The sequence below is a fragment of the Nicotiana tabacum genome, chromosome 5 (genome assembly GCF_000715075.1).
Source record: "Nicotiana tabacum cultivar K326 chromosome 5, ASM71507v2, whole genome shotgun sequence".
Taxonomy (NCBI): domain Eukaryota; kingdom Viridiplantae; phylum Streptophyta; class Magnoliopsida; order Solanales; family Solanaceae; genus Nicotiana; species Nicotiana tabacum.
This window is the reverse complement of record NC_134084.1, coordinates 84,908,881-84,980,969: the sequence shown is the minus strand read 5'-3', so window position 1 is coordinate 84,980,969 and position 72,089 is coordinate 84,908,881. Positions and strand designations below refer to the sequence as shown.

At 39.1% G+C, this 72,089-nt stretch overlaps 2 protein-coding genes across 3 annotated transcripts; both read right to left on the bottom strand.

The window, feature by feature from the left end:
- Positions 1-37,502: 37,502 nt before the first annotated feature.
- Positions 37,503-46,639, bottom strand: LOC107790583 (transcription factor bHLH48). Of its 2 annotated transcripts, XM_016612534.2 has the most exons (7): positions 46,003-46,639; positions 45,500-45,634; positions 45,345-45,410; positions 42,855-42,923; positions 39,262-39,333; positions 38,073-38,283; positions 37,503-37,904 (listed from the first exon to the last, which is right to left on the bottom strand). In XM_016612534.2, exons 1-7 carry the CDS (start codon positions 46,387-46,389, stop codon positions 37,867-37,869), a joined length of 978 nt encoding a protein of 325 aa, XP_016468020.1. In that variant the 5' UTR covers positions 46,390-46,639; the 3' UTR covers positions 37,503-37,866. The 2 variants fall into 2 exon arrangements, with proteins under 2 accessions (XP_016468020.1, XP_016468021.1); XM_016612535.2 differs by lacking the exon at positions 42,855-42,923 and having other exon boundaries at positions 46,003-46,637.
- A 10,190-nt stretch (positions 46,640-56,829) lies between these two features.
- On the bottom strand, positions 56,830-59,459 carry LOC142180841 (uncharacterized). The gene is made up of 9 exons (XM_075252935.1): positions 59,321-59,459; positions 59,097-59,177; positions 58,587-58,996; positions 58,430-58,496; positions 58,269-58,378; positions 58,067-58,164; positions 57,792-57,991; positions 57,300-57,424; positions 56,830-57,204 (listed from the first exon to the last, which is right to left on the bottom strand). Exons 1-9 carry the CDS (start codon positions 59,457-59,459, stop codon positions 56,830-56,832), a joined length of 1,605 nt encoding a protein of 534 aa, XP_075109036.1.
- Positions 59,460-72,089: the final 12,630 nt, after the last annotated feature.

Below are 72,089 nucleotides of genomic sequence, written 5' to 3'. Positions count from 1 at the left end.
TTGATCATACTTGGCTTAAACAAATTGTTTGATTACTGATTTTAGAACATATGTGCGTTTGCATCTTTTAATTAAGAACTTATCTTGAAACAGGTCACGCGTACGTGTACCCATTTGTTTGGTGCATCAAAATCATGTCACGCGAACGTGTCCACAATTAATAACGCTTTATTATTATTAAGAATGTTTGGTCGAAGTGGCGCGAATGCATACCCCAATTTTGTTTTTAAGATCGTAATTATGTCACGCGAACATGTACACAACCACGATGGTATATTGAACGGGCCTAAAGCAAACTACGAATATCATTTTTATGTCTAAGTTATAAAATTAACACGAGGGCCATGGGGATTCAATTATGGATGGCACACCTCGGCCCAAAGAACTATATTTAATTAACACAGACTATATTAATAACAAATTTATCATTACGAGGAAGTTTGCTTGAAGTTGCGCGAACACATACTCCGAATTGGTTTTTAGAATCGTAATTATGTCACACGAACGTGTACACAATCACAATTGTATTTAAAACATACCTAAAGGCTTTTCTACGAATATTCATTCTTAATAGCTAAGTTATAATATTTGTAAGGGTCATGGGTGATTTAGTTACTATGGCACATCTCACTCTAAAACAAATTACGTTCAATTAGAAGATTGTAAGGCCCTTGATTAATCTAACTCAAAATTTAGTCTAAAGCTCTAATTGCAGATATGCACTGAGGTAAATTAAATGACTTTTGATTACTTCAAGGAGATTGAACCAGCTGTAGAGCAGCTGATGAATTAACGAAACACCTTGGGCTGAGTTCGAAGTTGAGCCCAATACTCATAACAAAGGGCCAAAGACCCTCAGCGATGAGATTGGGCCAATAACATGCCCTGAAAGTACATTGAACACGTTACAAGCCACTTCTTTAAACATAAAACGCAAAGGGAAAAAGGGTGGGGCTAAAGACTCTTGGGCCTGAAATTGTATCCAAGTCAAAAGGAAAACCATATCTGGACGATTTGGGGCTCAAAATTGAGCCCAATATTCGGACAACAGTCCAGCATTACGCTTAAAGTGATCTTGACCAAGCTATCCATTTAGGCCCATTCCTGGCCCAATTCATTAATAAAACACACTGATATTCTGAATGTACTTAACAGCAAATACATACATTTGAAAACTACAATTAACTATCAATAACTGAACATCCCTAAACTTAATCATACAGAATAGATAACTGAAGGAAAATAAGTTTATACAATCTTTAATTGTAACAACTAAGTAATCTAACTACTCATTGACAGAAAGCTTAAGAAAACGATCCACCCTGTTGTTAAGACAGCATACTTCCTCCCTAGAGACTTGTGATTCAAAGTATTGCTGAGATTTGCAAGAGTAGCTATAAAGCTAACTTGCAAGTTTGCATTTGATCCATTATGGTAGCAGGCCAACAAAAGCAAAGTTAGTACCATTACCACCCTTTATTGGTGTCAACACACAAGGAAAGCTTAATCAAAATGTCCAGATCCCCTTTTATACTTCCTCGCAGACTCCACTAGTTAATTTACCAAAAAAGCAATAAAATGAGAACACGTTTCAGCTTTCACATAGATCCTTATAGACTACTTTAAACATGTTGAACTTCCACATTCTAATATAAAGCTTGAAGGCAAATTTTAAACTTAAACATGTAGGAAGAAGAGAAATCACATATGATTATCAACCCACATAACAAGATTCATGCTGATTTTCAAACAAACAAACTTGAACCAGATCTATACAAGCCTACCAACATTCACATAAAACCAATTTACATGAACAAATCATTCCATTTCAGAAAAGCAATCGTAATACATGAGGAAGAAGCTGAAAATGGTACCTTGAATAAGTAATAAGCAAAAAATAGCAGATGCAATATGAAGGAAGCTCAACAGCAATAAATTAACACAACAAACCGAAACAGTGATGAGAAATCAAGAAGAACAGCTTCAGATACCAGCCAGTTCTCATCTTAAAAGACCAGAAAATTCATGGAAAACTTTTCAAAAGCTCCAAAGAAAACCAGAAAGACTGACCCAGTGATGCAGAAAATTAATGTGTTTTTATGATTTTCAGTGCAGAGAATGATACTCAAAGTCTAATTTTAGAATGAAGGAAAGGGTCTCCTTTACAGGCCTCTCAGCCATGTGCTTAAAACAGAAAAATGGGAATTATTCCCAGCCTGCAAAAGGCATCTTTCTAACAGAATTGGGACATGTGTCAACCTCTGATTGGTTTTAGCATTTGTGCTGGCCAAATAGGTCCAACAACCACAAATTCTAGAAGCTTCTAACCTTAACTTTATCTGAAAAATCCTATTTCTAACTCCCAAATTACCCCCTAAGTTTCCACTTGTACAATTAACCACCTAAGAGTTTCTAACAATTACAAACCAAGACAAGCAACTCTAAAACAGAACCAATAGGCAACAAAATCAAATGGCACCAATTTCCTAAAACCTAAATAGGTTTATCATTGAGATGGAATCAGAAATAACACAACATTTGAACAATTGAAACCAACATCAATATTAACTAACGAATGAACCATTTCTGAGGTTCAAACCTTGTGAATCACATTATACACTACCATTAACAGGGAACCAAACTACAATGAGAGATTAAACATGCTGATTTCCAAATGAACTCGACTAAGCACAGAATAAACCAATTCAGATAAACCCTAGCCGAAAAACTGAAAATCTAATGACATTGATGGAAAATTCATGAACTAATCCTAAACTACTGACTAACGACAATGATTAAGTACATAAATTAACAAACCATTCTAAAACACTAAAAACCCTACATCATGCAACTACGAATCAGATTCAAACACAACAAGAAAATCAACCAACGAAAAGAAAATGGTTAAGAGAAGAAATTAAACAAGCTGTTACCTATACCAATTGGAACCTGGAGAGACTGGCCGGAAACTGAACATGGTTAGGGCAGGTTTGAAATAATGAATTAGGCCCAAATGTATCAATTGCTCCCATTGAGAGAAAATGACTCATGCAGGCATAAACCATCCGAAATCCAGTAGAAACTTAGGTTTTCTTCTCCTTCTTTTTTTTTCCCAGATTTTTTGATTTGAAATTGTTCCAGTTTGAAAGGCCTTTTGAGCAAATCGACAGGATATTAGGGGTGAAGGGAATGGGGAGATGACCTGGTGAGGTTTTGGGTAGGTTTGGGCGAATTAGGGTTTTGGGTATTGATTTTAGATCTAAGATTGGAAGGATTTGAGAGGGATTCGATGGAATTGATTCTGGGATTTGGAAAGAGGAGGAGATAAAGAGTGTTTTGTGTGATTTTGAAGTGATTTAGAGCATTTATGGAGTTGCCGCCGTCGGAGACGATGGAGATTTTAGGGGCGGCAGGTCTCTAAGATTTGGAGGTTAGAGATGAACTGGGGTTCGGCTGGGGGGGGGTGAAGGGTTTCAGACAATTAAATACAAAGGGGCCTTAGTTCCGGTTCGTCAGATCATCAAGGATGAACGACTGAGATTGAATGCCTCCAAAACAACGTTATTTTGGCTAGTTGGGGTGCTGGACCGGGTAGCCCGATTTGGGCTTGGGTAGGAATGGGTAAAAAGGGTTTGGGCTTCAGCAATTTGCCCAATTATAACAACCTCTTTTTTTTCTTTCTAATTCTCTTTTTCCTCTTTTCAATTGTTTTTCTTTTCCTTTTCTTTAATTAATAAAATTCTAAATTAAATTCCTAAATTATCTAAATTGTAAAGATGCACTAATTATCTAACTATCAATTTAAACGATTACTTAATACTAAACTAAAAGAGAAAGATCACTAATTTAAGAATTAAAAACAATAAATGTAAAAATTAGCACATTTTTTGTGATTTTCATTTTAGTAAAATAATTATTTGACCAATTAATCCTAAAAATATGGAAACTAAATTTAAATGCAATACATGGTATTTTTTGTATTTTTATGATTTAAATAAAAGTAAACATGCACATAAATGCAAACAATTAACAAAAAATCGTACAAAATTCTATAAAATGGCGAATAACTGGAAAAAATCTATTTTCTTGGATTTTATAAGAGTAATTCATATAGGGCAAAAATCACGTGCTCATAACTTCCAACTTCAGCAATTTGCCCAACTCTAAATTCAATCCGCTAACTACCCGGAATCAACCCGAGGCCCCGGGGACCTCAACCAATTATACCAACAAGTCTTAAAATATAATGCAAACTTATTCGAGCCCTTAAATCACGTCAAACAACATCAAAAACACTAATCGCACTCCAATTCAAGATTAATGAACTAAGGAAATTCCAACTTCAAAAACGATGCCGAAACCTATCAAATCACATCCGATTAACCTCAAATTTTGCACACAAGCTAAATTTGATATTACGGACATACTCCAACTTTCAGGATCGAAATTTGACCCCGATATCAAAAAGTCCACCCCCGATCAAACTTTTCGAAAACCTTCCAATTTCCAACTTTCGCCAAATAACGACGAAATGACCTACAGACATCCAAATCAATATCCAGATGCGTTCCCAAGACATAAATCACCATAAAGAGCTATTGGAACCAACGAAACTCCATCCCAGAGTCGTCTTCACACAAGTCAAACTACAGTCAACTCTTACAACTCAAACTTCACACTTAGGGACTATGTGTGCCATTCCACTCCGAAACTCTCCCGAACCCGACACTAAGCACCCCGGCAAGTCAAGTAAGCATAAAATGAAATAGAGGAGACAATAAATAGGGGATTGGGGATCATACTCTCAAAACGATCGATCGGGTCGTTATAATCACCAGCTCGTACCATCAACGTGATCATCGGCAGTGGCGACGGTGCCTCTATCAACGGCGTGAAGTTCACCACCACTCACAAGCGCAATCGGTTCATCATCCGCAAATAGTACGATGAACTCGAAGAAAGTATCATTTTCGATGATTCAGATGTTGACGGTTTGATTTTCCCTCATAATGATGACCTCGTCATTAATTTACGCATTTTAGATACTGATGTCAAATGTATCATGGTGGACGATGGAAGTGGGTCGTACATTATCCATCCTCGAGTGCTCGCCCAAATGAGACTCGAGGACAAGATAGTGCCATGCTGCATCACGCTAACCAGTTTTAACAATGCAGTTGAGAGGACATCAGGAGAAATTACATTCCCCTTCTTGGCATGCGACATGATGCTGGAGACGATATTCTACATCCTGGACCAAGCCACCGCGTACAATGCCATAGTGGGGCGATTGAGGATACATCCCATGGGAGTCATCCCCTCCATCCTATACCAAGTAATTAAATTCCAAACACCATGGGGAATATTTAATATACATGGAGAACAACGCACGTCCAGGGAGTGCTACCGCATTGCCTTAGGCAGAACGACAACCCAACAGAAAAAAACAAAGAAAAAAAGGCATAACAATCAATAGGGACGAGGTCGACACAAGATGCGACCAAGGATGTCATCATGGATCCCGAAATGGTTGAGACTGTGGACTCAACCATAGAAAAACCTCGACCCCGTCCAATTAGACTCCAATGGTTGTAGCAGAAAGGCCTACATCGGCTGCAAACTCCAAGAGCCAGGTAAATTCTATCAATTCTTAATAACTAATGTAGATTTGTTTGCCTTCAGCTATGCAGATATGTCATGCATACCCAGGGAGATCGCCACACATAAATTAAACATTGACCCGTTCTACCCTCAGTAAGACAGGTCTGGCGTAAATTCAATCCCACCATCAACGATGTCGTGCGCCAGGAGGTGGAGAAACAGCTGGAAAATGGTTCCATCAGGGAATCAAAGTACCCCAAATAGATCGCCAACATAGTAATGTTCAAAAAGAAAAATGGGAAATGGAGGATGTGCTTGGATTTCACAGACCTAAACAAAGCATGCCCGAAGGACTCGTTTCCGTTACCACACATCAACCAAATTATTGACGCAACGATCAGACACGAGCTACTAAGTTTATTGGATGCATACTCAGGTTATAACCAGATACTTATGGAAGAAGAGGACCAGGAGAAAATCACGTTTATCACCAACCAAGGAACATACTACTATAGGCTCATGCCATTTGGGATAAAGAATGCAGGGGCTACATATCAAAGATTGGTCACGAAAACGTTCAAGGACTAACTCGGCAAGACCATGGAAGTATATATAAATGACATACTGGTCAAGTCCATAAAGGAAGAGGTATCGACCATTTGAAAGAGGCTTTTGACATACTAAGGCGGTATGTCATGAAGCTAAATCCAGAGAAATACCCATTTGGTGTAGCCTCTGGAAAGTTCCTAGGTTTTTTGGTGTCACAGCGGGGGATCGAGGTCAACCCATACCAGATCAAAGCTATCGAGGGATACTGGAACTCTTGACTACCAAGAAGCAAGCCTAAAGGTTGACCGATCGAATCGCCACCCTATCGAGATTCATCTCGCGGTCGTCTGATAGATGTCATAAATTTTTGGTGTACTCAAAAAGGACAGCGGTCTTTAATGGACTCCTGAGTGTGTCCAAGCTCTATGAGAATTGAAGGCATACCTATCATCACTGCCCTTGCCCTCAAAACCCGAACCTAGGGAACACCTCCTCGTCTATCTAGCCGTCTCCAAAGTAGCTGTAAGTGCAATCTAGATCCACAAAACAAAGGTACACAATCTCCCATCTATTACATTAGCAAAACACTCATTGGTGCCGAGACAAGGTACCTGCACCTTAAAAATTGGCTCTAGCATTGGTCGTAGCTTCACGAAAGCTTAGACCCTATTTCCAATGCTACCCTATCTTGGTCGTTACAACCTTCCCCTTGAGGAGAATTTTGCATAAACCTGAGCTATTGGGGAGGCTGGCCAAGTGGGCCTTCAAGCTAGGCTAGCCAAGTGGGCCATCAAGCTAAACGAGCACGATATCACATACCAGTCGTGAACGACGATAAAGTCGTAGGTGCTTGCCGACTTCGTCACAGACTTCAGTGCAAAGATTATGCTTGAAGTAAAAAAAGAAGCCGTCAGATCTTCCCTCCAAACATAGGATCTCTGGGTCCTGTACAGCGATGGCGCATCCAATGCATCAGGATCCAGATTAGGACTCGTACTCGAGGTCCCTACAGGCGAAGTAATTTACCGGTCCATAAGGTGCCAGATATGACTAAAACTGCGACCGAGTATGAGGCCGTAATTGCAAGGTTGAGGCTAGCACTCAAGTATGGGGAGAAATGGTTGAAACTCCATTGTGATTACCAGCTCATAGTCAACAAAGTCACAGAGACTTTCCAAATCAAGAAACAAAGGTTTCAAAAGTATCAGATCGAGATCAGCAAGCTACTGCCTAAGTTCGACGAATGCCAGCTCGACTAGATCTCACATCCCACATGTGTAGAATACCGAAGCAGACGACCTCGCCAAACTGGACACAGCTACCAAAAACATCACGATCGGGGATAAAAGTGTAGTCCACCTCCTCAACTTATCACTAAAATAGATTGAGGTAACCGTAAGCTTAACTTGGGATTGGCGCAATCGTGTTATCGCCTACTTACAGGACGACACACTCCTAAACAACAAAAAAGAAGCCAAGAAACTAATAATGCAGCAGCCAGATACAGTCTCCTCCATAGTGACCTATACAAGAGGACTTACGGCGGCCCTCTAGAAAAATGCTTGGGCCCGAACCAGACCCAGCGCATCCATGAAGAAGTCCACGAAGGCCATTGCAGTGCTCACTCCGGTAATTGAGTACCCGTCAGAAGCCTCATACGGGTAGGATACTATTGTCCCTCCATGAAAAAGGATGCCTCAGACTTTATGAGAAAATGCGAACAATGCCAAAAGTAAGCCCCAATGATTCACCAAGCAAGCGAGCACCTCCACTCAGTCACCTCCCCATAGCCATTCATCAAATGGGGAATGGACATTGTGGGCCCCTCCCAGTAGGGTAAAGTAATGTATGATTTCTTTTGGTTTTAACTGACTATTTCTCTAAGTGGGTGGAAGCAGGAGCATTCACCTAAATACAAGAGCAAGAGGTAATCACCTTTATATGGAGGAACATCATCTGCCGATTCGCCCTGCCCAAGGAGATCAGCTGTGACAACAGACCCAGCTCACGGGGAATAAAACTGCTAAATTCTTTGAGAAATGGCATATCAAGAGAATACTTTCAACCCCATATCATCCACCGGGTAACAGACAAGCGGAGTCTTCCAACAAGTCCATACTAAATATCATGAAGAAAAAGTTCGAAGACGCCAAGGGACTACGGCTGAAAATACTGCCAGAAGTATTATAGGCGTACCGAACAACTCCAAAGATGAGCACAGGAGAGATGCCCTACTCTTTAGTATATGGGACCGAGGCAGTAATACCAGTCAAAGTCGGAGAACCCAACCTAAGATACTCCCACAAAAGTGGTACGAGTAATGATGAGAGTAGTAGGCAGGAACTCGACGAAATTGATGAACAAAGAGATATGACATACATAAGAATGGTCGCCTAAAAACAACAAGTAGAATGCTATTACAGCAAGAATGCAAAGGTCTAGCCGCTTAAAGTCGGGGACTAAGTGCCCAAAGCCAAAACTCAAGCAAGCAAAGACCCACGGGAAGGCAAGCTGGGAACAAACTAGGATGGCCCATACATAAAAACGGCCCAAGCAAATGAGGGGTCATTCCTATTAGAGACAATGGAAGGGAAACAATTACCAAACAGCTGGAACATCAGCCACCTCAAATACTCCAACTTCTAAGAGAAAACGTGCCCCCAAGCCGTACTCTTTTTCCCCTAACTTGAGTTTTGTCCCAATTAGGTTTTCTCAAGGAGGTTTTTAACGAGGCGATGAAGGGAACACTTCAAGCCGAAGTACGGGAAGGAGGGACTGTTCTTACTCTTTCATTGCCCGACTCCTCGATACTCTCCAAGTCAAATATTGAAGAGACTAGGTAGACTGGGACTGGAACGCCAGTCAACACCCAAATTTTTTAATTCTCCAAGTATGTAACCGAAATGATAACGTTAAAGTAATAAGAAACTTACATTTATCATAACACCTTTTTGTGTTAAGGTTGTGTTTGACCACGCTCGAACAACGCCTATCGGTCCCCAGCCATGATTTAATAAAAGGTCATGTTCGACCCAGTTCGAACAATGTTTATCAGCCCTCACTTGCGAGTTATAAAAGGTTAAGTTCGACCCAACTCGAACAATACCTATCAGCCCTCGGCCGCAATTTAATAAAAGTTCATGTTTGACCCAATTCGAGCAACGCTTATTAGCCCTCTGTGACGACCAATCCAGTCGTCTCATGAGTTACCGCTCTATTTTCCCCCATTTCAGCTTCTTTACTCTTTGTTATCCGTGTTTTACGTGATCGGGTTGATTAGTTTGAGTTCGGAGAGGATTTGGTAAGAAATGAGACACTTAGTCTCTTTTAAGAAGGCTTAAGTTGGAAAAGTCAACCGGATGTTGAGTTATGTGTTATAGGGCTCGGATGTAAGTTTCGATGGTTCGGTTAGCTTCAGGAGGTGATTTGTGACTTAGGAGCGCGATCGGAATGTGCAAAAAACATATTTCAGAAGATTTCAGAAATTTAGGCTTGAATCCGATGTGTTTTGAGTAATTTGATGTTGTTTGAGGCGTTTTGATGTTTGGAAAAAGTTTGAATAAGGTTTTAGGATGTGTTGGTGCTTTTGGTTGAGTTCCCGAGGGACTCGGGTGAGTTTCGGGTGGTTAAACGGACTATTTCATCTTTGGAAAAGTTGCAGATTTTTTTTGAGCTTCAACTGTGCACCTGAAAATTTCTGGTGCGAGGAGTCCAGTTTGGAAGCTCATATCTTGAAATCTATAAGGAATAAGAAAAATTACAAAACATGAAAGTTGTATCCCTTACATTCTAGTTTTCAGAAAGTTAAACTATTCAGAATTTGGATATTCTATCAGAAAATTATAATGGATCGAATATGGCTGGTGGATCAGTTTTGACAGAATTTTTTGATGCATTTTAGAAGCTCATATCTCGGAATATATAAAGAGTTATATGGTGTACAACCTATCAAATAAAATATCTTCGAGTCTAGTTTTTAAATATTCAAACCGTTTATCATTTGGATATTTACACAAGGAGTTATAGGCATTTTAACAGAAGGTGTACAATAGGGAAAATGGTAAGAGGATGTACAACCTGCACAACACAAGGTACACCTCGATGAAGCCTGGTCAGAATGTTTTTAAGTCCTCTTGTCCGCGATTTGGGTCCATTTTTCAGCCATAGTTGATCATCTTGAGAGCTTTTTGAAGGAGATTGAAGAGGGATTCAAGGAGAAACGTTTGGAGGTAAGAATTTCGGACCTAAAACTCGTTTATATTGCAAAATCCACCTAGAAAAATCATTTAAATCTTGCTAAAAATGGAAGAAATAGGGTTTGGGATTTGAGTCTCTAATTGGGGATTTGGAGGACCATTTGGGGTTGGAGTTGAGAACTTTTGGTATGTATGAACTCGTGGGGAGATAAGGAACCCGTTGATGTAAAAATTTCTAAATTTTGAGAAGTGGGCCTGGGGCTCGGGTTTTGCTAATTTTGGAATTTTTGATGTTTTTCGATTGTTTTTGCTTAGGCTTTGTTCCCATAGCATATTGTGATGTATTCGTTCTGATTTTGGATAAATTCGACGCACGTGGAGGCCAATTCGAGGGGCAAAGGCGTCGCGAGCTAAAGAATTAGCCTGTTCGAGATGAGTAATGATTGTAAATGATGCTCTGAGGGTTTGAAACCCCAGATTTGCACATCGTAGTGCTATATTGATGTGAGACACACGTTTGATGACGAGCGTGTGGTCGTATACTATTGGGGATTGTGACTTGGTCCATCCCGCATTGATGATTTTACCGCGTATTTGACTGAGACTTATTTGTTTTCATTATGCTTTGGACTAATTGCCATATTTGGGCTTCGTGCCAACTATTTGAATCCTTCGGCGATTTTTACTACCATTTCCTCACTGTTTGACTTATTACTTGAACTCAGTCCTGTTATTTTTCCACTGTTTTACTAGTCAGCCATTTTACTTAGTTTTGAGATTTAAATGATATTCTAAATGATGTTTTGGGCTGAGAAATATTGTTTTACTATTGCCCGAGGGGCTTGTGATGATTTTGGACTGATTAAAGGTCGAGGGCCCAGTTGTGAGGATACAATGGTACTGATATAAGGCCTAGGGCCTGAGATACTTATATACGCCATGAGGTGGCTTGATTGATATGAGGTCGAGGGCCTAGTTTTGATGCCACGAGATGACTTGATATTGTGCTTGGGCCGTAAAGGGGCCCCTCTTGGAGTCTGTACACCCCCAATGAGTACGGGTACCCATTGTCTTCTGATATTGAGCCCGAGGGGCTGAAACTGTTCTGAGATATTACCCGAGGGGCGGCTTTGTTGATACCTATGCCCGAGGGGCGAATTTCCATTTGTTACTCACTTGTAAACTACTTGTTTTACTTGTTGGAAAAAGGGATTTTTACTTGACTTTTTACTGTTTTACTATTTAAAATGATTTTACTGCTTCAGTATGGAATGCCTTGTATTTTTACGTGATTTCTTATCTTCAGTCATTATTTATATTTATTACTCACTGGGTCGGAGTACTCACATTACTCCCTGCACCATGTGTGCAAATTTAGGTGTTGCTGGTTCCGTTCCTGAGTGCTAATTCCTCCAGTTCCAGGCGGCTTTCAGGGATTACAAGGTAGCTGGTGACGTCCGCAGCCCGTGTCTCTATTATCTTGTATTTTTTATTCCTTTCAAATATTTGCACTAGTTATTGGATCTAGCAGACTTGCATTATGACTCGTAGATGCTCATGACTTGTGACACCCCGGTTAGGGCTGTGTCGGGTTGGATTTCTGCTATTTAGTGCTATTAAACCATGTTTAGACTATATTTATGCTATTTAGAAAAAAAATTAGAATTTGGTTCAATTGGCTGGCCTTGCCTTCACGAGAGACGCCATCACGACCGGGTTCAGGGTTAGGGTCGTGACAAGTTGGTATCAGAGCCAGGTTACATAGGTCTCACGAGTCATGAGCAGGTTTAGTAGAGTCTCGCGGATCGGTACTGAGACTTCTGTATTTATCCTCGAGAGGCTTCAGAACCTTTAGGAAAGACTTTATATTCTTGAAATTCTTGTTGTGCGAACTTGTTGAGCCGAGTACTAAACTACTGTTATACTATTCTCCCACAGATGGTGAGGACTCACACTACCGGAAGAGGTGGATGACCACCAGTGCCACCAGCTGCGGCCACCAGAGGCCGATGACGCAGTCATGGTCGTGGTAGAGGCAGGGCAGCACCTATTGATCCACCAGCTGCCCCAGCCCAGGATCAAGCTCCGGCTATGGATGCTCCAGCAGCACCAGTTTAGGCACCAGCTGTGCCTATAGTGATTTCGGGTCTTCAGGAGTCCTTGGCACAGATCTTATCAGTTTGCACTGGCCTGGCTCAGGCGATTTCAGCCACTACAGCCGCAGCTACTTCACAGGCCAGGGGAGACACCCAGACTCCCATTGCTCGCACACCTGAGCAGGTAGTGCAGGGACTTCAGACGCCAGAGGCACTCCAGCCCAGCTGGTTGCACCAGCTCAGGAGTTTATAGTACCAGTTATGCCCGATGATGAGCAGCGTCGCCTTGAGAGGTTTGGTAGACTCTAGCCTCTGACATTCAGCAGTGCAGAGGGCGAGGATGCCCAGGGTTTCTTAGATAAGTTCCAGCGGATGCTTCATACAACAGGGATTCTTGAGACTGGTGGTGTGGCATTTACTACCTTTCAGTTTTATGGGGCTGCCTTCACTTGGTAGGAGGCGTATTAGAGGCGTAGGCCTGTTGGTGCAGCACCCCTTACTTGGCAACATTTCTCCGTTCTCTTCCTGGAGAAGTACGTGCCGCAGTCCCGTAGAGAGGAACTGCGTAGATAGTTTAAATGGTTGCGATAAGGGGATATGACTGTGTCACAGTATGAGTTGAGGTTTTCTGAGTTGGCTCGTCATGCCATCTGGATGGTTTCAACAGATCGAGAGAGGATTAGGAGATTTGTTGACGGCCTTAATTATCATCTCCGTATTCTTATGACCAGAGAGAGAGAGTGATGGGTGCTACATTCGAGGAGGTGGTTGATATCGCCCATGAGATTGAGTCGGTTTGCCGTTAGGAGCGAGAGGAGAGGGAGGCCAAGAGGCCTCGAGGATCAGGTAGTTATAGTGGTGCTCCTTTGAGGGGCCAGTTCCAGCACAGCAGAGGCCATTCATTCAAGCCTGCTCAGTTAGCTCGCGCAGGTTATCATGGGGCATCTTCAGGTCATGGTTATCATGGATCTCAGCAGGGCTAGTCATCACTGAGCGCCCTTCCGGCTCAGACTTCATCTCGTGCCCCATCAGCTCAGGGTTTTTCTATGCTAGGTACATCTGCTAGTCACTCCGGAGGGGTTCTCTTCAATCCCCTTCCCCAACACCTAGGAGTTGTTATGAGTGTGGCGAGTTTGGCCACATGTGGAGGCAGTGTCCTCGCCGTGTTGCTAGTTCGTCCCATCAGAAGGGGTCAGTCTTCAGCTTCAGCGCCAGTTTCTTCACCACCCGCTCAGCCAGCTAGGGGTGGAGGTCAGGCAGCCAGGGTTGCCTTATAGGGGAGGTTGATCAGGAGGCGGTCAGGCCCATTTCTATGCACTCCCTGGCAAACCTGATGTTATTGCTTCAGATGCTGTTATCACAGGTATTGTTTTAGTCTGCCACAAAGATGCCTCTGTACTATTTGATCCCGGTTCCACCTTTTCTTATGTGTCATCATACGTTGCTCACTATTTGGGTACGCCACGTGAGTTTCTTACTTTACCTATTCATGTATCTACCCTGGTGGGCGATACTATTATTGTAGACCGTGTGTACCGGTCATGTGTGGTGACTATTGGGGGTTTGGAGACCCGAATGTATTTGTTATTCTTGAGCATGGTGGATTTTGATGTTATTTTAGGCATTGAGTGGTTATCTCCGTGTCGTGCTATTCTGGACGGTCATGCTAAGACAGTCACTTTGGCTATGCCGGGTATGCCGCGGATCGAGTGGCGTGGTGTGACTGATTATGTTCCCAGTAGAGTGATCTCTTTCTTGAAGGCCCAGCGTATGGTTGGGAAGGGTTGTCTTTCATATCTAGCGTTTGTGAGGGATGTCGAAGCTGAGACTCCCAATATTGATTCTCTTCCAGTTGTGAGGGGTTTACCTGATATGTTTCCTGCAGACCTGCCGGGCATGCCACTGGACATGGATATTGATTTTGGTATTGACTTGGTACTGGGCACTCAACCCATTTCTATTCCGCCGTATCGTATGACACCAGCAGAGTTGAAGGAATTGAAGGAACAACTTTAGGAACTTCTAGATAAGGGGTTTATTCGGCCTAGTGTATCACCTTGGGGTGCGCCAATTCTATTTGTGAAGAAGAAGGAAGGCACAATGAGAATGTGCATTGATTAAAGGCAATTGAACAAAGTAACAGTGAAGAACAAGTATCCTTTGCCTCGCATTGATGATTTATTTCATCAGCTTCATGGAGCGAGAGTGTTCTCCAAGATTGACCTCTGTTCGGGTTATCACCAGTTGAAGATCAGGGATTCGGATATTCTTAAGACAGCTTTCAGGACCCGATATGGTCATTACGAGTTCTTGGTGATGTTTTTTAGGCTGACTAATGCCCCAAAAACATTCATGCATTTGATAAACAACGTGTTTCGGTCTTATCTTGATTCGTTCGTGATTGTTTTCATTGATGATATTCTGGTGTATTCGCGTAGTCAGGAGGAGCACGCGGAGCATTTGAGAGTTGTGTTACAGAGATTGAATTAGGAGAAGCTTTATGCAAAATTCTCCAAATGTGAGTTTTGGCTCAGTTCAGTGGCTTTCTTGGGACACGTGGTATCCAGCGAGGGTATTCAGGTTGATCCAAAGAAGATAGAGGCGGTTCAGAGTTGGCCTAGACCGTCCTCAGCCACAGAGATTCACAACTTTCTTGGTTTGGCAAGCTATTATCGCCGGTTTGTTCAGGGATTCTCATCTATCATATCTCCCTTGACTAAGTTGACTTAGAAGGGTACTCCATTTGTATGGTCGGATGAGTGTGAAGAGAGCTTTCAGAAGCTTAAGACAGCTTTGACCACAACTCCAGTGTTGGTTTTGCCATCAGCTTTAGGTTCATATACCGTGTATTGTGATGCTTCGAGAGTTGCGATTGGTTGTGTGTTGATGTAGGAGGATAGAGTTATTGCTTATGCTTCTCGTTAGTTGAAGCCCCATGAGAAGAACTACCCCGTTCATGATTTAGAGTTGGCTGCCATAGTTTATGCATTGAAGATTTGGAGGCATTACTTGTATGGCGTATCTTGTGAGGTGTTCACTGATCATCGCAGTCTTCAGCATTTGTTCAAGCAAAAGGATCTTAATTTGAGGCAGCGGAGATGGTTGGAGTTGCTTAAGGATTATGATATCACTATATTGTACCATCCGGGAAAGGCCAATGTGGTGGCCGATGCTTTGAGCTGAAAGGCAGTGAGTATGGGGAGTTTGGCATATATTCCAGTTGGGGAGAGACCTCTTGCAGTTGATGTTCAGGCCTAGGCCAATCGGTTTGTGAGGTTGGATATTTTGAAGCCTAGTCGGGTGTTGGCTTGTGTGGTTTCTCGGTCTTCTTTATATGATCGCATCAGAGAACGCCAGTATGATGATCCGCATTTGCTTGTCCTTAAGGACAGAGTTCAGCATGATGATGCCAGAGATGTGACCATTTGTGATGATGGTGTGTTGAGAATGTAGGGCCGGATTTGTGTACCCAATGTGGATGGGCTTCGGGAATTGATTCTGTAGGAGGCCCATAGCTCGTGGTATTCCATTCATCCGGGTGCCACGAAGATGTATCAGGATTTGAGGCAGCTCTATTGGTGGAGAAGAATGAAGAAAGATATTGTGGGATTTGTAGCTCGGTGTCTCAATTGTCAGCAGGTGAAATATGAGCATCAGAGACCGGGTGGTTTGCCACAGCAGATGGATATTCCTGAGTCCAGAGGGGCTCCTTCAGCCCAAGCGCTATAAACTGCATGGACAACTCACGTGCTGCCCGAACAACTCACGTGCTATAATAATATCTGGATCCGCACAGACAACTCACGTGCTGCACGGACAACTCACGTGCTGCACGGACAACTCACGTGCTATAATAATATCTGGATCCGCACGGACAACTCACGTGCTGCACGGACAACTCACGTGCTATAATATAATATCTGGATCCGCACGGACAACTCACGTGCTATAATATAATATCTATATCCGCATGGACAACTCACGTGCTATAGTATCAATAACCTCACCTTAGGCCCTCAGCCTCACTCAGTCATCATTCTCTCCAGTCTCTCGGGCTCTAAGAAATCATATAAACAGTCCAAACAGAAGTAATGTCATATATCAACAATGAACAGCAAGAGACGGAGGCATAACAAGCAAGAAAAGCTATGACTGAGTACAAAACAACAATTAGCTTCAGCAAGTACACGACCTCGCAGGTCTCAACAGTGATCACATAAGGCCTAAACATGATTTCTAACATGAAGTACAGTCAATTTCTATGAAAACAGAGGGAACGTGTATTAAACAGTAGGCCAATTAATTCCACAGTCTCGCGGGACTCACAATCCCTATGGTGCACGCCCACACGTCCGTCACCTAACATGTGCGTCACCTCCAAAAGTCATCCGACACAATGTCCTGGGTTTCATACCCTCAGGACCAGATTTATAACCGTTACTTACCTCAATTCGCGCAAAATCCTACTCCGCAATGCCTTTTCCTCTCAAATCGACCTCCAAATGCCTCGAATCTAGCCACAATAATTCGATTCAGTCAATAAAAATTATAGGACTTAATTCCACATGGAATTCTACATTTTCCATTAAAAATCCGAAATTGCACTAAAAATTTGCTCGTGGGGCCCACGTCTCGGAACCCGACAAAAATTACGGAATATGAACGGCCATCCAACCAAGAGTCTAACCATACCAAAATTATAAAATTTCGATAACATTTCGACCCTCAAATCCTCAAATCTATCCGAGAGGGTTTTCAAACTCTTCCAACTAAATTCACAGATTTAATGCCAAAGCTAGTAATAGATTCGGGTAATCTATCCAAAATTAAGTTAAGAACACTTACCCCATTGTTTTCTCTAAAAATCTCTCAAAAATTGCCTCTCCCCGTGCTCCAATTTGGTAAAAATGCAGAAATTACATTCTGTCCAGAAATTTTTCGGGTTTAACATTTTTAATAGAGACTCAGTATAAAGATGAGTGAAGATAGTAATTTCACAAAACAAGCCCCTCGGGCAAAGCATCACTCATATGTATGTATATATAGCCCCTCGGGCAAGCCTCCCAGTCCCTCATGGCTCAACTCTCATCAATCATCACTCACACTCAGCAGGTACCTTATAATAACCGCTGCGACGTGCAACCCGATCCATATATATAGTCGATTGTGCTCACTGGGGGCGTGCAGACTCCGGAGGGGCTCCTTCAGCCCAAGCACTATAAACTGCACGGTCAACTCACGTGCTGCACGGACAACTCACGTGCTATAATAATATCTGGATCTGCACGGACAACTCACGTGCTATAATAATATCTAGATCCGCAAGGACAACTCACGCGCTGCATGGACAACTCACGTGCTATAATAATAATATCTGGATCCGTACGGACAACTCACGTGCTATAATAATATCTAGATCCGCACGGAGATGTGAAAAGAAAGTGAAATCTGCCTTTGTTTTCCTTATTCTTGTTAGTGGTTGGATTTTGATTCCTTTATAATTCTCTTGATATTCTATTTTTACCGTTTTTTTATATGTTCAATACTCCAAATTTCAACAATTGTTACATTTTTAACTCAATTGGTTCTCAACTAATTTTTTCTTAAACCGTTTGAGGTTGTACTTTACTTAAAAAGGAATTTCTACTATGTTTTAATTTATTGATTTCTCGTATTAAAGGTAATGATTCATTCGATATTGTACTTTAATTGAAAAGGGTATCTCCTTTATCAAATGATTTCAAAAAAATAACTTCATCTTTTCTTGTTGATTTCTTGATTGGGTTGGAAGTTGTACTCTACATTATGTTAAGTGAATGGGGCGTCACAAGGTGTCCTTTACTCGTAAGAATTATATTCGAAAGATGCTTATTTGAAAGATATTTATTTAAAGGAAATATTTTCGAAATGTATTCATTGAAAAGCATATTATCTTAGAGATTATTACTTGAAGGATTTATAGGTGAAAGATTTATATTTGAAGGACTTGATAAATTGATTGCACTTGTATCTATTATTTGTTGAGAAACATTTATGGTGTTCTTGTTACTATCAATCTTATCTACTTCCTATTATTTTTGTACGCTATATTGCACAGGTTTATTTGGTAGTCTGGTCCTAGCCTCGTCACTACTTCGCCGAGGTTAGGCTAGGCACTTACCAGCACATGGGGTCGGTTGTGCTGATACTACACTCTACACTGTGTGCAGATACTGATACTGGAGTGCTTGGACCGCAGTGAGGGTGTTGTCTTCTACCCATACAGGCGACACAAGGTAGTCCTGCAGACGTCCGCGAGCCTTGGCGTCACCTCCTATCTTTTCCTTTATCCTGTTTCCTTTACTCATTTCAGAAACAGTGTATATTTTATCTTTCAGACTTTGTATGTAGTATTCTTAGACCGTCTATGAAGTTGTGACACCAAATTCTAGATAGAGTTGTGTTTAGACTTCCGCAGTTTTGTATTAAGATAAATTGTCAGATTTTGTCTTCAGCTTAATTATTTTCGCTATTTGCATGATATCTACTCATCACTGATAATGGTTTAACATTTTATCAAATTACTGTCAATCTCTCCAGTCTCTTGGGCTCTCAGAAATTATTTAAACGACCCAAACATAAGTAATATCATATATCAACAATGAACAACAAGAGACGGAGGCATAACAAGCAAGAAAAGCTATGACTAAGTACAAAACAACAATTAGCAGCTAATTCAGCAAGTATACGACCTCGCAGGTCTCAACAGTGATCACATAAGGCCTAAATATAATTTCTAACATGAAGTACAATCAATTTCTATGAAAACAGAGGGAACATGTATTAAACAGTAGGCCAACTAATTCCACAGTCTTGCGGGACGGACCAAGTCACAATCCCTACGGTGCACACCCCCACGCCCATCACCTAGCATGTGTGTCACCTCCAAAATAGTCATCGAACACAATGTCCGGGGTTTCATACCCTCAAGACCAGATTTATAACCGTTACTTACCTCAATTCACGCAAAATCCTACTCTGCAATGCCTTTTCCTCTCAAATCGACCTCCAAATGTCTCGAATCTAGCCACAATAATTCGATTCAGTCAATAAAAATTATAGGAATTAATTCCACATGTAATTCTACATTTTCCATTAAAAGTCCGAAATTGCACTAAAAATTCGCCTGTGGGGCCCATGTCTCGGAACCCGACAAAAATTACAGAATATGAACCCCCATCCAACCACGAGTCTAACCATACCAAAATTACTAAATTTCGATAACATTTCGACCCTCAAATCCTCAAATCTATCCGAGAGTATTTTCAAACTCTTCCAACTAAATTCACAGATTTAATGCCAAAACTAGTAATATATTTGGGTAATCTAACCAAAATTAAGCTAAGAATACTTACCCCGTTATTTTCTCTGAAAATCTCCTGAAAATCGCCTCTCCCCGAGCTCCAATTTGGTAAAAATGGAAAATGGGATACATTCTGGCCAGAAATTTTTCGGGTTTACTTGACTCCAGTGAAATATACATGTTACAATTTGAGTTTGGATCGCTTATGAGAGTTAGATTGACTGCTGCGAGGGTGAATGCGGGATTTGCAAATGGTTTGAGGAATTAGATGGGTTGTGTTGCATGAGCTTATGAAGGATTTAGCTTAATCTCATCTAGTTAGGGTAGCTCAACCAGTTATTGCGGCACATGCCGATGACATGCCTGCCTTGTCTTTGAGGCTTTGCTGAGATTGGACAAGTTGACCAAACTATTTCCATTCCATTTCAGTGGTACACCTTTTGATGACTCACATAATTTTCTCAACCGCTGCTATAAAGTATCGTAGAACATGGGAATAGTTGAAAGCAATGGGGGTTGATTTTACTGTGTTTCAGATGATAGGTTCCGCCAAGAGGTGGTGGAAAGATTATGTATTTGCTAGACCGGTTATGGTTCTGTGTGAAGATGCGGACGCATTGAGAAGATCACCTAGTGAATCATGTAGGGGTGGAACAGACCTTGGCGTCTGGTTGATTTATATAAGTTACAAAGGTCAATATTGTGGATTATTGGACGTTGTGACCCATGACTTCACGCCAAATGGGGATGTCTACTATCAATGAATGGATCGAATGGTCATATGTTATATCAGTCTTGACCTTAAATGTATATATATATGGTACTAAAAGGCTCCCCAATAATTTACACATATTTAAGGCCTGAGACATGCAAGGGATACGGTTAATACGTGCGGTATGTCTGTCTCCTTAATAATCCAATACTTCAGTTTCAAAGGAGTTCGTACAAAAAAAATAACTTTACAATTATAGAAGGTTTGCTCAGTGTGGAAGTCTAGGTTGTAGATTTTGGGGTGCTTAAGAAGAAGCATAGTGGTTGACGATCTTCTGGACTATGTAGTTCGTGCCAAGATTTATCTTGATGGAGCTATACTTTTGTGATCATTGTGCATAATTAGGGAAAAGAGTTACCCCAAAGAAGAATCGAAGAGTATATGAATAAAGAGGTTAGCTCAGCAGTGTTGAGTCAACATAGCAAAAGAAGAAATTAGTCGCCGGTGTAAGTAGCAAGCCTATGAAGAGGGCAGACTAGCCGATGCAACACCACCTACATGACTTAGTTCTCGGAAATGTTTTTGAAGGAGTTTGTCTCCCGGATTCTGTGTAATATGTAGTATATGTGGTCTGAATGATTGTGTCAGGTCACCATGATAGTGTTAGAATATGTCATCAGGTTCAATAAGTTAGCTGTCATAACCCTACTTTGGTTCCTATAGCCAGAGAGCGAGTCCATAGACTCATTAAAGGACTCAATTATGATATTGAAATTTTGTACAACTCGGGAAGCTACAGGTTGATGCTTCATCTCAGCTAGTGGTAGAAATTGCCAAAATGTTAGAGTGTGTTCTGGATGAGGAATAAAAAGGAAGCTAAGGAGACCAATAGGTCTCGAGGGTTTAAAGGATTTAGCGGATTCTACTCTACAACTACAAATCATTATGACAGGGGCTCGGGCAGCTGACCAACCCAATCAATATATCTGATTACTCGGGGTGCTCCAGTAAGTTCTTTTAATGCACTACCGACACGAGGTTCATATAACGGTTATTCCAGTTATCTAGCATAGACTCAGTATGAGCAGGTGAACCCTTAAAGGGATTGTTATGAATGTGATAGTACTAGACACATCATGGGGAAATTGTCCTAGACTTGGGAGAAACATATTTTATAAAAGCACTCATGCTACGTGCCCCATTGCAATTACTACTCCACTTACATGACCAACCAGAGGTAGGGGTCAGGATGTTAGAGGTGGAGGTGAGACTCCTAGAGGTGGAGACCCAACCCATTGATATATTTTCTATGGTATGGTTGAGGTCGCAACACTAGATGGTGTCGTTACAAGTACTGTCTTGAATTATTATAAAGTAACAAATTTCTTAACTTGATTCGATTTTGAGTATCGAGGCAAGTCCTCCTATTGTGCTCCACTTATGAGTGAACTTCGTAATTCTGAAATCTGCTTTTGTGAATACTCCTGTTGAGAGATTCGATGGAGATAGCTATGTCTATCATTATGTCTATCATTATGAGCTTGTGAAGGATTTAGTTTAATCTTATCTAGTTGGGGCAGCTCAACCAGTTATTGCGGCACAGGCCGATGAGAGGCATGTCTTGTCTTTTGAGGCTTTGCTGAGATTGGAAAAGTTTACCAAGCTATTTACAGTCCATTTCAGTGGTACACCTTCTGAGGACCCACAGGATTTTCTGAACCGCTGCTATGAAGTGTCGTAGAACATGGGAGTAGTTGGAAGCAATGGGGGTCGAGTTTTGACTGATTTCGGGTTTTGTGTTTAAAATTGATATTTTTTCAATTGGAATTCATTCATTTAGCATAATTTGATGATAAAAATCTGAACTTGGTAGATATGGAGCACTCGGAAGTTGGGTCGAGAGGCAAGCGTGTTGCAGAGTAGCTTTTCGGGCTAGTTCGAGGTGAGTAATGATTGTAAATGACACTTTGAGGGTTTGAAACCCCGGATTGCATATTGTAGTGCTATATTGATGTGAGACACATGTTTGATGACGAGTGTGTGGTCGTATACTATTGGGGATTGTGACTTGGTCCATCCCGCATTGATGATTTTTCCACGTATTTGATTGAGACTTATTTGTTTTCATTATGCTTTGGGCTAATTGCCATATTTGGGCTTCGTGCCAACTATTTGAATCTTTCGGGGATTTTTACTACCATTTCCTCATTGTTTTGACTTATTACTTGAACTCAGTTATGTTATTTTTCCATTGTTTTACTACTCAGTCATTTTACTCAGTTTTGAGATTTAAATGATATTCTAAATGATGTTTTGGGCTGAGAAATATTGTTTTACTATTGCCCGAGGGGCTTGTGATGATTTTGGACTGATTAAAGGCAGAGTGCCTAGTTGTGAGGATACACTGGTACTGATATGAGGCCGAGGGCCTGAGATACTTATATATGCCACGAGGTGGCTTGATTGATATGAGGTCGAGGGCCTAGATTTGATGCCACGAGATGGCTTGATATTGTGCTTGGATCGTAAGGGGCCCCTCCCGGAGTCTGTACACCCCCAGTGAGCGCGAGTACCCAGTGTGAGATGTGATATAGCCCGTAGGGCTATTACTATTCTGATATTGAGCCCGAGGGGCTGGCATTATTTTGATATTGAGCCCGAGGGGATGATACTGTTCTAAAATGTTGCCCGAGGGCCGAATTTGTTGATACCATGCCCGAGGGGCGAATTTCCATTTTGTTACTCACTTGTAAACTACTTGTTTTACTTGTTGGAAAAAAAGGGATTTTTACTTGATTTCTCACTGCTTTACTGATTAAAGTGATTTTTCTGCTTCAGTATGGAATGCCTTGTGTTTTTACGTGATTTCTTATCTTCAGTCATTATTTATATTTATTACTCACTGGGTCGGAGTACTCACATTACTCCCTGCACCATGTGTGCAGATTCAGGCATTGCTGGTTCCGCTCCTGAGTGCTGATTCCTCCAGTTCCAGGCGGCTTTCAGGGATTACGAGGTAGCTGTTGACATCCGCAACCCCGTGTCTCTATTATCTTGTCTTTTCTATTCCTTTCGAATATTTGTACTAGTTATTGGATCTAGCAGACTTGCATCGTGACTCGTAGATGCTCATGACTTGTGACACCCCGATTAGGGCTGTGCCGGGTTGGATTTCCGCATTGTATCTATATTTCCGCTATTTAGTGCTATTAAACCATGTTTAGACTATATTTATGCTATTTAGAAAAAAAATGAGAATTTGGTTCAATTGGCTGGCTTTATCTTCACAAGAGGCGCCGTCACGACCGAGTTCAGGGTTAGGGTCGTGACAAGTTTGGATTCTGACCCCGATATCAAAAATTCAACCCTCGGTCAAACTTTCCAAAAATCTTCTATTTTCCAACTTTCGCCAAAATGCGCCGAATTGTCCTACGGACTTTCAAATCCGAACGTGCTCGTAAGTCCAAAATCACCATACGAAACTATTGGCATCTTCAAAATTCCATTCCGGGGTCTTTTTCTCAAAAGTCAAATCTCCGGTCAAACTTAAGAAATCTTTAGTCTTAGATTTCTAGATTACGTTAAATGGCGATAATTTGATCTAGGGACCTCCAAATTCAATTTAGGGCATATGACCAAGTCCCAAATCATGATAAGGATCTACCGGAATGGTCAAAACTTTTATCCGGGTTCGCTTGCTCAAAATATTGACCGAAGTCAACTCAGTTGAGTTTTTAAAGCTCTAGTTCACAATTTAATCCATTTTTCACATAAAAACCTTCCAAAAAATTATACGGACTGCACATGCAAGTCGAGAAATTATTGATACCGTTTTTCATGGTCTTAAAACACCGAGATGATTATTTAATTTAAAGATAACATTTTGGATCATCACATTCTCTACCTCTACAACAAATGTTCGTCCTCGAACGTACTAAGAATTATTCTCAGGTTACCAAATTGATGCTTGTACTTCTACACAAATATTCGTGATTGATCCCACATTACCGCATTCGACATAAGTCTGACAACACCATTTCAATTGAGATTATTTCCTTTATCCATATTTGTAAACTTGAAGACCAAATTTCTTACACTTCAATCATTTCCAGAAAGGTCTGATTTTCACGTCAACGCACGATATTAGTCTCGACTAGCTATAGCAACTCGTGCCTACGCACCCATCAAATAAGAGGTGTTACATTCTCCGCCACTTAGGGTCATTCATTCTCAAATGAGAAGTAGAGCATGTCCTTAAACACATAATGTAACTTATCTCTTTCTTTGCACATCTCAATATCCCAAATTTTTCTAACTCCCAAATTTTTTAGAAATTTCGGTAAAGTCTCCCCGGTAATTGGGCCTATCCACCTGCCAGAGTAACACCAAAACAACTTCTAACAACATGTCCACAACCCAATAAAGCACCACAAAGTATATATATTAATAAAACTAATCCCCGTATTACAAGCACGACATTATCACAATGATATCTTGACATGGAACACATCATATGTATGACCATAACCACATCTCTGGTCTTAATAGTTGTTTCATAAAAGATTAAAACATCACCAATTAACCTCATGTTAACAAAAATTCCGTTTCAAACCTCCAGTTAATAACAACAAGGCATGAAGATCTCATAATTACTTACCCGAATTAACGAGTAACAATTTACATCCTTCGGGCACTCACCTCATAGTCTAAAACTCAATAATTACAATGCAAATTTGGCAAATTATGCACAAATATATTCATACAAGAATTTTCTTCAAATGAGTCTAATAGGCCTGCCACCCTATAAGTACTATAGTACAAATTTTAATTTCACAAAGGGAGCATTTAAACACATAATTTTTTTTCACCACAAAGACCTCGTCCTTATATAGCATCTACCGCAGCTTGTAGCCCGGTTTAAATATTTCACATTATATAAAATACAAGGATCTCATCCTCAACTCTGTACCACAAGTAATATGCACATCGTGCCAAATTGGAACATTCCATTTTCTTCTTTTGAATAATTTTTCGTTTAACAAAATCACAACACATAATGGTAGACATAGCTATTTCCATTGAATCTCCCAATAGGAGTATTCACAAAAGCAGATTTCAGAATTATGAAGTTCACTCATAAATGGAGCACAATAGGAGGACTTGCCTCGATACTCAGAACCGAATCAAGTTAAGAAATTTGTTACTTTATAATAATTCGAGACCGTACTTGTAACGACACCATCTAGTGTTGCGACCTCACCCATACCATAAAAACTATATCAACGAGTTGGTTCTCCACCTCTAGGAGTCTCACCTCCACGCCTAACATCCTGACCCCTACCTCTGGTTGGTCATGTAAGTGGAGTAGTAATTGCAATGGGGCACGTAGCGTGAGTGCTTTTATAAAATATGTTTCTCCCAAGTCTAGGACAATTTTCCCATGATGTGCCTAGTACTATCACATTCATAACAATCCCTTTAAGGGTTCAGCTGCTCATACTGAGTCTATGCTAGATAACTGGAATAACCGTTATATGAACCTCGTGTCGGTAGTGCATTAAAAGAACTTACTGGAGCACCCCGAGTAATCAGATATATTGACTAGGTTGGCCGGCTGCCCAAGCCCGTATCATAATGATTTGTAGTTGTCGAGTAGAATCCGCTAAATCCTTTAAAACCTCGAGACCTATTGGTCTTCTTAGCTTCCTTTTTTTCCCTCATCCAGAACACACTCTAACATTTTGGCAATTTCTACCACTAGCTGAGATGAAGCATCAACCTATAGCTTCCCGAGTTGTACAAAATTTCAATATCATAATTGAGTACTTTAATGAGTCTGTGGACTCGCTCTCTGGCTGTAGGAACCAAAGTAGGGGTATGACAGCTAACTTATTGAACCTGATGACATATTCTGACACTATCATGGTGTCCTGACACAATCGTACAGACCATATATACCACATATTACAGAGAATTCAGAAGACAAACTCCTTCAAAAACATTTCCGAGAACTAAGCCATGTAGGTGGTGTTGCATCAGCTAGTCTGCCCTCTTCATAGGCTTGCTACAAACACCGACGGCTAATTTCTTCTTTTGCTATGTTGACTCAACTCATGTTTTATACTAAAATGTTCTTCATCATCTCACGAATCCGTACATATAAAGAACTAGAAAATCGGAGTTCGTTTGACCCCTCAAATCATCCCTAGAAGGTCTCATAATCTAAAGCTTAACTCCATATTTTTCTACTGATTTTCATGTCTAAATCCATGTAAGATCATATATTTAACTCAAAAATAGGAAGAAATCACTTACCTAGTGTTGCTTGGTGCAAATACCTCCTTGAGCTCTCCCAAATCGTCCAAGGCAAACGAAAGGAATGAAAGAAACGGGCTAAACTCGTGTTTAAAACAATCTGCCCAAGCTTCATCGAGTTGTACCTTGCATTATGTAGGTTGTACATCCTCTTACCATTTTCCCCTGTTGTATACCTTCTATTAAAACGCCCATAACTCCTTGTGGAAATATCCAAATGACAAACGGTTTGAAGATTTAGAAACTAGACTCGAAGATCGTTCATATAATAGGTTGTACACCATATAAATCTCTATATATTCAGAGATATGAGCTTCTAAAGTACATCAGAAAATTCTGTCAAAACTGCTCCACTAGCTATCTTTGATCCATCATAACTTTCTGATAGAATATCCAAATGATGAATGGTTTAACTTTCTGAAAACTAGAATGCAAGGTCTACAACTTTTATGTTTTGAAATTTTTCTGATTCCTTAAAGATTGCAAGATATGAGCTTCCAAACTGAACTCCTTGCACCAGAAATTTTCTGGTGCATAGCTGAAGCTCAAAAAAAATCTGCAACTTTTCCAAAGATGAAATAGTCCGTTTAACCACCCGAAACTCACCTGAGGCCACTGGGACCTCAACCAAATATTTCAACATATCCCATAACATCATTCAAACTTGTTCCAACCTTCGGAACGCTCAAAATAACATCACAACATCAAATTCGCATCGGATTCAAGCCTAAGAATTTCAAAATCTTCTAAATTACTCTTTTGATAAAAAACCCAACCAAACCACGTCCGAATGACATGAAATTTTGCACACACATCTCAAATGACACAACAGAACTATTGCAACTCTCAGAATTCCATTCTGACCCCTATATCAAAATCTCACCTATCAACCGGAAAATGCCAAAAATATCAACTTCGCCAATTCAAGCCTAAATCTACTACGAACCTCCAAAACTCCTTCCAATCACGCTCCTAAATCATAAATCACCTCTCGGAGCTAATCGAACCATCATAACTCACATCCGAGCCCTCTAACACATAAGTGAACATCCGGTTGACTTTTCCAACTTAAGCTTCCTTAAAAGAGACTAAGTGTCTCAAACCTTACCAAAATCATTCTGGAATGACTTCAAATTTTGCACACAAGTCACATTCAATATTACGGACCTACTCCAACTTCCGGAATCAGAATTCGACCCCGATATCAAAAAGTCAACTCTCGGCCAAACTTCTGAAAAACCTTCAAATTTCTAACTTTCGCTAAAATGCATCAAATTGTCCTACGGACTTCCAAATCCGAACATTCTCCTAAGTCCAAAACACAATACGAAAATATTGGAATCATCAAAGTTCCATTCCAGGGTCATTTGCTCAAAAGTCAAATCTCCGGTCAAACTTAAGAAATCTTTAGCCTTAGATTTCTAGATTCCATTAAATGGCGATAATTTGAGCTAGTGACCTCCAAATTTGATTTCGGGCATATGACCAAGTCCCAAATCACGATACAGAACTACCGAAATGGTCAAAACTTGGATCCGAGTTTGTTTGCTCAAAATGTTGACCGAGGTCAACTCAATTGAGTTTTAAAGCTCTAATTCACAATTTAATCCATTTTTCACATAAAATCCTTCCGAAAAATTATATGGACTGCGTGAAATCCTAAGCGACCATGAATAAAAGGGTAGCATGAATCTGATACGCTAGTACATCTCTAATGCAAAGCTTCGTCTACACAGCTACTCTGCTCCAAAATCTGCACGCAAGGTGCATAAGTGTAGTATTTGTAGAACCAACTACATCTACTTAGTAAGTATCTTGATTAACCTCAGAGAAGTAGTAAGAATTTTTTTTAAAGTCACTTGAATTCATTCCATAACATCTACATAACTCGGGAGAGGATCACTATGGACTTTGTTGTTGGACTTCCACGGACTTTGAAGAAGTTCGATGCTATTTGGGTGATTGTGGATCGGCTGACCAAGTCCGCGCACTTCATTCCTATGTGTACTACCTATTCTTCAGAGCGGTTGGCGGGGATTTATATCCGAGAGATTGTTCATTTGTATGGTGTTCCGGTTTTCATTATTTCAGATAGAGGCACTCAGTTTACTTTGCAGTTTTGGAGAGCCGTGCAGAGAGAGTTGGGTACTCAGGTGGAGTTGAGTACAACTTTTCATCCTCAGACGAACGGACAGTCCGAGCGCACTATTCAGATATTGGAGGACATGTTGCGTTCTTGTGTCATTGATTTTGGAGGATCATGGGATGAGTTTCTACCACTTACAGAGTTTGCATATAACAACAGCTACTAGTCGAGTATTCAGATGGCTCCATATGAGGCTTTGTATGGGAGGCAGTGTAGATCTCCAGTTGGTTGGTTCGAGCCCGGTGAGGCTAGGCTATTGGGGACTGATTTGGTACAGGATGCTTTGGAGAAGGTGAAGGTGATTCAGGAGAGGCTTCGTACAGCGCAATCGAGGCAAAATAGTTATGCTGATAGAAAGGGTCGAGATCTGTCATACATAGTTGGTGAGAAGGTTCTGTTGAAGGTTTTACCCATGAAGGGTGTTATGAGATTTGGGAAGAAAGGGAAATTGAGTCCTCGATTCATTGGGCCTTTTGAGGTGCTTCGGAGGATTAGGGATGTGGCTTATGAGCTTACTTTGCCACCCAGCTTGTAGAGTGTGCATCCGATATTTCATGTTTCTATGCTCCAAAAGTATATTGGGGATATGTCTCATGTTTTGGACTTCATCACGGTTCAGTTGGATGATGATTTGATCTATGATGTGGAGCCAGTAGCTATTTTGGGTCGTCAGGTTTGAAAGTTGAGGTCAAAGGATATAGCTTCAGTGAAAGTGCATTGGAGAGGTCGGCCCGTAAAGGAGGCTACCTGGGAGACCGAGCGGGAGATGCAGAGCAGATATCCTCACATGTTTGAGGCTTCAGGTATGTTTCTTGACTCGTTCGAGGATGAATGTTTGTTTAAGTTGGGGAGGATGTGACGACCCGGCCAGTCGTCTCATGAGTAAACACTCCGTTTTCCCCCATTTTAGCTTTTTTATGCTTCGTTATCTGTGTTTTACATGATCGGGTTGATTATTTTGAGTTCGGAGAGGATTTGGTAAGAAATAAGACACTTAGTCTCTTTTAAGAAGGCTTAAGTTGGAAAAGTCAACCAGATGTTGACTTATGTGTTAGAGGGCTCGGATGTGAGTTCTGATGGTTCGGTTAGCTTCGGGAGGTGATTTGTGACTTAGGAGCGCGATCGGAATGGGTTTTAGAGTTGTAGAGAAGAATTAGGCTTGAATTGGCGAAGTTGATATTTTGGTGATTTCCGGTTGATAGGCGAGATTTTGATATAGGAGTCGGAATGGAATTCCGAGAGTTGCAGTAGCTTTGTTGTGTCATTTGGGTTGTGACACCCCGGTTAGGGTTGTGTCGGGTTGGATTTCTGCATTTTATCAATATTTCCGCTATTTAGTGCTATTAAACCATGTTTAGATTATATTTATGCTATTTAGAAAAAAAATGAGAATTTGGTTCAATTGGCTGGCCTTGTCTTCACGAGAGGTGTCATCACGACCGGGTTCGGGGTTAGGGTCGTGACACCCTCGATGCGACTTAGAAAAGGTTACGTTCGACCCAACTCGAATAATACCTATTGGCCCTGGGCCACGATTTAATAAAAGGTCATGTTCAACCCTATTCAAGAAATGCATATCGGCCCTCGGTCGCCACTTAGAAAAGGTTAAGTTCGACCTAGCTCGAACAACCCCTATCTGCCCTCGATCACGATTTAATAAAAGACCTTGTTTGACCCATTTCGAGTAATGCCTATCGGCCCTCAGCCGCGGCTTAATACAGATTAAGTTCGACCCAGCTCGAACAACACCTATCAGCCTTTAGCCGTGATTTAATAAAAGGTCATGTTCGACCCAGTTCGAGCAATGCCTATCGGCCCTTAACCACGACTTAGAAAAGGTTAAGTTTGACTAGCTCGAATAATACCTATCGGCCCTCAGTCGCGATTTAATAAAAGGTAATGTTTGACCCAGTTCGAGCAATGCCTATCGGCCCTTGGTTGTGACTTAAAAAAGTTTAAGTTCGAACCAGCTTGAACAACACTTATCGGTCATTGACTGCAATTTAATAATAGGTCATGTTCGACCCAGTTCGAACAATGTTTATCCGCCCTCGACAGCGACTTAGAAAAGGTCATGTTCGACCCAGTTCGAACAACACCTATCGGCCCTCGACCACAATCTAAATAAAAGTCCAAGTTTGACCTAGTTCGAACAACACCCATCGACCCTCAATCGCATTTCGACAAGCTTCGACATACACACTAATAACAACAAAAGTACGTCGGAGCAAAACATGAAAAGTGCAAAAACAAATCACATCAAATAAGAAAGGTATAGATTAAAGCAAAACCAACTCTGATATTTATAAACAAAAGATTATGACAAAAGACTCATGAAGACGCCAACAAAAATACACAAAAAGATAGAGTATACAAAAATTACTACGGGCCACCGCCATCACGACATGTGACACCTTCGTCGGCCTGACCTCCAACGTCTTCCCCGCCCTCACCTAGAGGGTATTTGGAATTATACCAGGCCTCATCCTTGAGATGATCAATAGTTTCCTCATTATCCCTACCTTTTTCACCAGGACGAGGCGTAGTTGGGTCATAGCCACAAACGACTCGAACCTCACGAGCCTTGACCCGAGCGTCCTCAAAATCCGTAGTAGGGATAGAACCCACCATGTGAAACTCATGCAACATGTCTAGTCAGGCCTCGACATGAATCCACTCTTCATATAAATAACAAGGAACGTTGGGGAAGCCAGAAGCCGTAGATGAAGAAGGCCGCGCAAGTAATTTGGCCTTTTCTTAGCCTCTAGAGTGGCAACCCGATCATAGAGGTCATATGTCTCTTTCTCCAACTCCCCAATCCTTTTGTCAAGCCGCTCTTCTTTAAGCTTTGTCGTCGACAAATCATTTTCTCATTCAGAGCAAAGAGTTCGATTCACCACCTCAAGAGATTCTGCCCTCCTCTAAGCCTCCGACCAAGCAAACTCCATCTTCTCTAGCTCCTCCATCTTCTCGGCGACCTCACCACTAAGAGCCTCCGCGCTGAATTGACACTCCTCAAGTGGGCCCCACAACAAGACCACTTGGGCTTGGAGATCAACTGCACTAGGCTTCTACCCCCTGCTAAGCTCAAGCTCTTCATCTTTGCTCCTCAACGTCCCTTCCAGGACGCTGCACTTCCCCACTACCCGCACTAGCTCCTCGTCCCTTTCCTTCAAGTCTTCCCTTAGCTAGCACACATTACCGATTTTGTAGAGCCGACACCAGAGCTCCCAATACTTCTTAAGACATTTGAAGTACTTGTCCTTCAACTTCACACAGATGTCTTTATGTCTGCTCCCTACAAGAACTTTCAATCTCTAGGATGACCATCAGCAAAACAAATGAAAGAAGTTAGATCCTATGAAAGAGAGCAAAACGTAAGGAAGATATTGAACAACAAATGTTCTTACCCGAAGAGCGAGACCCACAATGTTATTTGATAGGGTGATGTCACTTATAGTCTCGAGGGTCGTACCCTCAATTTTAGAACAAAGAGGGCCAAGAGAGGGGACTATCTCCTCAGTGTTCACAAGAAGGCTACAATCCGTTGGGATCGTACTAGTCCTTTAAACCCCTTCCAACCTCACTTCGAGTTGAGTAAGCCCCTCATTGACCATCCTCAACTCGTCTATATCCATGTCGGAGGCAGATCCAATGTCCTCCTCAACAATAACCTTCCTTTTATCAATAGTCGAAGAAGGCACATCTGCCGAGACCCCAAAAGATGAGGCTTTCTCGCATCTCAGAAGTGCAGGGCTGTCATTATGCACCATGCCCTCGACATGACCCCCACAGGACGCATGCTCATTTCCTCTCGAAGGACAAAGCATAACCTCCCACATCAAAGGCCACCGACCTTTCTCCCCTCGTATCTACGACTCTCCTCTTATGAGGCATTAGACCACCATCATCAGGAGAGACGTTGTCCTCATCAACTAACGAGAAGATTTTAGGAGCAGGAGTTCCAGATAGAAAAGAGACGGGCTTCCAAAATATGCCAGGTGAGGTTGAGACCGATACAGACGATGTAGTAGTTGCAATAGGAGCTGAAGCCGATGATGCAGCAGCCACCTTTTGGATAGAGGGCACTGACACCCGGCTCCTTTGAGAACCCCTGCCTGAGAAAAAGACACATTAAGTCAGCAAAATGAGTCCATACACAATAGGAAATTGAGAGGCTATGACTAGAGAAAAGAAATTACCAGTTGAAAGGAGAGCAGGCTTGAATTTCTTGAAAAACTTGGCCAGTCACGGATCCCTACGATGTGTGGGAGGAATCACTCGACCCTGTGGGAGGAGTCACTTAACCCAGTCAGAGATATGAGAGACTAGATAAGGTGGCTGGCCGTTGGCTATCAAAATTCGGAACCAAAAATGAAAGCAGAAAAAGGCAGTGTACTCACGAGTGTTGTTCCAAGATTCAGGAAAGCTGTTAACGTTGCCCATGACGTCCTCGGTCCTAACAATGAAGAAGTTAAGCCAGAACTGACGATTGGCTTTGTCGTCCATCTTCACCACCAAACATTTGCCTCCTCGGTGGTGAAGGTTCAACATCGTCCCCCTATAAATGCCATGGGAGAATAGGTGTATCAAGTGTTGTAGCATCAGCTCAGCCTCAGCCAGCTCAGCGAATTTGGTCATCATCTTTATCACCTTGTAGACATGCGGTGCAAGTTGAGCTGGGCAGACGCTGTAGTGACGACAAAACTCCTCCATTAACGGGAGGAGGGAGAATGCATAGCCGTTGAGGAAGTGATAGGCATAAAGCGAACAATGCTCTGAACGATGGACCTGTACTATGGCCCCTCAGCCAGGATCAGCTCAACATGGTTGGGAAGGACGAATTTGGTCTTAAGTTCCGCATTCCTTAGGCGTCATCGTTGATTTAAAAACTCCAAGCACGTCATCTGGTACTTTGGTAAGATCAGACCTAGAATCGAGATTATGCAGGATTATTTCCTCCACTGATGTGAAGGTTTCATCCTCAATAATGGCGGAAGCTCTCTCCCCATGGGGAGGGGAACACCATTGCCAAGGGAGCAACATGACTCCCTTCACCAGCATCAGAAGGTACTTTAGACATGATTCAACGTAGTGAAGGAGAGTAAAGAACAGGAGGGAATGAAGAGAAATATAGGTCACTAAAATAGAGAAGAAATTCGGAGAAGAAGAGAGCAAGAGAAAGGTATGGTTCTTCGAAACGTTAGAGAATTCAAAAACTCCAAAATCGGGTTCAAGGACCTCGATTTATAAAAGCCATGGCACCGAAACTGAAAATGATTCATCATAATTGGCGCCGGAACCAAAGCGGCAGGTCTAAGCAAAGGTCACACGCGGAACAAAGTGATGCATCAGGAATATGCATCATAATGACACATGACATCATGACCTCATCCTAACCCATGGACAATATAACTCCATCAAATCACCCGGAAAATTTGAAGCACTTGAAATGTGCGGCTCACCAAAGGCCATGTCGCATGTTCGCCATAATAACCACGACCCAAGTGGCATTAGTGAAATATTCCCAGGTCACCACATGTCGAAGTTATCTAAGAAACAACGAAGGCCATGGTTGAAGAGTCAACAAGGGCTAAAGTGGAGGAGTCATCAATGATCGAGGGTGCATGAATGGAGACAAATAGGCAGTAATAGACATAAAACACTTATAACCTTAACAAATTAACCAGGATAGCAGGCAACTAAATATGGAGCAAAGATGTAGAGGATAGACACACAAGCAGGATTAACCATACGCATGATCACACAACTAGGCATAACTTCAGACAGGTTGTTTAAACATTAGATAAACATGTGAAGTGTAAACATATTAGCTACACATAGAGCATGACAGAATTTTAGGCATGCTTGAACAAAGAAGCGAACAAGAGAGTAGGTCAAATTCACAACCAATGAACTAATGCATGGATGAAACACATAAAGTTTGGGTGTCAAATATAACTAGAGACATAACAGTTGAGGGAAAAGAGTGCAGAATATAGAGCAAGTAGCCTCACTGTTTCGCCTTAGCTAGACCCACAATAGCACAAGTAACACAAGTAACAAGAAGGAGAATAGTTTGAGTGTGTGTGTATATCGTGAACTGATGTCCGTCCGAGAACCAGAACAATGAGGGGGGGTTTATAGTATGCAATAGAGTAGGACACATAAGGTAATGAGCCAATCATATGCACATAAGGTATGGAAATCAATTAACAATCAGTCATGACTCAATTAAGGGGCCAAAATCTCATAAATGATACTTAATTTAAGGAAGTCTCATACGGACTCCTTTAGTAAATCAGAGCAAGTTAATAAGGTAAGAAATAATTAGACAATCGATCAAGTGAAGTCAGTCATGAACAAATTAGCCACAAAATCAGACTAGTATTACTTAATTTAAGGAAAATTGTATATGGAATCAATCAGTATTTAACGGCTAGGTTAAATAAGGCAATAACTAACTCCGAAATCAATTATAAGTTGGTTCTGAAAATCAGAGCATAAAATCAGGCTAGCAGCACCAATTAATAATTACACATAAGGTAAGAAGACTAATTAAGGTTGTAAACAAGGGAAATAATCAAGAATCAACACATAAGTTTTGACAGAGCAAAATTAGTAGATCAAAATTCAAAGTAGTACTGATTTACGGGGAAAAATATCAGTTTCCACAAATAGATAGCTAGGCTAAATAGAATTTCAGAAATTAGCCGAGAAATCGAATCATAAACCCTAATAGAGATGGACTAGGGCAAAAATCACAAGACATTGAATTAGACTAAGGGAAAATCATGAAAGTCAAAGCATAGACAAAACGATGTAACAAGTAACACGGAAAGACTCAGAATCGAAGCAAAATATAAGAAAATTAGGATTTCAGCATAAATCGATTAGGGTCTAGACAATTTTAGCAGAAATCAATCAATAATACTTAAGAACAGATGATTAACATTCGAAAATTAGGAAACCTTTGAGAAGACTAGTTTTAGTAAACCCTAGTTTTAGGAAGAACGGAAAATCACTTGAAAAACCAGGAAACTTTCCAGAAAACATGTGAAGTATATTCAATCTGTCTCAGATATGAGAAATCAAAGATAAAATTAGGTTTTTTAGAAGTGAAACAGAGATGAGAACATAGACTTAGGAGTCCACGGATAAAAATGAGAAAGATCTTACTCAAGGTCGAGTCAAATGGCCTGAAATAGGCAAGAAAACCCCAAGGTGTAAACAGACCGCCTATGTCCCTTGAGAATCTCCTCAAGGATCCAAAAAATAGAGATACCATAGCATAGAGGAGGCCATTAGAGGCCTGAGGTGGTGAAGAACCACCATAGGATGGCAGTAGGTGAGTGACGACGAGGGTAAATTAGTGTTAGATTTAGAGAGCATTTGAGAGACAAGGGAACATGTGACGGCGGGAAAAGAGTGGAAAATGACTAGGGTTTGGGGGGTGTAGGTAAGTTTAATTATGGTAGGAAATATCTTGACAGTTGATCAAAAGTGATAAACGCCAGGATTGGCCACGGGGTTTGGGTCGGGCAAGTGGATATTGGGCCTGGGATCTTTTGGGATGGTTTATAAGGGGTATTGATTTTAGGACAAAATTGAAATAAAAAGAGGCTATTTATTAAATACCCCAAACAATTGATTAAAGAAAATAATTTGTAAAATAGTTACTAATTATAAAAAATGAATCTCATGCATAGAAATGTTTTAAAAATAGTTATTTAGTATTCAAAAATACGGAGGACTAGTTTCTCGTAAAATAATACCAGAAATGTACGCATGGGCTATAATTGCAAAGTTATTGCAATTATAGCCAAAAGGTGTCAATTTGGCTATTTATGAAATAATTTGGACCCAATAGGACCTATAATAGTAATATTAAATCAAGACATGTTCTAAATTCATTTATAATGCAATTTTACAATTATTTATATGAAGAAAATATTGAAATAAATTAATTTAAGGGTGTAAAAATTACGGAAAAATACCCGTTGATGCTAATGCATAGTTTTAAAGATATATATGCATTTCAAAAATATTATAAGGAAAAACTGGGTATCAACAAATACCCTTGGCAGAGTTATAATGCTAGTTTCAAGATTGGACATTAAAGAGAATATTCTAGAGAATATTCTAGTGAATATTCTCTGCACTTGTACTATTAGTGTTTTTAGGAACATGTTCTCTATAAATAATTAAAGACACAATGATATGGGACATGAGATATTCACTTATAAAATATACTTTGACTTTATAGAGAGAATCTGATTTCATCACAAGCATACAAAAATAACCTTTTTCACTGAAATTCTTGCGTACACTTTTCTACTGGATCCGAGAATATCTCGGACACTCAAAAGGCTTATCTATCATTCTTAATTGTCAGAAAAAATATTCATTAATTTCATCCTTTCTCTTCTACGTTACTTCTGTTTAGGTTCTTAAATATTGATTATTGTGTACCATCATAGTTTTTTGGAATAGGTCCTATTTATCACACTACGATTACAAGACAAGGCACATCAACAAGAACAAATAACACAAAAGCTTATCTGCATATTAGTGTAGTCACCACTAGTCCATTCTTGTTTTACAACTATGAATCAATCAATCATCTCGCGCACCAAGTATCAGATTGAATGACCCTACGTTAGTATAGACAAATATTTCCGTATGCATATAAATATACTATATGTTATATAAATGCAAATAAGGGATACAGCTAATTTTCTCCCTCTCTAGCAGAGATCAACCTGAATTTTATCCTTGTTCTTGATTAGCGGAAGTAGAAACTCAGAGTCTTTTAACTCTTGGCAACTCTCTTTTCTGCTGCCTGCTGCTATCAACTATTATGTCCGATATATACACAGCTAACCGCAACTAAATTCTTGCCTCTGCTTTCATAGCTCCATTTTCAGCTGATTTGGGTGTAAAGATGCTGCAAAAGTCAGAAATATCACAATTATCTATGAATCTCGTTTGACTCATGCTGCATTCCATATTGGTTTTTCTTTACAGAATTCTATCTGTTCCAGTCTCAGTTGGTGCCAAGAGGAAATGAACATAGAGTAATCAGCAACACACAGGCCATTGAGTTGGGATTTACCTGAATTTGCTGAGGAATCATAAGTCAAAAGTGAGTTCTCTGGAGTAATAAAGCTAGAGTTGTCTTCTACTCTTCCCCAGACAGGCTGATGGAATCCTTCAAGATGCCACAGATGTTGATACTGGTTTCTGTTCCCGCTGGTTTGTCCGTCGGCCCAGATAGGCGGCACAATCATGTCTGGTAAGTTGCTCTCCACATGGGAACCACTCCGCTAATTTTCCAAAAGTAAATCAAGACTCTTAAGGGAATGATCACAAGTTTTGAACAAACCGAGATTATTTTATAAAATGCTTTACACATTATAAGTAATTAATCAATCATCCTAAAGCTAGTCATAAAGCATGAAGATGCCGGCTCGAAATCTTTTGGATAATCCAATCTTTGACTGTTTTAATTGATGCATACAACAACAACAATAACAACAACACAGTATAATCCCACTTAGTGAGGTCTGGGGAGGGTAGTGTGTACGCATACCTTACCCCTACCGTGGGGTAGAGAGGCTGTTTCCAAATAGATCCCCGGCATCCTTCCCTCCAAGAACTTCCCACCTTGCTCTTGGGGAAACTCGAACTCACAACCTCTTGGTTGGAATCCTCTTGGAAGTTGATGCATACAAGTAGGCATAATTAATTAAATAAATACATTGCAGTAAAACATGATAAGGTACAGAACATTTTCATTTAAAGCATTGTGGAAGTCATGATGTGAGAAGTTGCAACTTGCAGAAAAAGTATCACATGGAAAATTCTCCTCTTCTCAGGTATATGAATAGAGGACCAACTTTGAGACTGACAAAGGTAACTCCAGAGGCTAGCAACATTGTAGTACGGTGACTGGCAACTTTTCAACTGACAACGTGTCATAAGAAGAGTTAAACGGGTAAATGTGCATAGAAAGGCAGATAATGATGGTCCAATATTAACCCTGCTCTGCTATTTTTGGCTGGTCAAAAGAGCCTATAGAAAAAGAGGGGATCAAGAAAAATTTCAGTAACTTCCGAACAATTTAAATGTGAAGTGCCTTCGTAGTTGGTCTTATAAGTTGACATTGAAGGTAAAAAAATCAGATGCCAGCATAGAAGAACTAACGAAGTACCAGTTAGGCACTTTACTTGCTGAATTGAGTGAATAATGAAGTGAAGTTATAAACAAGCAAGACAAAACTTAACAAGCAAGACAAAACTTACTTCTGGTGCAAAGAGATTGTCAAGGTTGAAATCAACACTTGGGTTTACCGCAGCAAGTCTCATTGATAAGAACTACAACCAAACAGAACTCCATCAAATGACTGAGGCAACCAATTAAAGTATCAATATGACCAAGCAATAACAGAAAAATTACTTTCTTGAAGGTCATGAAAGTTCATTTCGTATGTGGAATGCCCACTGGTTTACTTCTATCTTTGCCTACCAAGGGTGGCTCTAGGGTAAGGCAAGTGAAGCTCTTGCTTTAGGCCCCCAAAATATTTAAGGCCCCAAAAATATAAAGTACTACTATATCATTATATAATATATGTAATTTATATTTATACAATTATTAATAAAATATTTTAAATTCTAATATTTATTTAAATTTGGTAGATGTAGGATTGAACGAGTTAATAGGATAACACTTTTCTCTCACTAAATTAAATAATATAGTTATCTTCTAATCAATTCTATTTTTCTTTCTTTTTTCATATTTTTTACTATTTTACTTTCTAATTTAAAATCTAATTCTCTAAATTAGCTATTCCATTTTGTCACATTTGATAGATCCTCATATCAGTAATCAAGTTCTTTTGTGTCTCTGTTTTTTAAGGATTAGTTACCTCCTATAGCAAAGGTTTATACCTTATTTATTTTAAATAAATATCATTTTAAAAAATTATATTCCATAGCTACATTTTGATTTCTTATAGCCAAATATTTATTTATAGTCACCTCCTACCTTTAAGTCATAAAATAAGCATTGTATTATTTTTCTCTCTCCCATCAAATTCTAATAACCACTAAACACCGGGGAAGATGAAAGGGAAGGGGAATATGTTGTGTCTAAAGTATTTTATCAGCAGCAGCAGCAGCAGATCAAGCAAGGTGAAAAAATTGAACAAGAATTGACCGAGGAGTTTGAATGTCTGGTTGCTAAAGTAGATCCACGTACCCCCAAGTATGTGACCCCTGACCCCCCTCGTGGCGAGATGCTATTTTCAACTATGATTTCTATGTTTATATCGTGCGACGCCTCTGATTTCTAGTTGTGTGCTAGGGTTTTCCATTCTTTTCATTTGTTCTAATGAGTTACAGGGATATTCGGTGAAGAGAAAGAGAGAGAAAGGCGAAAGAGTTGAGGGTTTTTGCTCGACGGCGGATTCGTCGGAAATTAGAGTTTGTTCTTGAACAAAGACGACGGAGTTTGGGGCTGAGCAACTTGATTTTCTGTTAATATATTTCAATATATTTTCAACGTGTCACGCTGTATTTCATTGTATTCATTGCCTTTTTTTTCATTGTAATTCAATGTATCTCGTTGTATTTCATGTATTCACTATCTTTTTTTCATTGTATTTCAATGTATCCCGCTATATTATATGTATTTCATTGTATTCACTGTCTCGCTATATGCCATGAATATATTCATATATTTTTTTTAATTAATATGATTTATGTATTCAGATGTATTATATAATTTTTCTGAAGATTGCTATGTTTTGGGGGTATTTTTCGGTTGAGAATCTTTTTTATAACTGGAAATACAAAATTTGTGTGTTATAATTGAGTATGTTGAGTTATATTAGGAGTCTATTATGTTAATTGATTCACTTTCCGTTTAAAAACAGTGTAATCCCATGTTTCACGCCATGAATACAGTCGAATACACTCGAATACAACAACTCATTAGCTGAACTTCCCTGATTCACGCCTATTTTTGCTACTGTATTCATGAATACAGTAGCTTAAATACATCTAATACATCTTATAACAACAAAAAACGTACCTACAATTCGTAATATAGCAAATGATATCTATAAATAGCTAATTACCACTAAAAGATAGTGCTTTATGAAAATTTCTCATTTTTTAACTAAGAAATCCCAGAGACAATTATCGTAAGGTTCAAAACACGATCGATAGTAGGCTCAATCCTTTTACCATTTTCATTTAATGCTATATTTTTTTTATAGGGAGTTCAATAGCATATGACTTGCGCCTAACCCACATATTATACGTTATTCTCTTACCACTCTTTTTGTCTCAATATTATATGGATATTATGAAAGAAATTTCAGGGTCTTTTAATATATTTTAGTTTTAAGCCACCAGTTCCGTTGAGCCGCCCTCATTAATGATCAACAATTATTTATAGACCAATGCCCATGAATGTGTTATTCAACAGCTTCATTCACATTTGGTAACTAAATAACACATTCACTGATTGTTGTCTTATCTTAATTGAGATTGTATGAAATTTGATTGAGTATGCATGGGGATGAACATGTGGCTCGATTAGGAGACTAGTAATGCTTTAATTTAGGTCCCCAAAATTTTTTAATAATGAATTTTATGATTTTATTTCAAGTTAGACAATATTAAAGTTTGCAAAAGAAAAATACAATAAACCTTGGACAAAAGAAAGAAAGACGGACTATGTACTCTTTAACACTAAAAATATTTTAGAACTTTGAATTAAATTACTTAGATCTTCATATTAGTAGATATATTTTTTACAACAAAATCAAAGGTAACATATTGAAAATACATGTCTTACATCCAATTTATTTAAGTTACCTCTTACTAATATAAATGATAATACTACTATGTGAAGTTAAAAGTTTCATCATTTAAGCATGTTATGCTATAAATAATAAGTATGAAAAAATGGCAACACTATTTTTTTTTGCACAAGTGTGTGTATATGTACTAATAAAAAAGTATAAGGTCTCTTATTAAATTTCGCTTTAGGCCATAAACTTTATGGAGCCGCCATTGTTGCCTACATTTCCAAAATTTGTCAAAAAGAAAAGGTTGTGAGATGGAGGCACGGTTGGGATGCAGATGCACTCATCTGTATAGGGAACATGCAAGTTTCCCTCACCGCAATATCACGTTTGAATATTAAGCATGGCCACAACTTTTTATGAGCCTATAGATGTTTAAGTTCACCCTGACAAAATTCAGACTATGATTGTGTTTCCTTAATAGGGCAATATTGTTCCCTTCTTTAAAAAGAATACACGAGGAACAACTAATGAACTCCTCAGGTATTGAGTTCATCCGTTCTCCTTTCCTTATGATTGTACGCTAACGGGGGAGCTAATGAGAAATCAGCAGCTGCTGCATATTCTCCACACCCTACCTCCGGTAGCCGAAGACCTACATTACACGGACTCTCCAAAATGCAACCGCACCCGTGTCGGATCCTCCAAAATGCACTACTTTTAGAGGATCTGACACGCACCCCGCAACAATTTTGAAAAGTCCGAGCAACATAGCCGAAGAATAATAAAAATTTTCTTCTATTTATAAGTTATGCAAAGCATTGCAGGAATTATGTCAAGGCATGTACCTGCATAGGGGGAACTAAGTTTCAGAAAAAATAATGACTATTTCTTATAAAGAGAAAAATGGCCATTATTTCTTCCAAAACTTAGTTCCCCAATCCAGGTACAGAAATAATGACTATTTTGAGGGATACATCCTACTACTACAGAGGAGTGAGAAGTCTGAATGCATCATATTTGCATTTACACCTAAAATGCCGCAATCAATATAGTCGGATGCAAAGGTTTCCGAGGTCTGACCTCTACTTGACGCTGTAGGGATTGTACATGGTTGATGATCTCATCCAACACCATTGCAGTACCCGAGATCTGTAAACATAGTCCAGACTTTACAACATGGTAATATTTTTGGGCAAGTTTGAAATTGAGAATTAACTACTTAAAAGCATCTGAAGCAAGCACAAATATTTGTTAATTAGCTATTAAATTAATCACTGTACATCTCTGCTTAGCCTCACAAAAGCAAGGGTATGTTAAGCCACAGCAAGCCAACGAGTTAAAGTAGAATAGTAACATTCTATAGTCTTGATTACACATTGCATTGACAGTCAAAAATGATAAAAGCTCCTTCAGATCAATAGTTATTTTCATTTCTTAAAGCAATTAGAAGTGATTGTTCAAAATCAAACTGATTTCTAATTCAAACGATTGTTCCCAATATTACAAATACAAGTAAAAAGTCTAAGATGGAACTAACTATTCCAAAGTAACCTACAGTTGCAAGGGATCAGCATCTCATACATTATTTAGTTCCCGTTTGACCATAAATTTTGGCTTCATTTTTCAAATTCTTTTTTTGAAAACATCGTTTCTTTATGAAATACTTTCTGAGCCGAGGGTCTATCGGAAACAACATCTTTGCCTTATTGGGGGAGGGGAGGGGGAGGGAAGGTAAGGTCTACGTATACTCTACCCCCAAACCCTACTTGTGGGACTACACTAGGTTTGTTGTTGTTGTTGTTTGCTTATGAAATATGATCATGTTTGGGAGGAAAACAACAAGAACAACAACAATAACCCAGTGAAATCCCACTAATGGGGCCTGAGGAGGGTAGTGTGTACGCAGACCTTACCCTACTCCGAAGGAGTAGAGAGACTATTTTCGAAAGACCCTCGGCTCAAAAAGACAAAAAGACAAAAGAAGACAATATTAATACCACCACATAAATAATATGAAAGAAAATACTTACTTACATATATATATATAAGAACAACATGAAATCAAGAAGAATGATACAAAGCAAAAGCAAAATAGTATCCCTACCAAACTAGTCTCTCAAAGTTATGGCATAAGACAAGACTCAACTACCTCCTAACCTACAACACTAATACTCGACCTCCACATGTTCCTATCAAGTGTCATGTCCTCGAAAATCTGAAGCATCGTCATATCCTGCCTAATCACCTCCCCTCAATACTTCTTAAGCGCCCTCTACCTCTTCTCGAGCCCTCCACCACCAGCCGTTCGCATCTCCTTACCGGAGCATCTGGGCTTCTCCTCTGAACGTGCCCGGACCACTTGAGCCTTGCTTCCCGCATCTTGTCATCAATGGGAGCCACGCACACCTTCTCCCGAATATCATCATTCCTAATCTTATCCATCCTACTATGCCCGCACATCCACCTCAACATCCTCATTTCTGCTACCTTCATCTTCTGGATATGTGATTTCTTAACGGGCCAACACTCAGCCCTATACATCAAGGCCGGCCTAACCACCGCTTTATAGAACTTACCTTTAAGTATCAGTGACACTCTTGTCACACAATACTCCAGATGTTTGGGAGGAAAATTTTCAAAAATTTTCAAGTTCCCAAAAACTTGTTTAGGGCAAATTTTGGGTGAAATTTTTTGTTCCACTCACAAAACTTCAACTTTTTTAAAATAAAATGCATGTCCAAACACAACTTCAACTTTTAAAAATTATTTTTCAGCACAACTTTAAAAACTCTTTTTCCAAGTTTCAATCAAATCTATGTCCAAACGCTAGCTTAGAGTATCACATTGGTCAAGTCACAAATGGTTGGATTAGTAGTCTCTTTATATTAACAATTCCCAACTCATAACTTTTGAGTTTAAGTTAGACATGAGGTCCATTTTTAACATATATTCCTATTTCCTTTTTGCTTTTTGATGGGTCTAGTATCTTTAGCATGCGTTTGGACATAAAAGTATGATTTTTGAATAGAGCATTATTTGAAGTTAAGTTGAAAAATGATATTTGGAATTTGAAATTATGTTTGTACATACATTTCACTTGAAAATATGTTGCAGTTTTGTGAGTGGGGAAAAAAATTCTTCTGAAAATTTTGAAAATGTGTTTTTTTTTTAAATTATTATTTTCGAAAAATTTCCAAAAACTTACAAAATTTCATCAACAAATTTTCAAGTTATCAATTTTCTTTAAGGGAAAAATACAGGTAAAGAAAAAGAGGTCCAAGACTAGTAAATGACAAGATTGACCTCAAAAAGTAGAAATACCGGCAAAAAGCTGAAAGGACAGTAGAATTGTTCGCCACTTTTCTTGGTGCCAAACCCACCACCTTTTTTCGTTAAGAAAAAGGTGAAAATGACTGATTTTAGGCTTTAAAAAAAAAAAACTAATGGATGAAAGCAATCACAATTATCACATTGAAGATATTTTATCAGAAACGTGATTACTTAACAATCAGTACAACTTATATTATTGCTAATGAAGAGTATTACAACGTAATAAAAGTGACAGCTAACCTTATTACATCCTGGGACCAGCTCTTGAAGTAGCTTCATCCTAGCATTAATCTTCTCTCTCCTTGCCTACATATAATTAAGAAAATTACAATCTTAATTAGATATAATCACCAAATTTAGCAAAACACTAATTGCGCTTAATATTTGAGTCTTACTCTTTCTGCTAAGCTATGGCTGTCTGTCGCTTGGCCTCTACGAGCTCGGACGTGAACGTATGGAAGCTTCTCCGCATCATCTTCTGAGGTATTATTCGTTGATTTTTTGCCCTTTTTGCTACTGGTTTCTTTTACCTGAATTTCACAGAAATTACTGAACAAACTGGAAATTCATATACTACTTTGGTCCAAAATTCATTTCACATTTCTTAGAAATTAAATAGTAGAAAAAACGTAAAGTATAATAAGTTGCAATTTTGTTCCTACCAAATTAGTGAAAATTAGTGTTTCATGGGCATGGATTTGAAACTTGTAATATAAAAAAAAGCCATAAATATTTGTGTGGCTGTAAATTATCTCAGTAAGAGTAAAATTAAAAGTTTTAAAATTAACTTATTACTCCTTCTGATACCAAAATCTAAGTGAGTTTATTTGACTGGATACAGAATAAGAATAAAGTGTCATATAAAATAGGATAGAGGCTACGGTGGTGTGGAAATTACCTTTTTCTCACGTTCCTTTCTCTTAGTTGTTTTTTGATTAACCGTCGGATTGGAAACGGTAATTGGCGATGAATTCTGGTTAAATTCGGAATCTAGAGGTTCTTGTTTGACTAAAAGTGATTTTGAACCTGAATTGGAAAGAGTTGAATTAGACTCCGGCGAAATTCCGGCGGCGGCGGCGAAGACGGAGAACTTAAAAGCTCTGTCAATCAAAGCTGCATCCGAAGGAAAAATGGGCGGCGGAGGAGGAGGAGGATAACGATAGTGAGGTATGTGAGGTTCACCGGTTTTGTCGGTTTCCAATGAATGTACTAAAAGCTCCACCGCTTGATTCGCCGGCAGTTCAAGTAACGCCGTGAAAGAACTTGCAGTTCCCATTTCTCCCATTTTGGCTCCGCAACTGTCGGATCTAAGTTCAAGCTTCTGTATACTTGTTACTTCTTCTTTTTTCAGTTGGAATTATAGAGTTTGTTTAAGCTTCAATGGTGGTCAATTTTCTTCTCTGCTACACTGTACTGTTGTCTCTCTTTATCTTTGACTATAACAAAAAAGGCTTTACCCTTTTTCTCTGATATACAGCAGCCGCTGCCTTAAAGCAATGCCCAGCTTTGGTTCTCTCTCTCTCTTGTGCACTTGTCAAAATTTTATAAACATAAAGTATTTATAATTTTTTTCTTTATGTTTAAGACTCTGGTTTTGATTCAGTAACCTAGGAGCTCTATTAATTTTTGTTTTATTATTAGAGCACAAATTTGGAATTTTTGATTAAGGATAAATATATTATTTATTATTCTACCACATATTTTAGTGATAGATCTATATAAAACCTAATTCTAGAAAATTGAGGTCGAGAGTTAGGGTAGAAGATTCAGAGTTAGTAGTGCATTTTTCTTTTTTCTTTCCCTTATTCGTACTATTAGTGTTTACTGATTGATTGCTATCTTTTACTTGTGTTCTTAATATCTTGTTGTTATTACTGCATGTTCCCACAACTTCTTTTTATATTTTTTTTAGTCGAGGGTTTATCGAAAATAAATTCTCTGTCCTCTCATGGTAAGGATATATTTGCGTGCATACGATTCTCCTTATACCGTATTTATAGGAATTTCCTCAGTTTGTTGTTGTTGTAATTTTAGGAGACGTTAGAGTTATAAATGTGAAAATGACTTACTAAAAATTGGTTCCGAACTTACGTGAAAAAGTTGAGTATTTAACAAAAAATCTAAAGATGTAATAGATGGAGTATTCCAATAAGTTATAACTCTCTCTGAAAGAGTTACTTATATAACTGATATCAGGGGCGTGCGCAGGAATTTTTGTAAGCAGTATTGAAATTTATAGAAGAACATGAATATAACTTTGATTATCATACTTTTACGACAAGAAATAGCCTAAGGGGTCGTTTGGTAAGGTGTATAAGAATAATGCGGTATAAGGTGTATTAGTAATGTATGGATTAGTAATGCATGTGTTAGTAATGCATGTGTTAGTAATGCAAATATTAGTTATGCAGATATTATTTCTTATCTACTGTTTGGTGTGGTGTATTAAAATATTATGCATTGCATAATTTTTTTTTAAAAAATAGTTGTTTACAAAAATGTCCTCCATATTCTCTAGCTTTAAGGGACTTTAAGGACAATTGTGTCTTTAACCATACTAATGCATGCATTAATAGCCCTGGTATTACTAATGTCATGGTTTTCTATGCATTACTTATACATAGGATAATACCAAGTATGATGTATAACTAATACAAGTATTAATTATACACAAGTTGAAAAAATATATCAAACAAGGTATTAGTAATGCATAGAGCTAATGCTTGCATTATGTTTTCTAATACCTCCTACCAAACGACCCCTAAAGGTTTTGAGTTCTATTCTACTTTATCACAATTTTTAACCACAAAGGCTCTTTCTAATATTTGAGAAAGAAAAATGCGCTACTTGAAGTTTGAACATTTGACCTCTTAGAGCAAAACCAAACACATAACCAACACACCTAAACAAAGTTTATGTCAAGTAGTGTCATTTTTTTCTATTTATCCGTTTTCGTACAGTATTAATGCATATATTTAATAAAAAAATTCGATGAAGCAATATGGTGGCACTGCTTCGGTAAGCATGCATCCGCCCCCGACTGATATGAAACAATCATATAACACAACGACATATTATCTTGACATACCTTGACTTGTGAGTTTTGACTAATGCCTTTTTGAAAACTAATTTAGTTTAGTTTGGTATAATTGTGCCTTTTTGTCTATAGGAATATTCTCAAATACTGAAATAAGTATTAGTTATACTAGTTTGGTTATACAAGTTTTGAGTTTCAAGTGAAATATTATTTGAACTTAATCCAATTGTTAAAATGATAGTCGAATTTCAAGTAAAGTATTCAGACTTTCAACTTTTACAATTTTTCTAAAGTGAAAGCACTTTAATTTCATAGGAGTATCATTATTTTCGACTTTACTTAAATATTGTTCAAACGCCTTTCCGAAATCAGGCATAACGATACTGAATCGGGTGGGCTTTAGTGTGGGGACCGGATGCTTACCCAACCCGACACTGTTTTAATCACAGTGGATGATCCGTCACTTTCGATACATTTATTTGATTTTATATTCTCTTTTCATTTCCATATGAATTTCCATGTTTCCTTATTTTTTAGCGTTCTTCTTATTCATTTCTACTAGTACTAGTATCATTCCTATTACATTTACTTAGCAGTTTCTAAATCTTGATTTTATTCCTGATATATGTGGATTCCAAGTTCAGTCTTATAACCAAATATTATCCAAATCCAAACTATTTCAATATTTTATTAAATTAATAATATAAGTAGATTAAGCTGAAATTAATCATTTGGACAATACATAGTTGGATGAAGTTGAAAAAATATTTGGGCGTGAAATTCACTTGTTGCTATTAAATTATCAATAAGAATGGCAGGTAAAAATATAAACTTGAACCTTGTGATTCTGTAACTTCATCATAATATCCTTCTTTTGAGCTTACATTTTAATGATAGGATTTGATATGAAGTTTTTACCTGATTACGCAAACAGCAAATTACCTTCAAGTAATGCTGTATTTTGGCCCGGGGCCGGGCCTTAGTGGGCCTAACGGGCCGGGCCTTGCGGTCCCGGGCTTCGTGGTCATGGGCTCTGGCGGTCCCGGTCTTCGTGGGCTCAATGGGTGAAACCGGTCCGTGACGGGCCTAAGCCCACATGGTCCTGTGCTTAACGGGTCGGGCTCGTGGGCTTCGCGGGCCTAGCGGGCTTTTTTTTTAAGGCAATTTCTTATAGTATCATGGCTATATTAAAAATATATATGTAGTATATATGTATATCTAATTATTAAAGTGCTTGACGAAAAAGAAAATAACAAAACAATAGTAAAACACTAAATTGTCATGCATAATATATTTTCTTGTAGTATATTATATTGTATCTTATGTATATATATTCTCTTATATATTTTCTTGTAGTATATATATTGTATCTTATGTATATATATTCGCATAATATATTGTATCTTATGTATATATATTGTATCTTATGTATATATGTTCGCATAATATATTTTCTTGTAGTATATATATTGTATATTATGTATATATTTTCGCATAATATATTTTCTTGTAGTATATTATATTGTATCTTATGTATATATATTCTCTTATATATTTTCTTGTAGTATATATATTGTATATTATGTATATATATTCGCATAATATATTGTCTTGTAGTATATATATTGTATATTATGTATATATATTCGCATAATATATTTTCTTGTAGTATATTATATTGTATCTTATGTATATATATTCTCTTATATATTTTCTTGTAGTATATATATTGTATATTATGTATATATTGTAGCATAATATATTTTCTTGTAGTATATATATTGTATATTATGTATATATATTCGCATAATATATTGTCTTGTAGTATATATATTGTATATTATGTATATAATTTTCGCATAATATATTTTCTTGTAGTATATTATATTGTATCTTATGTATATATATTCTCTTATATATTTTCTTGTAGTATATATATTGTATATTATGTATATATTGTAGCTTATAAATAATTCTAAGTATAGACAAAGAAATATTGCGAAAAGAAGCTCATGGGTAGAAGCAATAAATTTTATTACCAAAAAATGACATATCTTTCTTAGTCATCCTTCCCCCAATGGAATGAGCACAACAAGGTACTAATACCACCATTAGAAGGAAAAAAACTAAGGAAGATGTGCCAAAATACAAGTTACATATTATTCTATGTATTATCTCTAACAAATCTCATAAATCCTTCAAGGTTCGGAGGAGGTTGCGTTGGTGGTGGTGGAAAAGAAGCTTGTTCATCACCACTTCCGGGCGAAGCCGAATCCTCCGCAAGTTCCGCTATCATTTCTTCATAAGCTTCATCTATCGCCGGTTGTGCTTCTGCAATTCCAAAGTTTCTTCTTTCCGAGCGGATCCAATCTCTAAACAATACTGATTTTTTCAAGCTATCCCTCATAGACGCTCTATGATCACCTATTTGCAGTCTTGCTTGACTGAAAGCGCTCTCTGATGCAACAGTTGAAGCTTGAATTGATAAAATATCCCGAGCCATCCTTGCAAGAACAGGAAAATGTTTTTCCCTTGCCTTCCACCATTCCAAAAGATCAAAAGAGCCGTCTGGATTCTCCTTTTCAAGTCCCTGAGACAAATAAACTTGAAGCTCATTTAGATGTGAAGTTTCATCGTAATTTTCACCTTGAGACCCCCTGAACTCCGTCCAAGATTTAAGAGCTTTTAAGCCCGCAACTCTTTTAGAGGATTGTGAGCTAGACGAAGTAGGGGTTGGAATAGTTGGCTTAGCATGCTCTAAGGCAAGTTGATAAGCATTATAAACTGTTTGAGCGTTAATCTTAATTGAAGCTTTTGCATCTGCAAGTGTCGCAATTTCCTCATTTGAAAGATCTAAAGCCTTATAAATATTTGAATACCAAAAATGAGGACCTCCCAATTTCATTGTAGGATTTAGCATTGCAGCAAGACCATAAATAGGAGGGATAGGAAAAAAATATTTTTTAAACTTTTGTTTCATTTCATTTATAGCAAGTTCATAAATATCCCCACCCTCACTAAATTCAACAAACAAATCAGATAGTGCTGCAATATAAACTAAACAGTTTGAAATAGTAGGATAATATTGCCCAGAAAATGCATTTGTAGCAATTTGAAAATGTTCTAAAAAATCTAAAAGAATTTTAACATTAGTCCAATCTTGAGTGGTAAGCATTTCATCATCATCCTCACCACCTACCCGAGAATTAAACGTTGCATTAATTGGGTTTCTATATTCATATGCTACTACTAAACTTTCGTACATACAATTCCATCTAGTCGGGCAAGATTTAGGAACCTTTTTTTCTCTAAGGCCATATTCATCACATTTTTTAAAATACTCTCTAAGTCTACTTCTACGGTTTGAATAAAAAAACCAATTAAGAGCCATTCTAACCTTTTCAATTTCTATGTTTAATATTCGCATACCATCACCGACAATTAAATGATAAATATGACAAATACATCTAACATGAAAAATATTAGTAAATGCAGGATTTAGTGTTGTTGTAAGCATGCCTATAGCACTGGTGTTACTAGAAGCATTATCCATTGAAATTGCCATTATTTTATCGCTAAAGCAAAAATATCTACAAATATCTGCAACAGTGTTAGCTATAAACTTACCTGTGTGACGCGAATTAATTATTCTATATGCAATTATGCATTTTTGCATTATCCATTCCTCATCTATCCAATGACTTGTAACAGTTAGATAATCACAATCATTACCACTTCTACCAATATCAGTAGTAATAGAAATCCGATTAGGTATATGAGTAAATAAATACCGCAAATATTGTTCATATTCATGTTTGAATTTATAAATATCACTCTTAACTGTTGCGCGAGGCCAACCTTTATAAGTAAGAATTAAAAACTCTTCTAATATAATGAACCCAATTAGGATTAGATGCAAAAGTATAAGGTAAGCACATAACAGTAATCATCTTTGCTAATTCTTCACGATCTCTATTTGGATCGTAATATAAAATACCTCCGGTGACAGTGTTAATTCCTGGTTGAACTAGATTTGAACCTGTACTAGGGTTAACCGCAGAATCTACACTTGTCCCCTCTAGTTGCGCTTTCATTTGAAAAAATCTAGCCTTATCTCTAGGGTGTGTTTTTATGTGCCTAGTCAAACTACCCGTGCCGCTACGGTCTCCAGTATATTTATGCACCATTAATTTCCCACAAGTTTTACACTTAGCCTTATTTTGTTCTCTTACTTGAGTAAAAAAATTCCAAACTAATGATGTTTCTAGGCGTTTAGCAGGTTCTCTATTAAAAGTAGGAGTTTCTACAGGTGGGTCGACCGGTGCATCAGTTGGGTTATTAAGAGGAGTAGTAGGTGTATCATCTAAATCCGGTGCTTGGGTTTCATCATCATCCTCATTTTCCTCATTATTTTCTAAGATGGTTTCATTAGGATAAAGAGCATTCATAATTTCATCATCTAATCTATCACCTGGTGCAACATTATGATAAAATTCACTATCGGTAAATTGAAAATAAGGGTGATCACTATCAAGAATTACGGAAGGAGGAGGACGTCTAGGTTGGCGACTACTTTCAACTTGCTTATCTTTTCTAGGTTGGGGAGCCGGGGGAAGGGTAGTTGGTTGGCCACTACTTTCACCGGTTTTATCTTTTCCTTTACCAAACATTTTTTTCAAAGTAAATGCCATATTAATTATAATTATGCAAACTAAACCACACAAAAATATATTCTAAAAACGTAAGAGTTGAAACGAGTTTACCGGATTGCCGAACAACTTCTTGAAAATTGAAAATCGTTGAACACTTGAAAACTTCAATTCAACAACTTCACAATTTTTCACGAAATTTCAACAATAAATTAAGTAATTGTAGTAGAGAGATTGAGAGATATTGATGAATTGGTGAATAAAAATGAAAGAATGAGGGGGTATTTATAGTTGAGAAATGGGGAAAAGTGTAATTATATAAAGTTTGGGGGCCAAATGACCATTTTTTAAACTTAAAAACGGTCATATTTTCAGCCCAAACGGCTAGATTTTAAATATGGCCGTTGGAGAATTTTAATTTTTTTTTTTTAAAAAAAAAAATAGCCGTTGGGCCCGCCAAGACCGGCCCAGGCCCGCCTGACGGTCCCGGGCTCGTGGGCTCAAACTTGAAGACCGGCCCGTGACGGGCTCAGGAGGACCACCAGGACCGGCCCACCCAAGACCGGCCCACCAGGCCCACCAGGCCCGTTAGGACCGCGGGCCCGGTCCGGTCCGGTTCAGGCCCGGCCCACCGAGCAGCCCTACTTTCAAGTTGTTCTTTATTCGAACTGAGTTACTTGAGCCTTTATACTAATAAGTCTTGTGCAACTATTTCCATATTTAGAATTAACTTTTACTGCAAAATAGTCATTAAAGTTATTCCGGTACCTTCCTATAGCATAGGTAGAGGCGGACCCAGGATTTAAGCGCAACAGAGGCATAGCTATATACATAGATATGTCAGCTAGTAACGATAAAATTTGACGTGCTAACTCCTCGTAAACTCAATGATTTTGAATCAGTAACCGAAAGGATGTTCAAAAATATCATAAACTTAAGTCTAATAACAACAAGATTAAAGGTCAGTTAAGCTGTCCAAGTAGAGTCTCAGTCATGCCATTGAATTTACGGATATCGTATAAGGTGTTTTGGAGTTTTTTATTACTGTTATTTGGGGAAATTTTTATTGAATTACTTATTTTTATACAGGTCAATAAAATAGTAAAGCTTATAAACTTAATTATCACGATAAAGAAGGTGATTGGCTTCTTGCTAATGGAATATCTTATCCCTTTCCAATTTCCTTTAATCTTTTTATGCTTCTCTCTATTACCTTTTCAATATCTAGGAGAAGGATGTTTCTCAAAATTAGGAGATTCAGACTATTTGTGTTGAAGTTGACTACTATGTTGTTCATGAACTTAGAAAAGAAAAAGAGAAAAAAAAAACAAGATGAGCACTAAATACATAATTCTATTCTACCTTAAATTCATAGAGTGAAAAAATAAAATGAAAAAAATGCTGGTGTTTGGGCTCGAACCCAGGTGTGATACAGCAAGTGAGGGAACACATGCGGAATGCTAAACCAGCTGCACAGTCCTTCCTTTGAGTTTGGGGGCACATCAAAAATATTTAAGGGGTCCTTGTTGTATATACATATTATATATACACGATTTTTGCCGAAGCTAACGAATTCCGGTGACCTTTCTAATCCCCATGTAGGTCCGCCTCTGAGCATAGAAGTTAAACAACAATTGGACCAAAATAAAAAAATAAATAAATGCTTTTCAGTAAGAAAGTTTTTGGGAGTCTCTACGCGCAAGCTTAATAGAAGAGTGGGATTTTGTCAGAGCAGAAAGGTATAGGATTGTCCAGCCAATTTTTAAATGTAAGAAACTCACCAATTATGGGCCAACTTTAAATTTGGATTAGAGATTTTTACCTTTTTATGCTGACTTATAAATTTATTTATCCATTCTAGAAAAGTTATCATTCAATTACATTACATAAATATAATTGCATATTATAGTAAATGAGTATCTCTTAATTACAGTCATTTAATTTGGTAAGATGTCCAAAACTCATATTGATAACCCACTTCTCTCGCTGATCCCCCTCTCCTCACGTATTTTAGCGAACCCCTATCTGAGGAAATCAGCTAACCATGGAGCTCTGCCATGGACGTGGAGCTGAAGTTCTATGTTAGTTTTGGAGAAGAGAGGGAATCTGACGGAATGTTCTAGAAGAGGGGGAAATGGAAAATATAATCCATCAATTCTGTCATTACAAGTGTAACTGTACATGTATATATAGTAGAAGAAGAAGAAGAATAAGAAGAAGAAGAATTAAAACTAACTCTAAGACTAATGCTAACTCTAGTTATACTAACTCTACTCTAATGTAAGTTAGTTATAACTAACTAATGGAACTTAACCACTACTACCACTACTAATTTCAATACTCCCCCTCAAGCTGACGGGTAAGAACAGGTTTTCAACCCCCAGCTTGCTAAGCAAACAGAAGAGCTGGACCTTTCCTAGTCCTTTAGTGAGTATATCTGCCAACTGAGTTTCAGTGTTGATATGGTGAGTTTGAATAAGACCCTTCTACAATTTCTCCCTCACAAAATGACAATTAATGGCAATATGTTTTGTCTGCTAATAAAAATATGATTTGCAGCTATTTGAATGGTTGCTTTACTGTCACAATGCAAGGCAATGGGCAGTCGAATTTGGACTCCCAACTCTTTGAACAACCCTACTAACCATGAAACCTCTTCCACGGTTGAAGTCATGCTTCTGAACTCTGCTTCAGCTGAACTTCTGGAGATTGTGTTTTGCTTCTTAGATTTTCATGATATCAAAGAGTTTCTAAACTTGACTATATAGCGTGTAACCGACTTTCTGGATTGAGGGCAAAAAGCATAGTCTGAGTCACAAAAGGCTACCAAGTTACCAGACTGCTGTGAAGACAACAATAGGCCTAATCCTGGTGCATTTTTGACATACTTAATCAATCTCAGAGCTGCATCCATATGGGACCTTTTTGGTTTATGCATAAACTGACTTAGAACCTGAACAACATAAGTTATATCAGGCCTAGTGATAGTTGGATATAGTAGCCTTCCCACTAACCGTTGATAAGGTTCAGGGTCAAGCAACACATAGTCCTTGACTCTTGCACATGTGCCATCATCAGAGCATAAGACAGCCTCATCAAATTCTGTTGTTGTTAGCCTTTGATTTCACTCTAATGGGGTAGATACTGGCTTAGCTCCCCCTAGCCCAGAGTCAGCAATCAACTCAATGGCATATTTCCTCTGATTCATTAAAATCTCAGCCTTGTTGCGAGCAAACTTTATGCCAAAAAAGAATCTGAGTTTTCTCAAATCTTTCATTTTGAACTTCTTGTGCAGGTTGTCTCTAGCGGACTAAGGATCATTACTTGTGACTAGGAGGTCATCTACATAGACTAAAATGACCACCAAGGTTGAACCTCTTTGTTGTGTATATAAGGAGTAATCAAAATGACTTTGAACAAATCCCAAATCTCTAAGAGCTTCAATCAATTTTAAGTTCCATTATGTGGAGACTTGCTTCAAACCATAAAGTGACTTCTTTAGCTTGCATACTTTGGTCTTGGATTCCCCCTTGATGTTGTACCCTTGTGGGAGATGCATGTACACTTCCTCAAATAAGTCACCTTGCAGGTAAGCATTGTGCACATCCATTTGGTAAATGTGCCAATGCTTAGAAGCTGTTACTGCTATGACTGATCTAACAGTGATCGTCTTGGTCACTGGGAAAAATATTTCCTTGTAGTCCAGGTCCTCCTTTTGACTGAAACCTTTGGCTACCAACCTAACTTTAAATCTCTCTACTTCCCTATTAGTTTTGTATTTCACTTTATACACCCATTTGTACCCTATTGGAACCTAACCAACAGACAAATCAACAACATCCCAGGTGTTATTTTCTTCCAATGCTGTAACTTCTTGTTGCATAGCAATTATCCACCTTGCATCCTTTGAAGCCTCGTGATAATGTTTGGGTTCAACTATAGAAGAATGAGCTGATAGATATTTAGCATAGGAAGGTGACAAACTATCATAACTCAGATAGTTTGACATAGGATATACATAAGAGGTGGAGACAAAATCCTACAGCCACTTTGGTGGACCTATAGTTCTGGGTGGCTTTCTAACTGCGATGGGCAATGCATCATCCACAACTTGCAAATGTGAAGAATCTTGTTGTAACTGTGGAGCAGCATCAACTTCTTCTTCAATTGGTAATACAGAAGCATCAATGAAAGCTTCTGTTGCTTCAGAAACTGCATCAGACCCCTGCACAACATTAGTGTCATGAGTTGCTTCATGTTCAATTGCCTGATCTTGATACAATACTCCTGTAGTATCTGGTAAATCAGTTGGCTCAAATACTGGAAAGACTGGAACATATGACAGCTTCATTTTTTTGAAAGGAAATACACGTTCCTTAAAGACTACATCCCTGTTGACAATGAACTGCTTAGACTGCAAGTCATATAGTTTATAACCTTTCTTGGTTGGGGAGTACCCATAAACACAACAAGTAATGCTCTAACTGAGAATTTGTCTTGCCTCCTTACCTTTACAGCATAACACAAACATCCAAAGACTCTCATGTGATCTATAGAAGGTTCAGTGTTAAACAACTTTTCATATGGAGATTTCCCTTTTAAAATTGTGGAAGGCAACCTATTTATGATGTGCACTGTAGTAAGAACACAATCACCCCAAAATCTTAGAGGGACTGCAACCGAAAACCTTAAAACTCTTGCCACTTCTGGTATATATTTGTGCCTTCTCTCACACCATTTTATTGTGGACTATACACACATGTTGTTTGGTGAATAATTCCTTGTGATTCTAAAAATTGTTTTATATCTGAGTTGATAAATTCTGACCTATTGTCTGTTTTTATAGTTCTAAAAGAACAATTAAACTATGTGTGAATCATACAAGTTAGCCTTTTCATCAACCAATAAGTCTCATCTTGGGCATTCATCTAAAGCAACCAAGTGATCCTAGAGAAGTCATCAACAACTGTAAGAAAAAATCTTTTATTATCAAGTAGGAACCTATAAGTCTCCATACATCTACATGTAAAAGGTGAAAAGGAGCTTGTGCTCTACTAGTACTAACAGGAAATGACAACTTAGTTTGCCTAGCTAATGGACAAACATGGCAGTCTAAACATATAACCTGTGAACTATCTTTCTTGAAATGCTGCTTGAGCTTGTCAATTTTCTTAATGGCTTTCATAAGAAGATGTCCAAGCCTTTGGTGCCAAACTCCCAGATTTATTAAGAATTGCTTATTCTGCGTTGAAGTCTGCATAGCTATGGTATTTTACAGTTGGTGTAAATGACTGTATCTTATGAAAATAGCTCCTAAGAATGTATATCCCATTAGCTTCACTACCAATCCCAACACCTTACCAGTATAGAGGTCCTGAAATACACATAGGTCAGGAAGAATCCAACCATGCACTGCAATTCCTTAGTATGTTTTGAAACTGACAGTAGATTATACTTAAAATTTGGAACATGAAGTACATCACTAATTTTGTAATCCTTGAATATGTTAGCTAATTCACTACTGCCCAAGGGACTTGGATTATTCAGTAGTTCAATCTTTAAGGTCATATGATTGGAGGCTCCACTATCTATAATCCAAACATCCTGATTCAGAAAGGTCATTAAGGATGTGATATTACCTGACTCCAGATCTGTTGCATTAGCTATAACTTCTGTGGGCTTACTATTCAGCAGTTGCAGAATATTCTGGTATTATTCAGGTGTAAAGGTTGGTGCAGTGGGAGTGTGAATGAATGGTGCAGGTACAGTCTACTCAGTTGCCATATTAGCTATTGCCTGAGTGTTGTACTTATTCTTGAACTTGTAATCATTTGGATATCCCACTATTTTATAGCATGTTTCCTTAGTTTGCCCCTTCATCTTGCAAAAGTCACAGAAAAGGTTGTACTTCTTCCTCATTTTCTGTTGATTTCCAGCTCTATTTGCCATCAAGGCACTCATTTCAGCATTATCCATGTTAGTAGAGGCATTTGACATAGTCCTTTGGCTTTCACGTTCCATTAGCATATAATATGCCTTGTTTACTGATGGCACCGACACCATCATCAAAAGTTGACTACGAGCTTGTTCATAAGATTCATTGAGTCCCATCAGGAATTGTAGAAGCTTTTGACGCTCCATAAACTGGACAAATTCATGAGAATTTGTAGCATCACGACCGAGAATTGGTGCCAAACTATCAAAGTCTGCCCAAAGTACTCTCAATTTTTAGAAATAAGTTGAAATTGAGCTAGTGCCCTATCTAGCGGTGGCAATTTCTCTGTGTATCTAAAAAAAACCTAGAACAATGCATCTTATCAAAATGCTCTTTTAGATCATCCCATACCTCATTAGCATTTGAGGAATACACCATTCCACTCAACAATTCTGGTGAAACACAATTCATCAACCAATACAAAACAATCGCATTACAACGCTCCCAGAGATCAACGAGATTCGTACTGTAATTCTCCCTTTTGCATGTGCCATCAATCTATCTTATTTCAACCTAGGATTGCAATCCTCATTGCCCAGCTCCACATGGAGTAATTTTCTGGTCCTCTTAATTGCAACGAAATCAATATAGCTCCTGAATTGCCATTTGAATTCTGGGAAAAGTGGATGATTGTGACCTAACTTCTCTGGTTTGGTGTTATCGAGAGTCGCCATTGTTGATCCTCCAAATCAGTTTCGAGAGAACAGAATTCAGGATGATAAGACTACACTAATGGCCGTATGTCTCTGATACCATAAAGAAATCAGCTAACCATGGAGCTCTGCCATGGACGTGGAGCTGAAGTTCTATGTTAGATTTGGAGAAGAGAGGGAATCTGACGGAATGTTCTAGAAGAGGAGGAAATGAAAAATGTAATCTATCAATTCTATTATTACAAGTGTAACTGTACATGTATATATAAAAGAAGAAGAAGAATTAAAACTAACTCTAAGACTAATGCTAACTCTAGTTACACTAACTCTACTCCAATGTAAGTTAGTTATAACTAAACTTATGGAACTTAACCACCACTAGCACTACTAATATCAACACTATCCTCTGTTATCAGTTATCATATATTACATCTTGTTCAATTTTTGTTTCGATTGAGTCTTCCTTTATTAAAACCTAACAACAAAATCACCTAAAACTAGCCTTAGATCACCAGTAAAATCAGCCTAAAACTTCAATAAGCATAAGCTTAAGCAAGCGGCAGAAGAGGGATTGGGGGAATATGAGTGAGGTAGAAAAGGAAAAAGGGAAAGAGGAGAGGAGAGGAGAGATGAAGATTGGAGTAGGTTTTGGTTGGAACAAGAGCACACCACATGCAAATTACATACAAAATACATACAAAGACATATTGTATGCAACTAGTATACAAATTGTTTGGAAGTTATATAATATTGTCTGAAGCATGACTCACCAATTGTAGCTGACTACATGTTTGAAGATGTATCGAAGTTGTATTATAGTTATATGGAAAATATATTTTAAGTTATATGTTGTTGTAGTTATATTAAAATAATATGAAAAATATAAATAAGTTGTATAATGTATAATTAGTTATATTGAATTTATATTTAAGTTGTATGATATTATGGATATATCAACTTTGTAAGACCGTTGAAAATAAATTATATATTACACCGTACATTCTTCTTTTTTTGCTCGATTTGCTAGAAAAGGACGTTGTTGCCATAGTTTTTCGGAGAGTCACTACCGGTGGTTGGCCGGTATTTGGCTATTTTTCGGCGTAACAATGGAGGTGAAATTTGAAATATTTTTTTGTTGCATTGAGTAAAGAAGAAGAGAAGGAGGAATGATAGGGGGGTGGTTTACCTGATATTAGCCGGTGGCGAGAGGGATTAGGGGATAAGAGGGAGGCGGCATAGGAACAGTGAGAGAGGAGAGGAGAGCAAATTAAACGGGACAGGAAAAAGAAAAGGTATAACTGGAATCCTTAATTGTAAAAAAATACAGTTTATTTTATTAATTAGCAAACTTTAGTTAAACCGGATAAAATAATTTATAATATAATAAGAAAAAATTTCCTAGATTTAAGTTCACAGCCTAATTGGAGTTCATGTATGGGTCAAAATCTGACCATAATGGTCGTCCTCAAGAGGAATTATAAGGGGTCGGCCAAGCTGTAATCATGCCCACGAGGCGAGATAGCAAAGAGCATCTCGTCCATCCTCGGGGTCAAATCGTCGGAAAGTGTACGTCATAGAACAAGCATTGTATTCGAGCAGACGACGAAAGGTACAGTCGTAAGAAAGTGTGTTGGTCAAAAACCATTGGATAAAAGGTAAAGGAACTATATATATGGGAAGGGAGCCCAGAGAAAGGGGGGATTTTGATATGAGGAGAGCATCCACAATGGAGGAAACAAGAGGAATCTCTTGTTTATCAACAATTACCTCTCTTCCCTTACTTTGCTCCCATAATTAAGATGCATCTCTGCTCTCATGTTTGATGTGTGATTATCACATTAATAAATACTATACGTTCTGACTCTTCTTTTATTTCGCACTTTATATGCTCGGATCTGGAATTAATTATAATTGGCTAAGATTTACCTTCTTTATTATCAATAATTAGTTTGAAAAAAGAGTTTTATACTTTTTGCTCAAACAATTTGGCGCCATCTGTGGGGATTTCTTAGCCAAATTTCTTAGTTTCCTTCTGAACTAGAACCTGCGAAATGTAACCACCTACTCGAAAGAACGGTAAATAAATCGTACAGGCTAATCTAGGTCAGGTTGCTACACAAAAGTAGAAGTTATAACCAATATCTATGCAAAACCCACATCTCGCCAGTAGCGGTAGGTTAAGCATGATGTATGCACGTTCAAAATAGGATCATGATCATCTGGTGTGACCACATCCCCATTTGACACATTCACCTCGTATATTAACCCGCGTTCCCACCCTTTATGAGAAGGTGGAAGCTTGTTTTGCGATCCTTTGAAAGAATGGGCATATCCTGCCCTACTTTCACATTTCCCCACACATTGGATGGTCCGTGAATGAAGTATGACATGTCTCCTTTGTTGTGGGTACAAATTGAATGAGATCGGACCAGGACTCGATTTCAACACTGCAGCAAGTGAGGCGGGCCCAACCCACGCAAAGCTTAGACACTATTGAAAACGGAGCTGAACACGACCGCCAAATCTAAAACCACCATTTCATCAACCATTCGAATACCAGGCAGAGCGAGCAACGACAACGCTGCCCCCTTTTTGCCGACCCATTGGATCGAGGTATGAAAATTTTCATTTTGGTTTACCCTCTGTTGATGGATTAAACAGGAATGCAAGCGCCCGCACAGGCAAGCGAGCAAAGAAGAATTCCAACTAGAAACAATGGAAGGGAAACTACTACAAAATAATTGAAATGTCGCCCACTTCAAATACTTCAACTCCTAAAAAAGGACGCCCCTCAAGTCGTACTCTTTTTCCCTCACCCGGATTTCGTACCAATTCGATTCTCGGGGAAGATTTTAATGGGGCAACGAAGGGGATGTCTCGAAGTTCAAGTATGATTCACCACCCCACCCGTTGACTACTTCCCCAGACCGGGTGATGAAGGGACTAGATACATGGAAACTTCTCCAATATATGTATGAAACGAACATGTATAGCATTCTCCAATGAGTGAAACAACAACATTTTGTACTCCCATCAAGGTATTCTCCAATGCAAGCAAAATTAAGCAAACTGGGACTCACCCAAGAAATGCATCGTATTCTCCAATGCAAGCAAAATAAAGCAAACTGGGACTCATCCAGGAAACGCAGAAGCTTAGCAAAATTGAGACTCCCCCAGGGAACGCCCAATATTCTCCAGAAAAAAAATAAAATCGAGTACGCCAGGATCCACCCCGACGTATACACAAACAATACTGTGATCTGTGACTCTCCAAAATCTGACAATGAAACAACGGGTTAATATTTCGACCTTAATTCGAAATAACACCCCTACGGCCAAGGGACATCGCCAAAAGAAGGATTCGACACCGCTCGAATCACAACGGGTTAACATTTTGACCTTAGCTCGAAATAACACCCTTACGGCCAAAGGCCATCACCAAAAGAAGGATTTGACCCGCTCGAATCACAACGTGTTAACATTTCGACCTTAGCTCGAAATAACACCCTTACGGCCAAGGACCATCGCCAAAAGAAGGATTCGATCTCGCTCAAATCACAACGGATTAACATTTCGACCTTAGCTCGCAATAACACCCTTACGGCCAAGGGCCATCGCCAAAAGAAGGATTCGACCTTGCTCGAATCACAATGGATTAATATTTCGATCTTAGCTCGAAATAACACCCTTACGGCCAATGACCATCGCCAAAAGAAGGATTCGACACCGCTCGAATCACAACGGGTTAACATTTCGATCTTAGTTCGAAATAACACTCCTACGACCAAGGACCATCGCCAAAAGAAAAATTCGACCTCGCTCGAATTACACTGACTAATATTTCGATCTTACTCGAAATAACACCTTTGCGGCCACCGGTCATCATCAAACAAAAATTTTCGTCCTTCGAACTTGTCCAAATAAGTCAGAAATTGACTTCGCTTCTAATTCCAAGTTCGACCCCGCTCGAATACTTATGAAAAAGTCGACTTCGCCTAAATCGGCAAGTGAATTCAATCCACCTCAGATGATTCGAGTCAAAACCGACTTCGTCCGAAATGACGAATCCGAATTCAACCTCGTTTGAATCAAAGGTGATTCCGCCTAAAGCGAAAAATCAAAAGTCAATCTCGCCCAAATGTGCAAACCCTAAGAAACTCCATTCGGACTCACACGGCGAGACCCTACTCAGCGCGGTGAAGGTCGGATTCCCAAAACGAGAAATCAGGGATTCTCCATACAAAAATCCGAAGGTCTACGCCAAAATAAAAAATGTAAAGCATGGGGAAGAGAAAGAAATTCAAAAGACGTACAACGACAAAACAACCTTTTTATTTATACACGTGTGCAACGCCCACACCTTACATATGGCCAAACCAGGCCCAACACAATTAAAAAAAACATATACTAAGGCAACAACTTTTCAGTCGGTGTCATCACCGCCGTCCTCCCCATCATTATGTCCAAGAAATTCCTCCTCAGCATCAGCATCCTCGCCGGCCTCCGGTGTCGCAGGGTCATAGCCACAGTTGACACGAGCCTCTCGTGCCTTCGTCCGAGCTCCTTCATAAGCAGCCTAAAAAATATTGCCCGCCTCTCACAAACTCTTGTATATGTCCTGTTGGGCCTCGACATGAACCCAAAGCTCGTGCAAGTGGCAAAGAACATCGGCAGAGGCAGATTCATCTTGGGCCAACAATTGCACCTTTTCAGCCTCGAGTACATCAACCCGATCTCCCAAGTTTGAAGCTTCCCGGTCAATTTCGCCAATACGCTCTTCAAGCCTCGCCTCCCTTAGCGTGGTCGTTGCCCTCTCAGATTCCTGCTCAGACTACAGGACACGGATAGTGTCCTCCAACGCTGCCACCTCGACCTAAGATCCTCGCTCAAGGCGTAAACATTCAGATTTCTCCTAACTTTCGAATCGACAGAGTCCGCCCGTTGAGCCCGCTAAGAGGCAACCTCGACGGACGGAGGGACTAACTGTATGGGTCAAAATCTGACCATAGTGGTCGTCCTCAAGAGAAACGATAAGGGGTCGAACAAGCTGTAATCACTCCCACGAGGCGAGATAGCAAAGAGCACCTCGGTCATCGTCGGAGTCAAATCATCGGAAAACGTACGTCATAGAACAAGCGTTGTGTTCGAGCAGACGACGAAAGATACAGTCGTAAGAAAGTACGCCGATCAAAGACCATTGTATAAAAGGGAAAGGAATTATATATATGGGAAGGGAGGCCGGGGGGATTTTGATGAGAGGAGAGCAACCACAATGGAGGAAACAAGAGGAATCTCTTGTTTATCAACAATTACCTCTATTCACTTACTTTGCTCCCATAATTAAGATGCATCTCTGCTCTAGATGTAAGCTTATCTCTCATGTTTGATGTATGATTATCACATTAATAAATCCTATACGTTCTTACTCTTCTTTTATTTCGCACTTTATATGCTTGGATCTGGAATTAATATATTTGGCTATAATTTACCTTCTTTATTATCAATAATTAGTTCGGCAAAAGAGTTTTGTACTTTTTGCTCAAACAGTTCAAGCTTTAAAAACCCGTTTAGCCCAACCACAAGTAATTAAGTGGTCACTAATCAAACATGAAAAGGATACATTGTGAGTAAATGTCACAGAAACTTGGTCTAATTCTTGTTGAAAAAATACTTCGAAGCAGATCGCTGGTTCTATCAGTAACCTACATTAAGAAAATATTTCAGAGCAAAAAAGATTAAAATTATATCTATCAGTGTACTTTATCCTCAAGGCTATTTTTAAAAAGTTTTTGGGATAAATCAGTCGATAACAAAAGGGGAGAAATTAAAAAATAGTCAGATTTACAAGTGGTCATTCAAAAATAGCCACCGTTTCAAAAGTAATCGAAATTTAGTCACTTTTCATGTAAAGATAAATCGGAAAGAAAACATTATTCAAAATCCAGAAAAATACTTCACCCAATCTCCAGTATTGGGTGAAACTTTCCGTGTTGCAGCAAAATAATGACTATTTTTCAATGACTTTGTAAACGCTGACTACTTTCGAATGATCAGTCCGAAAACTGGCTAGCTCGTGCTATTTTTACTAACAAAAAGAGACACCCCCACCCACCCCCAACCCAAAAAAGAGAAAAAAACAACTAAGAAGAACTCGTCATTGGACCCAAAAAGAGAAGGACTACGTCTAAAAGAGAAAATTCAGGATTGGAAAGTATGTGAAATACAACGTGTCATAATATTTTATGAATAACTTAAGTACTTAACCATAGAAAAAAGTGATTTAAGTTTTGTTCTAATCTAAAGTAGGAGGAGAAAAAGGTGTTCCAAATAAAATAAATGCTAGGCGTAATTCACGTCACTCAACTTTTAATCTAAGTATTACAAAACTACTAAGTAATTTTTTATAACAAAAAAATAACCTGGCATTTCCTTCAACTTTGGCCAAGTCACTACTATTACATTTTGTTAGATTAGTTAGTGTTTGACAGGGTATCTGAGAACATGTTGTTTTGTCCTTCGTTGAAAAAAAAAAGGAAAAAGTATTTAAAAGGACTTCTTTGTAATATATATGTATACGGTCAAAATTGGGGTGTTCGACTTTGGGGCTATTATGCCGCTCCACGCCCAACCTCGAGGAGCCCGAAGCAGAGCGTGAAGTACGACCCCGAGGTGTGCTCCCTCGAGGGAGAACATCGAAGGCCCACTATGGTTGATCTCGGGACAGTACAATCGATGATCGTCATGGAAAGGAGGGAAAGTTCCCGAATACACGTGTTTAGAGCTGATCAAGTCTACAAGAATAGTATAAATCCGTACTAAGTCATTATACAGCTGTACCAATAATATTTCCTCGTTATTATTAGATACATACTATGTTGGGATTCTCCCTTCCTATATAAAGGAGACATTTGTCATTTTGTAAGGGGATTCGGATAATTACACAACATATTGAATACAATACAACATTCTCTGCTTTTTGCTAACACAATTGTTCTTCACATTTATTGCTTATTCTTTCATTGTTCATTCATTATTCATTTATTGTTCTTCATTTATTGCTCATTATTAACCGCAAAAGGCCATCTTTGAGGCCCTCATTATCGTTAATTCTTCATCAATTGTTCATTGCTATTAGTCTCATCTAAACCTCGAGGCTCTGCTCTAGTCAGCTCGAGGCCCAGCCTTGTGATCCAATTGGTTTGCATTTCTTATTTTCTTTACTTGCATTTAGTATCTACTGCCTAACAACTAGTATTGAAATAAGCCACATATTTTTAGAACCACAAAATCAAATATTATTGTAATTACCATTTTCAAGGTAAACAGTTTGGCGCCCATCGTGGGGCTAAAAATAATAGTGATTGTTTTGGTGCTAGTTTTCTGATAACACACGTTACTCTTCATACTTTTTCTTGTCAAAGATTTTTTGATTTCAGGCTTAATCATGTCTAGCACACAAAATGCACCTCTTCACGACAGTAAAGAACTTGGAGAAAATAGTGGCATAGGGCTAGGTGTACCACTAGTAAACCCTGAGGGAGTACCAAACATGGAGCCAGTTGATATCAGCTCCCACAATATTCTAAACACGGAAGCAGGCGCATACCCTATAAGGAACAGACGCAGGGAAGACCAGGCTGGAGGCCAAGAAGCACGAAAAGCATGAGGAATGGAAGAAGGAAGAGTCAGCCTCTAAGTGATTTTTGAAATGTTGCAAGCACAACAAGTGGATATTCCTCAGCTGCAAAGTCAACAAAAAACCCCAAGCATAGTAGCATCGGAAACGGCTCCTCGAGTCAAGCAGGTACCAGAGAGATCGATCAACAAACCCCGCTATTATGAAGATGCTTGAGGATCGCACCAAAAGAATTGAATCAGGAGAAAAGAAGATATAAGATAATGATAAAAGAGTAGAGACTTATAACTCGAGGGTCGATCAGATCCCCGGGGCACCCCCGATTTTGAAGGGAGTAGATTCAAAGAAGTTCGTACAGAGGCCATTCTCATCAAGTGCAGCTTCGAAGCCCATCCCGAAGAAATTCAAAATGCCTGATGCCCTGAAGTATAACGGGACCACGGACCCCAATGAGCACATTACCGCTTATACTTGTGTGGTAAAAGGAAATGACTTAAAGGATGATGACATAGAGTCTGTCCTGTTGAAGAAATTTAGAGAAACACTATCGAAAGGGGCTATGATATGGTATCATAACTTGCCCCCAAATTCGATAGACTCATTTGCCATGTTGGCGGATTCTTTTGTGATGGCACACACTGGTTCCATCAAGGTCGCCACCAGGAAGTCCGATGTCTTCAAAATCAAATAGAGAGAGAACGAGATGCTAAGGTAATTCGTATCTCGTTTCCAGATGGAGTGAATGGAATTACCACTAGTCTCCGATGATTGGGCAGTACAGGCCTTCACTCAAGGCTTGAACGAACAAAGCTCGGTAGCTTTAAGGCATTTAAAACAAAATTTGATCGAATATTCCGCCGTGACCTGGGCGGATGTGCACAACAGGTACCAATCAAAGATCAGGGTCGAAGACGACCAACTAGGAGCTCCCCCGGGCTCGGTATATCCCAACAAGCTCTTTACAAAGGAGCAAAGGTTTACAGAAAGAGAGCCAAGATCAAACAAAGGAAGATACCAGTCGTATGTAGAGGATCGAAGAAACGCGCCAAGGCGTAACATGCCTCGAGGCGATCAAAGGGTAGATCGAGGTCAAAACTCCCAGGGACTCATGAGTAAAGCCGAGTTTGATAGGCACACTAGGCCGGTAGAGGCACCCCGACTATCTGAGTATAACTTCAATGTTGATGTCTCGGACATCGTATCGGCCATAGGTAAAATCAAAGATACCAGGTGGCCAAAACCTATACTTGTCAGACCCATCACAGGGAAACCCTAACTTGGTATGCAAATATCATGGCACTTACGGTCATAGAACCGATGATTGCAGACAGCTTCGCAGAAGAGGTAGCTCGACTGATCAGCGAAGGGCACCTTCGAGAGTTCCTCAGCAACCGAGCTAAAAATCAATTTCGGGAAAGAGAGGCTAACAAGAAGAGCGAACCTGAAGAACCACAACACGTCATCCACATGATCGTTGGAGGGGCCGACGGCCCACAGGGACCGGTTGTCAAGTGAACGAAAATATCCATAAGTAGGGAAAAGTGAACTCAGAGTCACGTACCGGAGGACGCTCTCACATTCAACGAAGAAGACATCGAGACCTTGTCCCAGCCTCATAATGACACACTGATAATTTCTTTTCTTTTGAATAAGTTTCAAATTAACCGTGTGCTCGTAGATCTAGGTAGCTTGGTCAACATAGTCAGGTCGAGGGTGGTGGAGCAGCTCGGACTACTCGAGTATGGAGAGGTCATCCTCCTGGTTAACGTGGCCGGTGCAATCCAAGATACCAAGTTTCATGTCATCGAAGGTGACATGAGATACAATGTCTTACTTGGAAGGCCATGGATACACAATATGAGGGCAGTGCCATCAACCCTTCATCAAATGATGAAGTTTCCAACCAAGGATGGAGTAAAAGCAGTATACGGGGAGTAGCACACAGCAAGAGAGATATTCGCAATGCACGACGTAGCACCGACATCTATGCCCTCTACATCAAAGAAGGCAAAAGACAAGAAAACATCCAAATAGCAACCACAACCCACATTCTCGGCTCTACCCGAATGAGTGAATAAAGGACCGTACCGTATCCTCGGGGTAAGCAGTTGAAACAGATCGAGGTTCTAACGCTATCAATGTTAAGGTACAACCTTCTCCCTTTTCATTTATGTTTTGCACTAACTTATTGCAGGTGTCCGATTACAAGGAATCGAAGCACCCTCCAGCTCGAAGACCTTGGGTTTTAAAGCATGCGTTGCGCTCTTTTTCCCTCAGACCGGGTTTTATCCCCAAACAGGTTTTTTCGACGAGGTTTTCAATGAGGCAACATCCATATGCTACCTAAGGAGAACTCATCAAGTATTCAAGGTTTCTTTTCAATCTACCTCAAATCCTGGGGGGCATCACCCCGGGAGATCGCCTCTTCAAAGAACTCGAACTATGCCTAGGAGGACCCCGAAAGGAAAATGATGTATTGGACCAAACGGTCGAATGAACCGTGTCCATATAGAATAATTGGGCCTCCGAAGGCAAAAAACATGTACGCATACATCAAATAATTGAGGAAGCCTCTTTGCTTATCAAAATACTCGAAGAAATTCAATGCTTTCACACAAAAGGCTCCGGCCAAAAATCTTCGAACATTCAGGGACTATCATAGACAATCACCTCATCGATCCATCGAAAACACCAAATCTGTAAGACCTCAATGAGGCATGCCAAAACTTATAAGACCTTAAAAAGGCATAACCTCGATATTAAGACCAAGGCTATATATCGAACTTGTAAGACCCGTAAAAAGGTATACCCTCGATATAAACGTCTGTCGTGCCTTTTTTTCCCTCTTTCGGAGAGGAAAGTATGGGTTTCGACATTTATGGGGTGTGATAACTCATTTCCTTTTGGGAATTGGGTATTTGAAGAGTCGCCACCTAACAGATTACGGTGCGTTAGGGCACCTAGAGCGATTAACTCTTAGACTAGTTTGCATTACCAGAGATTTAGGGTAAGGGCTCGAAATAACCTTTAAAGAAAGGTGTTAGGCACCCCTCGCGGTCCACAACGGTGGGTCCCAACCGAACTTATATTCACAAATTAGTCCATTACAAATAAGCAGTTGAATCAAATAGGTTGCAAGTAAAGCACATTGGATAACTCAAATAAGATAAAGACTTTGAACAAGTTGTATTATAAAACAAAGTTTAAAAGGAATTTGGAAAAGGAGGGGTCCTAGGTTGGTTAGCCTATAGGATCACCTCACACAATGTCAGGTAAACACTCCTCAATAAGGGGCTACACATGACATTAGCGCGTAGTCATCATATCCTATATCTACCCTTCCTATCCCCTTAGTGGTCATTTAAAGCGAGTGTTTGGTCAGCGATCTCTCTTGCGTACTGTTACCCGTCCCTTCTTAATGGTCCTGAAGGGATTTAGGATCTCTACCTATAGGTGGTTCTAGGCAGACCCCTAAGGTTTTAAAGGTGAAAATACTAAGGCGACAAGCAAGAACAATTAGGACTCTTTGCAAATAAGAACAAAATGGAGCAATTAGAGGCTCAAAGTTTCCTCCTCAAACAAAGCACATAAACAGCACGACTCAAGCACAAATAAGGCATTTTGTTAAACAGTATCCTAAGGAATAATGCCTAAGTGAATGTATAGAAAACAGGCAGTTTTGTTTTATAAACTTAGAAGTAATGACCTTATCAATTGCCTACTGATTTTAAAGCTTGGTTAAACCAGAACAACATTAAGTCACAGAAACAGTTTCAGAATTGCAAGTTTTGAGAACGCCCGACAGGCTTGCCTATACGCGGAATACTGATGACTACATTTTATATAGTGAAACAAAGCAGGTTTTGAAACGAACTCTTTAACCCCTATAGGCATGCTGTGTAGTAACAGATTAAGCAGTTTTAAAAGAACTCATTTCAGGAAATATAAACCACTAATTAAACCAATTCAGAAGTGAACTAAATGTTAGCCGGATTAATTATTTAAAACCAAACTAGTTTGAAATCTTTAGGCAAAATTTGATGTTGTTTCCTATAGGCATGATATCTAATTTTAATACTGATTTTAAGGACTTGTAGGCATGATGACACATAGAGACATACACAAACACTTGTTATAACAGAAGTCGGATTTGGATTATATCCTATAGGCATGACATCTACTTGTGAAACTAATTTAAGACTCATTAAACATGACTTCTATTATGGAATCAACTGAGACTTATAGGCATAGTTTCTAACATGGTGAGATAAACATGACAAGATGTAAAGTCCTATAGGCATGTTTTCTACTTGGCAAGGCAATCACAATAAATTGTAAAGTCCTATAGGCATAGTTCCTACCCGTATACCTACAAACATGTAGCTACCCACCCTTTTTACTAATTACCCCAATATTTATTTACATACCATATGAATGAATTACATAAGTAAATAAGAAAATAAGAAGTTATTCTATAGGGAGCCTACAGATAGGCCCAAGTTTCCAAAGTCTCTAATAGCCTCAAATGCCTCAATTCCATAGACAATGTCATAGTCTAGGTGCATCAAAGTTCCCTAAGGATCTCAAGGATCCCGGGCAGTGCTTACACCTAAACTTGGTAACCAAAATGAATAAGTGTAGTGTGGAAGGGCCAACCTCAGTATGCCAGAGTTCAGAGGGTTCTCAAGATGATCCCAAGGCAGTACACATACTGGAGGGGGCAAAACTTATTGACTTAGGAGTAGAGTGAAAGTGCTAGACACAAGTTGAAAGATTTTAATGGGAAAACTGTATTAAAAGAAAGTTTGTTTGGAATAATTTAGTAAAACAACAGAGGCAGTTTGAAAAGAGAGTGGGGTAGTGAACAACAAGCCAAACACAACACCCTTAAGACAGGTGCATACACAACCAGGGGTCACAGAACCAAAGCAAGTTCAGAAGTCACAAACAGGGGTCAAGGGATTTGGGGATACATAGAACATTTGATTGTAAACACATAACAAGCAAAAGACATG

Excerpts from the sequence above, each read along its gene's own strand:
- LOC142180841 (XM_075252935.1), bottom strand. The coding sequence starts at position 59,459 with ATGGCGACTCTCGATAACACCAAACCAGAGAAGTTAGGTCACAATCAT. Across the intron at positions 58,997-59,096 it reads GCATTTTGATAAGATGCATT|ACTTTGATAGTTTGGCACCA; the intron begins GTTCTAGGTTTT and ends TACTTTGGGCAG. Across the intron at positions 57,425-57,791 it reads AGATGTATGGAGACTTATAG|TGCACATCATAAATAGGTTG; the intron begins GTTCCTACTTGA and ends TTCTTACTACAG.
- LOC107790583 (XM_016612534.2), bottom strand. The coding sequence starts at position 46,389 with ATGGGAGAAATGGGAACTGCAAGTTCTTTCACGGCGTTACTTGAACTG. Across the intron at positions 45,635-46,002 it reads GAAAGGAACGTGAGAAAAAG|GTAAAAGAAACCAGTAGCAA; the intron begins GTAATTTCCACA and ends TGTGAAATTCAG. Across the intron at positions 38,284-39,261 it reads ACAATCTCTTTGCACCAGAA|CGGAGTGGTTCCCATGTGGA; the intron begins GTAAGTTTTGTC and ends TTGGAAAATTAG.